Source organism: Pagrus pagrus, assembly GCF_965226575.1.
Source record: "Pagrus pagrus genome assembly, chromosome: 9".
NCBI lineage: Eukaryota > Metazoa > Chordata > Actinopteri > Spariformes > Sparidae > Pagrus > Pagrus pagrus.
The window spans coordinates 32,777,757-32,838,704 of record NC_140193.1 but is presented as its reverse complement, the minus strand read 5'-3'; the positions used below and the strand labels follow the sequence as shown (position 1 = coordinate 32,838,704).

General features: G+C 42.0%; 3 protein-coding genes and 1 long non-coding RNA gene across 5 annotated transcripts; all 4 read right to left on the bottom strand.

The window, feature by feature from the left end:
* Nucleotides 1-7,583: 7,583 nt before the first annotated feature.
* On the bottom strand, nucleotides 7,584-25,986 carry LOC311262086 (uncharacterized protein). The gene is made up of 9 exons (XM_084361240.1): nucleotides 25,852-25,986; nucleotides 24,286-24,394; nucleotides 24,047-24,147; nucleotides 23,685-23,957; nucleotides 23,440-23,533; nucleotides 23,204-23,271; nucleotides 22,889-23,107; nucleotides 22,721-22,780; nucleotides 7,584-7,655 (listed from the first exon to the last, which is right to left on the bottom strand). Exons 2-9 carry the CDS (start codon nucleotides 24,392-24,394, stop codon nucleotides 7,620-7,622), a joined length of 960 nt encoding a protein of 319 aa, XP_084217366.1. The 5' UTR covers nucleotides 25,852-25,986; the 3' UTR covers nucleotides 7,584-7,619.
* Nucleotides 25,987-27,190: 1,204 nt separating this feature from the next.
* Nucleotides 27,191-30,180, bottom strand: LOC311262463 (uncharacterized protein). 2 transcript variants are annotated; one of them, XM_084361847.1, is made up of 5 exons: nucleotides 29,986-30,177; nucleotides 29,349-29,438; nucleotides 27,569-27,794; nucleotides 27,447-27,485; nucleotides 27,191-27,337 (listed from the first exon to the last, which is right to left on the bottom strand). In XM_084361847.1, exons 2-5 carry the CDS (start codon nucleotides 29,433-29,435, stop codon nucleotides 27,309-27,311), a joined length of 381 nt encoding a protein of 126 aa, XP_084217973.1. In that variant the 5' UTR covers nucleotides 29,436-29,438; nucleotides 29,986-30,177; the 3' UTR covers nucleotides 27,191-27,308. The 2 variants fall into 2 exon arrangements, with proteins under 2 accessions (XP_084217973.1, XP_084217974.1); XM_084361848.1 differs by lacking the exon at nucleotides 27,447-27,485 and having other exon boundaries at nucleotides 29,986-30,180.
* A 21,301-nt stretch (nucleotides 30,181-51,481) lies between these two features.
* LOC311262709 lies at nucleotides 51,482-52,153 on the bottom strand. Its single transcript, XR_014623296.1, has 4 exons — nucleotides 52,092-52,153; nucleotides 51,858-51,992; nucleotides 51,650-51,694; nucleotides 51,482-51,541 (listed from the first exon to the last, which is right to left on the bottom strand). It is a non-coding gene; the product is annotated as an uncharacterized lncRNA (long non-coding RNA).
* Nucleotides 52,154-52,238: 85 nt separating this feature from the next.
* LOC311262167 (uncharacterized protein) lies at nucleotides 52,239-55,308 on the bottom strand (the record flags this gene model as incomplete). Its single annotated transcript, XM_084361399.1, has 7 exons — nucleotides 55,240-55,308; nucleotides 53,659-53,767; nucleotides 53,420-53,520; nucleotides 53,054-53,326; nucleotides 52,809-52,902; nucleotides 52,573-52,640; nucleotides 52,239-52,478 (listed from the first exon to the last, which is right to left on the bottom strand). The coding sequence occupies exons 2-7, from the start codon at nucleotides 53,765-53,767 to the stop codon at nucleotides 52,239-52,241; spliced, it is 885 nt and encodes a 294-aa protein (XP_084217525.1). The 5' UTR covers nucleotides 55,240-55,308.
* Between the last annotated feature and the right edge of the window lie 5,640 nt (nucleotides 55,309-60,948).

The window sequence follows — 60,948 nt, the reverse complement described above, 5'->3', positions numbered from 1 at the left end:
CGAGAAAAAACGGTAGGCGGATATGGGCGTGGCCTATACCCAGAGATTCAGGAGGATTCACTGAACGCGTGGATATAAGGATTTAGAATGTGCGACAAAGTATGTGGGAGTTATTAGCCAAAACGCACTTTCCTTGATAACAGCGCCACCTAGTGGTGAAAATTCACACCGACGACAGATTATAAAATTTTTCGCTAGGTGTGACGTATATTCCAAGTTTGGCGAGTTTTGGGGTATGTTCAGGCAGTGAAAAATGCGATCATTTGGGAAGAAAAAAAACTAAAATAAGAATAATAATTAAAACTGCGAGCAGTGATGTACGGGCCCTCGCAGTCCACGCGTGTCGGGGCATGCTGCCGTCGGGGCTTGTTCATGCAACAACTTCCGTTGAGTAATGAAAAGTGAAGGCAGTCAAGGGAAAAACGGTTTTGTCTTGATAACAGCGCCACCTAGTGGCAATTTTTGGTGTGTGAGTTACAGGGGCCAGTGTGTACCACCCCAATGAATTTCATATCCATAAGTATTATGGTGTGGGCACAGTGCCAAAAAGAAAATGAACCTGCCACCAGAGCGCCACCTAGTGTCGGATCGGTATGACCTTCATCAGCTATCCTCAGGAGGGCATTGGCAATGAGTGTAGCAAGTTTCATGTTAATCCGACAAACGGATGTGGAGATATAAATTACTTCAATTTAAAGAGCGCCACCTAGTGGTCATTGGCCAAAACTTTGCACAGAGCCTTAGGGGCTCATGTCGAAGTAGTATCCTGAGTTTCATGTCATTCGGACACAGCATTGTGGAGATATGCAACAGTTCATGTTTGGAGCGAAATGTGCAGGAAGTTGTCATTTAATAAGTTGAGCATTCTTTGGAATATCAAAATTCTTTTAATAACTTTTAGTCAGGAGGGTCCACAGATGCTGTGTGCAAAGTTTCGTGTAAATTGGTGAAATTCCCTGGGAGGAGTTCGAAAAAGTAGGTTTGCGACGTTTCGCGAGCTAGCGAAAAAAAACGGTAGGCGGATATGGGCGTGGCCTATACCCAGAGATTCAGGAGGATTCACTGAACGCGTGGATATAAGGTTTTTGAATGTGCGACAAAGTATGTGGGAGTTATTAGGCAAAACGCACTTTCCTTGATAATAGCGCCACCTAGTGGCGAAAATTCACAACGACAACAGATTATAAAATTTTTCGCCAGGTGTGACGTATATTCCAAGTTTGGTGAGTTTTGGGGTATGTTCAGGCAGTGAAAAATGCGATCATTTCGGAAGAAAAAAAACTAAAATAATAATAATCATTACAATTACAATAGGGACCTCGCAGGTTCCCTGCTCGGGCCCTAATTAAAACTGCGAGCAGTGATGTACGGGCCCTCGCAGTCCATGCGTGTCGGGGCATGCTGCCGTCGGGGCTTGTTCATGCAACAACTTCCGTTGAGTAATGAAAAGTGAAGGCAGTCAAGGGAAAAACGGTTTTGTCTTGATAACAGCGCCACCTAGTGGTAATTTTTGGTGTGTGAGTTACAGGGGACAGTGTGTACCACCCCAATGAATTTCATATCCATAAGTATTATGGTGTGGGCACAGTGCCAAAAACAAAATGAAACTGCCGCCAGAGCGCCACCTAGTGTCGGAGCGGTAAGACCTTCGTCAGCCATCCTCAGGAGGGCATTTGCAATAAGTGTACCAAGTTTCATGTCAATCAGACAAACGGATGTGGAGATATAAATTACTTCAATTTAAAGAGCGCCACCTAGTGGTGGTCGGCCAAAATTTGGCACAGAGCCTTAGGGGCTCATGGGGAAGTATTATCCTGAGTTTCATGTCATTCGGACACACCAATGTGGAGATATGCAAAACTTCCTGTGTTGAGCGAAATCTGCAGGAATTTGTAATTTAATAGCTTGAGTATTTTTTGGTATATCAAAATTCTTTTAATAACTTTTTGTCAGGAGGGTCCACAGATGCTGTGTGCAAAGTTTCGTGCAAATCGGTGAAATTACCTGGGAGGAGTTCGAAAAAGTAGGTTTGCGACATTTTGCGAGCTAGCGAAAAAAAACGGTAGGCGGATATGGGCGTGGCCTATACCCAGAGATTCAGGAGGATTCACTGAACGCGTGGATATAAGGTTTTTGAATGTGCGACAAAGTATGTGGGAGTTATAAGGCAAAACGCACTTTCCTTGATAACAGCGCCACCTAGTGGCGAAAATTCACAACGACGACAGATTATAAAATTTTTCGCCAGGTGTGACGTATATTCCAAGTTTGGCGAGTTTTGGGGTATGTTCAGGCAGTGAAAAATGCGATCATTTGGGGATAAGAAAAATAATAATAATAATAATAATAATAATCATTACAATTACAATAGGGACCTCGCAGGTTTCCTGCTCGGGCCCTAATTAAAACTGCGAGCAGTGATGTACGGGCCCTCGCAGTCCACGCGTGTCTGGGCATGCTGCCGTCGGGGCTTGTTCATGCAACAACTTCCGTTGAGTAATGAAAAGTGAAGGCAGTCAAGGGAAAAACGGTTTTGTCTTGATAACAGCGCCACCTAGTGGTAATTTTTGGTGTGTGAGTTACAGGGGCCAGTGTGTACCACCCCAATGAATTTCATATCCATAAGTATTATGGTGTGGGCACAGTGCCAAAAACAAAATGAAACTGCCGCCAGAGCGCCACCTAGTGTCGGAGCGGTAAGACCTTCGTCAGCCATCCTCAGGAGGGCATTTGCAATAAGTGTACCAAGTTTCATGTCAATCAGACAAACGGATGTGGAGATATAAATTACTTCAATTTAAAGAGCGCCACCTAGTGGTGGTCGTCCAAAATTTGGCACAGAGCCTTAGGGGCTCATGGGGAAGTATTATCCTGAGTTTCATGTCATTCGGACACACCAATGTGGAGATATGCAACACTTCCTGTTTTGAGGTAAATCTGCAGGAAGTTGTCATTTAATAACTTGGTTATTGTTTGGAGTATCAAAATTATTTTAATAACTTTTTGTCAGAAGGGTCCACAGATGCTGTGTGCAAAGTTTGGTGCAAATCGGTCAAACTGCCTGGGAGGAGTTCGAAAAAGTAGGTTTGCGACATTTTGCGAGCTACCGAAAAAAAACGGTAGGCGGATATGGGCGTGGCCTATACCCAGAGATTCAGGAGGATTCACTGAACGCGTGGATATAAGGTTTTTGATTGTGCGACAAAGTATGTGGGAGTTATTAGGCAAAACGCACTTTCCTTGATAATAGCGCCACCTAGTGGCGAAATTTGACAATGACAACAGATTCTAAAATTTTTCGCCAGGTGTGATCTATATTCCAAGTTTGGCGAGTTTTGGGGTATGTTCAGGCAGTGAAAAATGCGATCATTTGGGAAGAAAAAAAACTAAAATTAAAACTGCGAGCAGTGATGTACGGGCCCTCGCAGTCCACGCGTGTCGGGGCATGCTGCCGTCGGGGCTTGTGCATGCAACAACTTCCGTTGAGTAATGAAAAGTGAAGGCAGTCAAGGGAAAAACGGTTTTGTGTTGATAACAGCGCCACCTAGTGGTAATTTTTGGTGTGTGAGTTACAGGGGCCAGTGTGTACCACCCCAATGAATTTCATATCCATAAGTATTATGGTGTGGGCACAGTGCCAAAAACAAAATGAAACTGCCGCCAGAGCGCCACCTAGTGTCGGAGCGGTAAGACCTTCGTCAGCCATCCTCAGGAGGGCATTTGCAATAAGTGTACCAAGTTTCATGTCAATCAGACAAACGGATGTGGAGATATGAATTACTTCAATTTAAAGAGCGCCACCTAGTGGTCATGAGATAAAATTCAGTACAGAGCCTTAGGGGCTCATGGGGAAGTAGGATCCTGAGTTTGATGTCATTCGGACACAGCATCGTGGAGATATGCAAAACTTCCTGTTTTGAGGGAAATCTGCAGGAATTTGTAATTTAATAATTTGAGTATTTTTTGGTATATCAAAATTCTTTTAATAACTTTTTGTCAGGAGGGTCCACAGATGGTGTGTGCAAAGTTTTGTGCAAATTGGTGAAATTGCCTGGGAGGAGTTCGAAAAAGTAGGTTTGCGACATTTTGCGAGCTAGCGAAAAAAAACGGTAGGCGGATATGGGCTTGGCCTATATCAGGAGATTCAGCAGAATTCACTGAACGCGTGGATATAAGTTTTTTGAATATGCGACAAAGTACGTGGGAGTTATTAGCCAAAACGCACATTCCTTGATAATAGCGCCACCTAGTGGCGAAAATTCACAATGACAACAGATTATAAAATTTTTCGCGAGGCCTGATGTATTTACCAAATAAAATCGCGTTTTCGTCCATGTTCAGACAGTGAAAAATGCGATCATTTGGGAAAAAGAAAAATAATAATAATTAAAGCTGCAAGCAGCGATGAACGGGCCCTCGCAGTCCACGCATGTCGGGGCATGCTGATGTCGCGGCGTGCTGCTGTCGCTACATGCTGCTGTCGGGGCATGCTGCTGTCGCGGCTTGTTCATGCAACAACTTCCGCTGAGGAATCAAAAGTGAAGGCAGTCAAGCTGTTCTTTCATCATTTAGCAATAAAAGCGCCACCTATTGGGTGATTTGCGACGAATTTTGCACAAACCCTCATCAGGCCATCCAACACAATTACAAAAAGTTTAGTGTTAATTGGACTGTATTTCATCAAGATACGCAAGACTGTGTGTTTGACCACAATGTGCAGGAAATTGTTGTTTTATATTTTGGGCGTTCTTTGGACTATCACAATTCTTTTAATAAGTTTTTGTCAGGAGGGGCCACAGATGCTGTGTGCAAAGTTTGGTGGAAATGGGACAAATTGCCTAGGAGGAGTTAGAAAAAGTAGGTTTGTTACATTCCAGAATGTGCAAATGGAAATGTACCTCGAAAGTGGGCGTGGCCTACATCACACAATTCAGATGAATGCAGGGAACACATAGACATAAGGTTTAACAATGTGCACCATGCTATGTGGGAGTTATTAGCCAAAAACGGTTTTGTGTTGAAAATAGCGCCACCTGCCGGTCATTTTTGGTGTGTGAGTTACAGGCACCAGTCTATACCACCCCTATGAATTTCATATCCATAAGTATTATGGTGTGGGCACAGTGCCAAATAAAAAATGAAACTGCCACCAGAGCGCCACCTAGTGTCGGATCGGTATGACCTTCGTCAGATATCCTCAGGAGGGCATTGGCAATGAGCGTAGCAAGTTTCATGTTAATCCGACAAACGGATGTGGAGATATAAATTACTTAAATTTAAAGAGCGCCACCTAGTGGTCATGAGACAAAATTTAGTACAGAGCCGTAGGGGCTCATGGGGAAGTAGTATCTTGAGTTTCATGTCCTTCGGACAAACCAATGTGGAGATATGCAACACTTCCTGTTTGGAGCGAAACCTGCAGGAAGTTGTAATTTAATAACTTGAGTATTCTTTGGAATATCAAAATTCTTTTAATAACTTTTTGTCAGAAGGGTCCACAGATGCTGTGTGCAAAGTTTGGTGCAAATTGGTGAAATTGCCTGGGAGGAGTTCGAAAAAGTAGGTTTGCGACATTTTGCGAGCTAGCGAAAAAAAACGGTAGGCGGATATGGGCGTGGCCTATATCAGGAGATTCAGCACAATTCACTGAAGGTGTGGATATAAGGTTTTTGAATGTGCGACAAAGTATGTGGGAGTTATTAGCCAAAACGCACTTTCCTTGATAATAGCGCCACCTAGTGGTGAAATTTCACAACAACAATAGATTATAAAATTTTTCGCCAGGTCTGATCTATATTCCAAGTTTGGTGAGTTTTGGGGTATGTTCAGGCAGTGAAAAATGCGATCATTTTGGCCTAAAAATAATAAAAAAAAAAATAATAATAATCACTACAAAAACAATAGGGTCCTTGCAGGTTCCCTGCTCGGGCCCTAATAATAATAATTAAAACTGCGAGCAGTGATGTACGGGCCCTCGCAGTCCACGCGTGTCGGGGCATGCTGCCGTCGGGGCTTGTTCATGCAACAACTTCCGTTGAGTAATGAAAAGTGAAGGCAGTCAAGGGAAAAACGGTTTTGTCTTGATAACAGCGCCACCTAGTGGCAATTTTTGGTGTGTGAGTTACAGGGGCCAGTGTGTACCACCCCAATGAATTTCATATCCATAAGTATTATGGTGTGGGCACAGTGCCAAAAACAAAATGAAACTGCCGACAGAGCGCCACCTAGTGTCGGAGCGGTAAGACGTTCGTCAGCCATCCTCAGGAGGGCATTTGCAATAAGTGTACCAAGTTTCATGTCAATCAGACAAACGGATGTGGACATATAAATTACTTCAATTTAAAGAGCGCCACCTAGTGGTGGTCGGCCAAAATTTGGCACAGAGCCTTAGGGGCTCATGGGGAAGTATTATCCTGAGTTTCATGTCATTCGGACACACCAATGTGGAGATATGCAACACTTCCTGTTTTGACCGAAATCAGCAGGAAGTTGTTATTTAATAACTTGAGTATTCTTTGGAATATCAAAATTCTTTTAATAACTTTTTGTCAGGAGGGTCCACAGATGCTGTGTGCAAAGTTTCGTGCAAATCGGTCGAACTGCCTGGGAGGAGTTCGAAAAAGTAGGTTTGCGACATTTTGCGAGCTAGCGAAAAAAAACGGTAGGCGGATATGGGCGTGGCCTATACCCAGAGATTCAGGAGGATTCACTGAACGCGTGGATATAAGGATTTAGAATGTGCGACAAAGTATGTGGGAGTTATTAGGCAAAACGCACTTTCCTTGATAACAGCGCCACCTAGTGGTGAAAATTCACAACGACGACAGATTATAAAATTTTTCGCCAGGTGTGACGTATATTCCAAGTTTGGCGAGTTTTGGGGTATGTTAAGGCAGTGAAAAATGCGATCATTTGGGATAAATAAAAATAATAATAAACATTACAATTACAATAGGGACCTCGCAGGTTTCCTGCTCGGGCCCTAATAATTAAAACTGCAAGCAGTGATGAACGGGCCCTCGCACTCCCACGTAAATTGGGCTGTGGCGCTGTTGAAGGGCCCGCTCATACTTCCTTTTGACAATTAAAGACAAACATTATTTCATCTGTGAATAGCTGTTTGGCAAAATGTTTGAGCAAAGTTTAAATTTTGATAGTTGAACGGTTTCTCTAGCTGAACATGAAGCTGAATGTTTTGATAGTTGAATGGTTTCTATAGCTGAACATAAAGCAGAATTTTTGAAAAAGTTGAAAAGGTTGAAAAGCTGAAAGTAATAGGCTGAAAGAGCTTAAAAAGCTGAACAGTTTGGCAGCCAAACAGTTTCTGTAGCTGCACATATGCTGGAGCAGTAGCAGAACCAAAGTTGAAAATGTCCCCATAAGAATGAATGGGAAAACACCTCTCAAACACCTGCAGGTTTAGAAAAAAGTGTAAAATATGCATACAGTGAGTAACAGGAGACATTGCTGAACCATGTGATGTATTTTTTATTTCTGTAGAGTGAAAAATGAGGGCACAAGAGCGAGAGACAAAACCGGTACCGTCTGCTCCACTCCAGAGATTTAGGCTCAAAGTTAACACTGCGGCTTATGGCGGAGTTGCTGGAGTTCTTGTCACTCTAGGGCTTCCACAGCCAAAAGTTTAAGTCGCACATCTGAAATAAGACGATCATGTGAAAGCCAACAAGATTTCCTACATTTCTATGTATATATTGTCTATGTGAAGTAAAAGCTGTGGGACCCAAATCAAGCGGAAGAGAGTTTTTTCTAAAGTTTTTGCAGCTGCTCTGCACTCTAGCGATGATGTCACCCACTCTAGCTCACGCAATACACACCCATTATTAACCCAGAAGAGGAGCTAAAAATCCTTCAAACTAGCTGTTCTTTCATCATTTAGCAATAAAAGCGCCACCTATTGGTTGATTTGCACCAAATTTTGTACAAACCCTCATCAGGCCATCCAACACAATTACAAAAAGTTTAGTGTTAATTGGACTGTATTTCATCAAGATAGGCAAGACTGTGTGTTTGGCCATAATGTGCAGGAAATTGTTGTTTTATATTTTGGGCGTTCTTTGGACTATCACAATTCTTTTAATAACTTTTTGTCAGGAGGGTCCATAGATGCCGTGTGCAAAGTTTTGTGGAAATGGGATAAATTGCCTAGGAGGAGTTCGAAAAAATAGGTTTGCGGTATTTAGCGAATTTGCGAATGGAATTCTGGCGCGAAAGTGGGCGTGGCCTACATCACACAATTCAGCTGAATGCAGGGAACACATGGACATACGATTTAACAATATGCACCATGTTATGTGGGAGTTATTAGCCAAAAACGGTTTTGTCTTGATAACAGCGCCACCTGCTGGTCATTTTTGGTGTGTGAGTTACAGGGGCCAGTCTATACCACCCCAATGACTTTCATATCCATAAGTGTTATGGTGTTGGCACAGTGCCAAATCTAAGATGAAACTGCCACCAGAGCGCCACCTAGTGTCGGATCGGTAACACATTCGTCAGGTATCCTCTGAAGGGCACTGGCAATGAGTGTACCAAGTCTTGTGTTAATCCGACCAACCGGTGTTGAGATATAAAATAGTTGAATTTAAACAGCGCCACCTGGTGGTCATCATCCCAAATTTTGAACAGAGCCTTAGGGCCTCACGTGGAAGTAGGATCCTGAGTTTTAAGTCATTCGGACACACCGACGTGGAGATATGCAACACTTCCTGTCCGGAGCGAAATCTGCAGGAAGTTATAATTTAATAACTCGGGTTTCTTTGGCATATGAAAATTCTTTTAATAACTTTTAGTCAGGAGGGTCCACAGATGCTGCGTGCAAAATTTGGTGCACATCGGTGAAAATGCCTGGGAGAGGTTCGAAAAAGTAGGTTTGCGACATTTGGCGAGCTAGCGAAAAAAAACGTTAGGCGGAAGTGGGCGTGGCCTATATCAGGAGATTCAGCACAATTCACTGAAGGCGGGGATATAAGGTTTTTGAATGTGTGATAAATTATGCGGGAGTTATTAGCCAAAACGCACTTTCCTTGAGTATAGCGCCACCTAGTGGTGAAAATTCATAACAACAATAGATTATAAAATTTTTCGCCAGGTCTGATCTATATTCAAACTTTGGTGAGTTTTGGGGTATGTTCAGGCAGTGAAAAATGCGATTTTGGGGATGGAACAATAATAATAATAATAATAATAATAATAATCCGAGCGGATCCAATAGGGCCTCGCACGAGATTCGTGCTCGGGCCCTAATAAGAAACACTACAAAAACAATAGGGTCCTTGCAGGTTCCCTGCTCGGGCCCTAATAATCATTACAATTACAATAGGGTCCTCGCAGGTTCCCTGCTCGGGCCCTAATAATAATAATAATCATTACAATTACAATAGGGTCCTTGCAGGTTCCCTGCTCGGGCCCTAATAATAATAATAATAATAATAATAAACATTACAATTACAATAGGGTCCTCGCAGGTTCCCTGCTCGGGCCCTAATTAAAACTGCAAGCAGTGATGATCGGGCCCTCGCAGGGTATGCTACCGTCGGGGCATGCTGCTGTCGAGGCATGCAGCTGTCGGGGCTTCTTCATGCAACAACTTCCATTGAGGAATGAAAAGTGAAGGCAGTCAAGCTGTTCTTTCATCATTTAGCAATAAAAGCGCCATGTATTGGGCAATTTGCACCAAATTTTGCACAAACCATCAGTGGGCCATGGAACACAATAGGTTAAGGCCTTGTGTTAATGGGAGAGTATTTGGTCAAGATACGCAAGATTGTCTGTTTGACCACAAGGTGCAGGAAATTGTAATTCTATATTTTGGGTGTTTAGTGGACTATCAAAATTCTTTAAATAACTTTTGTGGTGAGCATCCACAGATGCTGTGTGCAAAGCGTGGTGCAAATCGGTGAAATTGCCTGGGAGGAGTATGAAAAAGTACGTTTATCAGTTTTCGCGATTTTGCGAATGGAAATTGTGGGCGAAAGCGGGCGTGGCCTACATCAATCAATTCATCTGGATTCAGGTAACACGTAGATATAAGGTTTTAAACTGTGCGACATATTATGTGGGAGTTATTAACCAAAAACGACTTTGGCTTGATAACAGTGCCACCTGCTGGTCATTTTTGGTGTGTGAGTTACAGGGGCCAGTCTATACCACCTCAATGAGTTTCATATCCATAAGTGTTATGGTGTGGGCACAGTGGCAAAAATAAAATGAAACTGCCACCACAGCGCCACCTTGTGTCGGATCTGGAACACATTTGTCAGCTATCCTCAGGAGGGCATTGGGAATGAGTGTACCAAGTTTTGTGTTAATCCGACCAACCAATGTTGAGATATAAAATAGTTCAATTTAAACAGCGCCACCTGGTGGTGATCATCCCAAATTTTGCACAGAGCCTTAGGGGCTCATGGGGAAGTATTATCCTGAGTTTCATGTCATTCGGACTCACCAATGTGGAGATATGCAACACTTCCTGTTTTGACCGAAATCTGCAGGAAATTGTTATTTAATAACTTGAGTATTGTTTGGAATATCAAAATTCTTTTAATAACTTTTTGTCAGGAGAGTCCACAGATACTGTGTGCAAAGTTTCGTGCAAATCAGTCGAACTGCCTGGGAGGAGTTCGAAAAAGTAGGTTTGCGACATTTCGCGAGCTAGCAAAAAAAAACGGTAGGCGGATATGGGCGTGGCCTATACCCAGAGATTCAGGAGGATTCACTGAACGCGTGGATATAAGGTTTTTGAATGTGCGACAAAGTATGTGGGAGTTATTAGGCAAAACGCACTTTCCTTGATAATAGCGCCACCTAGTGGTGAAAATTCACAACGACAACAGATTATAAAATTTTTCACCAGGTCTGATCTATATTCCAAGTTTGGTGAGTTTTGGGGTATGTTCAGGCAGTGAAAAATGCGATCATTTTGTCAGAAGGAAAATAAAAACAAAAAATAATCACTACAAAAACAATAGGGACCTCGCAGGTTCCCTGCTCGGGCCCTAATAATCCTAGCAAATACAATAGGTCCTCGCACGAGATTCGTGCTCGGGCCCTAATAATCCTAGCAAATACAATAGGTCCTCGCACGAGATTCGTGCTCGGGCCCTAATAATCCTTACAGATACAATAGGTCCTCGCACGAGATTCGTGCTCGGGCCCTAATAAATAATCCTTACAGATACAAGAGGTCCTCGCACGAGATTCGTGCTCGGGCCCTAATAATCCTTACAGATACAATAGGTCCTCGCACGAGATTCGTGCTCGGGCCCTAATAATAAATAATCCTAGCAGATACAATAGGTCCTCGCACGAGATTCGTGCTCGGGCCCTAATAATAATAAATAATCCTTACAGATACAATAGGTCCTCGCACGAGATTCGTGCTCGGGCCCTAATAATAAATAATCCTTACAGATACAATAGGTCCTCGCACGAGATTCGTGCTCGGGCCCTAATAATCCTTACAGATACAATAGGTCCTCGCACGAGATTCGTGCTCGGGCCCTAATAAATAATCCTTACAGATACAATAGGTCCTCGCACGAGATTCGTGCTCGGGCCCTAATTACAATTACAATAGGGTCCTTGCAGGTTCCCTGCTCGGGCCCTAATAATAAGAAACACTACAATTACAATAGGGTCCTCGCAGGTTACCTGCTCGGGCCCTAATAATAAATAATCCTTACAGATACAATAGGTCCTCGCACGAGATTCGTGCTCGGGCCCTAATAATAATAAATAATCCTTACAGATACAATAGGTCCTCGCACGAGATTCGTGCTCGGGCCCTAATAATAAATAATCCTTACAGATACAATAGGTCCTCGCACGAGATTCGTGCTCGGGCCCTAATAAATAATCCTTACAGATACAATAGGTCCTCGCACGAGATTCGTGCTCGGGCCCTAATAATAAATAATCCTTACAGATACAATAGGTCCTCGCACGAGATTCGTGCTCGGGCCCTAATAATCCTTACAGATACAATAGGTCCTCGCACGAGATTCGTGCTCGGGCCCTAATTAAAACTGCAAGCAGTGATGTACGGGCCCTCGCAGGGTATGCTCCCGTCGGGGCATGTGCATCCTTCCTTTTGAAAATGTAAGACAAATATCATTTGAGTTGTGAATAGATGTTTAGCAAAATGTTTGAGCAAAGCTTAAGCAGTCTTAAAACTAGAATTGTCTGAATCCTGTTGTGTCATTTCATCTTAACAAATCCACAACAACTTCCTTAATTTCCAACAGTTACTGAATTGCTTTTCTGCTTCGTTTCCACAGCATAACCAAAATCAGAGCGTTTGTGAAACACAAAGTTGCTTTGCCGTCCAGCAGAAAATAGAGGCATCGGGTACACTTCAAGTGTTTATTAATGTATCACAAATACATCCAATAACTGTAGCCCACTGGCTGACTATGTTACTATACTGTAACTACTCTACAGTGATGTACATGTAATGTTTTTTTTTTTGTTTTTTTTACTTATGCACGTCAATAAAGGTGGAAAAGATTTAGCAGAGGAGAGCGGTTTGTACTCTATGCACTTCTGCCTCATCTGTGTTACTGTTGCATTTAAATGTCCTCTGAAAAGACTTAGACATTTGTCACTCTGCTTGAACCAGGATATAATGGGTTTGGATTTAAAACTGGGAGGAATCCAGTTAAATCAGTGTTAATCTTGGCTGGCATTGTCTTTAGCTTTTTAATGATTGTGATTGTAAAATGTATCAGTCATGAAGAATACATTTATTGTGTCATGATAGAAATGTAAAGATTTTCACTGTTTTCTGTTTGATATAATGTCAGATTAAAGAATTCACATAATTTCCTTTTTAAAGAAAACTTGAAATAATTAGGGCCTGAGCAGGGAACCTGCGAGGACCCCATTGTAATTGTAATGATTATTAGGGCCCGAGCAGGGAACCTGCAAGGACCCTATTGTAATTGTAATGATTATTAGGGCCCGAGCAGGGAACCTGCAAGGACCCTATTGTAATTGTAATGATTATTAGGGCCCGAGCAGGGAACCTGCGAGGACCCTATTGTAATTGTAATGATTACCCTATTGTTTTTGTAGTGATTATTATTATTTTTTTTTAAATTATTTTTAGGCCAAAATGATCGCATTTTTCACTGCCTGAACATACCCCAAAACTCACCAAACTTGGAATATAGATCAGACCTGGCGAAAATTTTTATAATCTATTGTTGTTGTGAAATTTCACCACTAGGTGGCGCTATTATCAAGGAAAGTGCGTTTTGGCTAATAACTCCCACATACTTTGTCGCACATTCAAAAACCTTATATCCACGCCTTCAGTGAATTGTGCTGAATCTCCTGACATAGGCCACGCCCATATCCGCCTACCGTTTTTTTTCGCTAGCTCGCAAAATGTCGCAAACCTACTTTTTCGAACTCCTCCCAGGGAATTTCACCGATTTGCACGAAACTTTGCACACAGCATCTGTGGACCCTCCTGACAAAAACTTATTAAAAGAATTTTGATATTCCAAAGGATACTCAAGTTATTACATAACAACTTCCTGCAGATTTCGCTCCAAACAGGAAGTGTTGCATATCTCCACAATGCTGTGTCCGAATGACATCAAACTCAGGATACTACTTCCCCATGAGCCCCTAAGGCTCTGTACTAAATTTTGTCTCATGACCACTAGGTGGCGCTCTTTAAATTGAAGTCATTTATATCTCCACATCCGTTTGTCGGATTAACATGAAACTGGCTACACTCATTGCCAATGCCCTCCTGAGGATAGCTGACGAAGGTCATACCGATCCGACACTAGGTGGCGTTCTGGTGGCAATTTCATTTTTTATTTGCCACTGTGCCCACACCATAACACTTATGGATATGAAACTCATTGGGGTGTTACAGACTGGCCCCTGTAACTCACACACCAAAAATGACGAGCAGGTGGCGCTAAATGGCTCCATAGCGCCCCCTGGAATATTTCAAAATTGAAGCCCTGCCTCCTACATGCACGTACATGAACCAAATTCGGTAGGCTTATGTATCATCACCAGACGCACAAAAAACCCTCTTGGACACATACCCTCAGTCCAACAGGAAGTCCGCCATTTTCCTTCAAATTCAATCCTTTGCCATCAAGCAGGAAGTCCTGATAACTTCAACATACATTTTCCCATCGGCATCAAATTGCTCACACATGTAGAGGGGCTCGCCCTGAACACGTCTCTGCATCAATACTATGTCATATCTATAGCGCCACCCTCTGGACACAGCAAGTCACTGAAGATGTCACTGTTGTGTTTTGTGTGACACGGATTCCATTTACATTAGGTACCACATTTCCACAGCCAACGGGCAAGCACACAACTGGGCGCACAGGCCTCCGACGGCGCCACAGCCCAACGTACGTGGACTGCGAGGGCCCGTTCATCGCTGCTTGCAGCTTTAATTATTATTATTTTTATTTATCCCAAATGATCGCATTTTTCACTGCCTGAACATACCCCAAAACTCGCCAAACTTGGAATATACGTCACACCTGGCGAAAAATTTTATAATCTGTCATCGTTGTGAATTTTCGCCACTAGGTGGCGCTGTTATCAAGGAAAGTGCGTTTTGCCTTATAACTCCCACATACTTTGTCGCACATTCAAAAACCTTATATCCACGCGTTCAGTGAATCCTCCTGAATCTCTGGGTATAGGCCACGCCCATATCCGCCTACCGTTTTTTTTCGCTAGCTCGCAAAATGTCGCAAACCTACTTTTTCGAACTCCTCCCAGGCAGTTCGACCGATTTGCAAGAAACTTTGCACACAGCATCTGTGGACCCTCCTGACAAAAAGTTATTAAAAGAATTTTGATATTCCAAAGAATACTCAAGTTATTAAATAACAATTTCCTGCAGATTTCGGTCAAAACAGGAAGTGTTGCATATCTCCACATTGGTGTGTCCGAATGACATGAAACTCAGGATAATACTTCCCCATGAGCCCCTAAGGCTCTGTGCCAAATTTTGGACGACCACCACTAGGTGGCGCTCTTTAAATTGAAGTAATTTATATCTCCACATCCGTTTGTCTGATTGACATGAAACTTGGTAAACTTATTGCAAATGCCCTCCTGAGGATGGCTGACGAAGGTCTTACCGCTCCGACACTAGGTGGCGCTCTGGCGGCAGTTTCATTTTCTTTTTGGCACAGTGCCCACACCATAATACTTATCGATATGAAATTCATTGGGGTGGTACACACTGGCCCCTGTAACTCACACACCAAAAATTACCACTAGGTGGCGCTGTTATCAAGACAAAACCGTTTTTCCCTTGACTGCCTTCACTTTTCATTACTCAACGGAAGTTGATGCATGAACAAGCCCCGACGGCAGCATGCCCCGACACGCGTGGACTGGGAGGGCCCGTACATCACTGCTCGCAGTTTTAATTAGGGCCCGAGCAGGAAACCTGCGAGGTCCCTATTGTAATTGTAATGTTTATTATTATTATTATTTTTATTTATCCCAAATGATCGCATTTTTCACTGCCTGAACATACCCCAAAACTCGCCAAACTTGGAATATACGTCACATCTGGCGAAAAATTTTATAATCTGTCGTCGTTGTGAATTTTCACCACTAGGTGGCGCTGTTATCAAGGAAAGTGCGTTTTGCCTAATAACTCCCACATACTTTGTCGCACATTCTAAATCCTTATATCCACGCGTTCAGTGAATCCTCCTGAATCTCTGGGTATAGGCCACGCCCATATCCGCCTACCGTTTTTTTTCGCTAGCTCGCAAAATGTCGCAAACCTACTTTTTCGAACTCCTCCCAGGCAGTTCGACCGATTTGCACGAAACTTTGCACACAGCATCTGTGGACCCTCCTGACAAAAAGTTATTAAAAGAATTTTGATATTCCAAAGAATGCTCAAGTTATTAAATAACAATTTCCTGCAGATTTCGGTCAAAACAGGAAGTGTTGCATATCTCCACATTGGTGTGTCCGAATGACATGAAACTCACGATAATACTTCCCCATGAGCCCCTAAGGCTCTGTGCCAAATTTTGGACGACCACCACTAGGTGGCGCTCTTTAAATTGAAGTAATTTATATCTCCACATCCGTTTGTCTGATTGACATGAAACTTGGTACACTTATTGCAAATGCCCTCCTGAGGATGGCTGACGAAGGTCTTACCGCTCCGACACTAGGTGGCGCTCTGGCGGCAGTTTCATTTTGTTTCTGGCACTGTGCCCACACCATAATACTTATGGATATGAAATTCATTGGGGTGGTACACACTGGCCCCTGTAACTCACACACCAAAAATTACCACTAGGTGGCGCTGTTATCAAGACAAAACCGTTTTTCCCTTGACTGCCTTCACTTTTCATTACTCAACGGAAGTTGTTGCATGAACAAGCCCCGACGGCAGCATGCCCCAACACGTGTGGACTGCGAGGGCCCGTACATCACTGCTCGCAGTTTTAATTATTTTTTGTTATTTTTCTTCTGCCAAAATGATCGCATTTTTCACTGCCTGAACATACCCCAAAACTCGCCAAACTTGGAATATACGTCACACCTGGCGAAAAATTTTATAATCTGTCGTCGTTGTGAATTTTCACCACTAGGTGGCGCTGTTATCAAGGAAAGTGCGTTTTGCCTAATAACTCCCACATACTTTGTCGCACATTCTAAATCCTTACATCCACGCGTTCAGTGAATCCTCCTGAATCTCTGGGTATAGGCCACGCCCATATCCGCCTACCGTTTTTTTTCGCTAGCTCGCAAAATGTCGCAAACCCACTTTTTCGAACTCCTCCCACACAATTTCACCGATTTGCACCAAACTTTGCACACAGCATCTGTGGACCCTCCTGACAAAAAGTTATTAAAAGAAGTTTAATATTCCAAAGAATACTCAAGTTATTAAATGACAACTTCCTGCAGATTTCGTTCCAAACAGGAAGTGTTGCATATCTCCACATTGGTGTGTCCGAATGACATGCAACTCAGGATACTACTTCGACATGAGCCCCTAAGGCTCTGTGCAAAGTTTTGGCCAATGACCACTAGGTGGCGCTCTTGAAATTGAAGTAATTTATATCTCCACATCCGTTTGTCGGATTAACATGAAACTTGCTACACTCATTGCCAATGCCCTCCTGAGGATAGCTGACGAAGGTCATACCGATCCGACACTAGGTGGCGCTCTGGTGGCAGTTTCATTTTTTATTTGCCACTGTGCTTACACTATAACACTTATGGATATGAAACTCATAGGGGTGTTAGACACTGGCCCCTGTAACTCACACACCAAAAATGACGAGCAGGTGGCGCTAAATGGCTCCATAGCGCCCCCTGGAATGTTTCAAAATTGAAGCCCTGCCTCCTACATGCATGTACATGAACCAAATTCGGTAGGCTTATGTATCATCACCAGACGCACAAAAAACCCTCTTGGACACATACCCTCAGTCCAACAGGAAGTCCGCCATTTTCCTTCAAATTCAATCCTTTGCCATCAAGCAGGAAGTCCTGATAACTTCAACATACAATTTCTCATCGGCATCAAATTGCTCACACATGTAGAGGGGCTCGCCCTGAACACGTCTCTGCATCAATACTCTGTCATATCTATAGCGCCACCCTCTGGACACAGCAAGTCACTGAAGATGTCACTGTTGTGTTTTGTGTGACACGGATCCCATTTACATTAGCTACCACATTTCCACACCCAACGGGCAAGCACACAACTGGGCGCACAGGCCTCCGACGGCGCCACAGCCCAACGTACGTGGACTGCGAGGGCCCGTTCATCGCTGCTTGCAGCTTTAATTTTTATTTTTATTTTTCCCAAATGATCGCATTTTTCACTGCCTGAACATACCCCAAAACTCGCCAAACTTGGAATATAGATCACACCTGGCGAAAAATTTTATAATCTGTTGTCATTGTCAAATTTCGCCACTAGGTGGCGCTATTATGAAGGAAAGTGCGTTTTGGCTAATAACTCACACATACTTTGTCGCACATTCAAAAACCTTATATCCCCACCTTCAGTGAATTGTGCTGAATCTCCTGATATAGGCCACGCCCATATCCGCCTACCGTTTTTTTTCGCTAGCTCGCAAAATGTCGCAAACCTACTTTTTCGAACTCCTCCCAGGCAGTTCGACCGATTTGCACGAAACTTTGCACACAGCATCTGTGGACCCACCTGACAAAAAGTTATTAAAAGAATTTTGATATTCCAAAGAATACTCAAGTTATTAAATAACAATTTCCTGCAGATTTCGGTCAAAACAGGAAGTGTTGCATATCTCCACATTGGTGTGTCCGAATGACATGAAACTCAGGATAATACTTCCCCATGAGCCCCTAAGGCTCTGTGCCAAATTTTGGACGACCACCACTAGGTGGCGCTCTTTAAATTGAAGTAATTTATATCTCCACATCCGTTTGTCTGATTGACATGAAACTTGGTAAACTTATTGCAAATGCCCTCCTGAGGATGGCTGACGAAGGTCTTACCGCTCCGACACTAGGTGGCGCTCTGGCGGCAGTTTCATTTTCTTTTTGGCACAGTGCCCACACCATAATACTTATCGATATGAAATTCATTGGGGTGGTACACACTGGCCCCTGTAACTCACACACCAAAAATTACCACTAGGTGGCGCTGTTATCAAGACAAAACCGTTTTTCCCTTGACTGCCTTCACTTTTCATTACTCAACGGAAGTTGATGCATGAACAAGCCCCGACGGCAGCATGCCCCGACACGCGTGGACTGGGAGGGCCCGTACATCACTGCTCGCAGTTTTAATTAGGGCCCGAGCAGGGAACCTGCAAGGACCCTATTGTAATTGTAATGATTATTATTGTTATTAGGGCCCGAGCAGGGAACCTGCAAGGACCCTATTGTAATTGTAATGATTATTTTTTGTTATTTGTTATTTTTCTTCTGCCAAAATGATCGCATTTTTCACTGCCTGAACATACCCCAAAACTCACCAAACTTGGAATATAGATCAGACCTGGCGAAAAATTTTATAATCTGTTGTCGTTGTGAATTTTCACCACTAGGTGGCGCTATTATCAACGAAAGTGCGTTTTGCCTAATAACTCCCACATACTTTGTCGCACATTCAAAAACCTTATATCCACGCGTTCAGTGAATCCTCCTGAATCTCTGGGTATAGGCCACGCCCATATCCGCCTACCGTTTTTTTTCGCTAGCTCGCAAAATGTCGCAAACCTACTTTTTCCAACTATTCCCAGGCATTTTGACCAACGTGCACCAAATTTTGCACACAGCATCTGTGGACCCTCCTGACAAAAAGTTATTAAAAGAATTTTGATATTCCAAAGAATACTCAAGTTATTAAATAACAACTTCCTGCTGATTTCGGTCAAAACAGGAAGTGTTGCATATCTCCACATTGGTGTGTCCGAATGACATGAAACTCAGGATAATACTTCCCCATGAGCCCCTAAGGCTCTGTGCCAAATTTTGGCCGACCACCACTAGGTGGCGCTCTTTAAATTGAAGTAATTTATATGTCCACATCCGTTTGTCTGATTGACATGAAACTTGGTACACTTATTGCAAATGCCCTCCTGAGGATGGCTGACGAACGTCTTACCGCTCCGACACTAGGTGGCGCTCTGTCGGCAGTTTCATTTTGTTTTTGGCACTGTGCCCACACCATAATACTTATGGATATGAAATTCATTGGGGTGGTACACACTGGCCCCTGTAACTCACACACCAAAAATTGCCACTAGGTGGCGCTGTTATCAAGACAAAACCGTTTTTCCCTTGACTGCCTTCACTTTTCATTACTCAACGGAAGTTGTTGCATGAACAAGCCCCGACGGCAGCATGCCCCGACACGCGTGGACTGCGAGGGCCCGTACATCACTGCTCGCAGTTTTAATTAGGGCCCGAGCAGGGAACCTGCAAGGACCCTATTGTAATTGTAATGATTATTAGGGCCCGAGCACGAATCTCGTGCGAGGCCCTATTGGATCCGCTCGGATTATTATTATTATTATTATTATTATTATTGTTCCATCCCCAAAATCGCATTTTTCACTGCCTGAACATACCCCAAAACTCACCAAAGTTTGAATATAGATCAGACCTGGCGAAAAATTTTATAATCTATTGTTGTTATGAATTTTCACCACTAGGTGGCGCTATACTCAAGGAAAGTGTGTTTTGGCTAATAACTCCCGCATAATTTATCACACATTCAAAAACCTTATATCCCCGCCTTCAGTGAATTGTGCTGAATCTCCTGATATAGGCCACGCCCACTTCCGCCTAACGTTTTTTTTCGCTAGCTCGCCAAATGTCGCAAACCTACTTTTTCGAACTCCTCCCAGGCATTTTCACCGATGTGCACCAAATTTTGCACGCAGCATCTGTGGACCCTCCTGACTAAAAGTTATTAAAAGAATTTTCACATGCCAAAGAAACCCGAGTTATTAAATTATAACTTCCTGCAGATTTCGCTCCGGACAGGAAGTGTTGCATATCTCCACGTCGGTGTGTCCGAATGACTTAAAACTCAGGATCCTACTTCCACGTGAGGCCCTAAGGCTCTGTTCAAAATTTGGGATGATGACCACCAGGTGGCGCTGTTTAAATTCAACTATTTTATATCTCAACACCGGTTGGTCGGATTAACACAAGACTTGGTACACTCATTGCCAGTGCCCTTCAGAGGATACCTGACGAATGTGTTACCGATCCGACACTAGGTGGCGCTCTGGTGGCAGTTTCATCTTAGATTTGGCACTGTGCCAACACCATAACACTTATGGATATGAAAGTCATTGGGGTGGTATAGACTGGCCCCTGTAACTCACACACCAAAAATGACCAGCAGGTGGCGCTGTTATCAAGACAAAACCGTTTTTGGCTAATAACTCCCACATAACATGGTGCATATTGTTAAATCGTATGTCCATGTGTTCCCTGCATTCAGCTGAATTGTGTGATGTAGGCCACGCCCACTTTCGCGCCAGAATTCCATTCGCAAATTCGCTAAATACCGCTAACCCATTTTTTCGAACTCCTCCTAGGCAATTTATCCCATTTCCACAAAACTTTGCACACGGCATCTATGGACCCTCCTGACAAAAAGTTATTAAAAGAATTGTGATAGTCCAAAGAACGCCCAAAATATAAAACAACAATTTCCTGCACATTGAGGCCAAACACACAGTCTTGCCTATCTTGATGAAATACAGTCCAATTAACACTAAACTTTTTGTAATTGTGTTGGATGGCCTGATGAGGGTTTGTACAAAATTTGGTGCAAATCAACCAATAGGTGGCGCTTTTATTGCTAAATGATGAAAGAACAGCTAGTTTGAAGGATTTTTAGCTCGTCTTCTGGGTTTATAATGGGTGTGTATTGCGTGAGCTAGAGTGGGTGACATCATCGCTAGAGTGCAGAGCAGCTGCAAAAACTTTAGAAAAAACTCTCTTCCGCTTGATTTGGGTCCCACAGCTTTTACTTCACATAGACAATATATACATAGAAATGTAGGAAATCTTGTTGGCTTTCACATGATCGTCTTATTTCAGATGTGCGACTTAAACTTTTGGCTGTGGAAGCCCTAGAGTGACAAGAACTCCAGCAACTCCGCCATAAGCCGCAGTGTTAACTTTGAGCCTAAATCTCTGGAGTGGAGCAGACGGTACCGGTTTTGTCTCTCGCTCTTGTGCCCTCATTTTCCACTCTACAGAAATAAAAAATACATCACATGGTTCAGCAATGTCTCCTGTTACTCACTGTATGCATATTTTGGCCATAACCATTACACTTTTTTCTAAACCTGCAGGTGTTTGGGAGGTGTTTTCCCATTCATTCTTATGGGGACATTTTCACTTTTGGTTCTGCTACTGCTCCAGCATCTGTGCAGTTACAGAAACTGTTTGGCTGCCAAACTGTTCAGCTTTTTAAGCTCTTTCAGCCTATTACTTTCAGCTTTTCAACCTTTTCAACTTTTTCAAAAATTCTGCTTTATGTTCAGCTATAGAAACCATTCAACTATCAAAACATTCAGCTTCATGTTCAGCTAGAGAAACCGTTCAACTATCAAAATTTAAACTTTGCTCAAACATTTTGCCAAACAGCTATTCACAGCTGAAATGATGTTTGTCTTTAATTGTCAAAAGGAAGTATGAGCGCGCCCTTCAACAGCGCCACAGCCCAATTTACGTGGGAGTGCGAGGGCCCGTTCATCACTGCTTGCAGTTTTAATTATTATTATTAGGGCCCGAGCAGGAAACCTGCGAGGTCCCTATTGTAATTGTAATGATTATTATTGTTATTTTTATTTTATTTTTTCTTCTGCCAAAATGATCGCATTTTTCACTGTCTGGACATACCCCAAAACTCACCAAACTTGGAATATATGTCACACCTGGCGAAAATTTTTATAATCTGTTGTCATTGTGAATTTTCGCCACTAGGTGGCGCTATTACCAAGGAAAGTGCGTTTTGCCTAATAACTCCCACATACTTTGTCACACATTCAAAAACCTTACATCCACGCGTTCAGTGAATTGTGCTGAATCTCCTGATATAGGCCACGCCCATATCCGCCTACCGTTTTTTTTCGCTAGCTCGCGAAACGTCGCAAACCTACTTTTTCGAACTCGAACAGGCTAGGTTAAATCAAGTGCAACATACCTGCTGCTGAACCACCCTCTCTGCACCAGAGGACTGCTCACGTTCCTCAGGTGCTCTCCTCTGTAATGACAAAATAAGATACTTTGTATTAAACCACCAGTCGAACATTGCAGAGGTCAGCTGATAAAAAATACATCAACCGCACCATTACAATGCGTAAACAATTACCTTCCCGCCCTTGCCGACGACTGTCCACTCAAAGGGGTTTGAGGGACGAGGTACGGCGACCTGTCCCCTGACAACCACCTTTGGGACGACGTGCCTACGAGGCGGCGACGCTCTGGGAGCAGGCTGTACCTTTGGTGTCGGAGGCTGCAGTTGTTCAAATGCAGCGTTCCACAGCAGCCCGGCTAGAACGGGCATGCCGTCACTATCGCTGAGGTGAACCTGCGAAAATAACGAAAATGAAACAGATTACACGGTGCAATAAACTTGTCATTCGACTACAGACAAGGTGTAGATGACGCTATGTATTCTACTTACACCATCTCTGCACCACAGCTCACGGCGGTTCATCGGGAAATGCTCAGCTGTAGGGAAGTACCTGACACCTAAAAAAGAAAAATAACATACATTATTGTAACATCTCTATGGGTTATATTTAAAGTTTTAACGGAATGATTATGGAAATTGTAATATTCGTTCAAACGGTCTGCCAAACAACATATGATGCATTATACGTGGAAATGTACTTAAACTCTAGTCTTTTTAAAGCTTACCCATACGTGCTGCCACGCGACGGAACTCTTGACGCATGAAGTCTTGCTGAAGGACTTCAACGGTCAAACGAGGTACGAAGTCTGCGACACACACCTGGAGAGTAAAGTGGTTGTTAATGACATAATAATCTCTTTCTGAAAATGCAATAACTAATATCGTATAAATATACATTATTTTGCAACAGTTCATACAACTAAATTAACTGTGGTAATATATCAATGAATACAATAGAAAATAAACCTACGTTAGACCATCGACTGCAAGCGGCTTGCAGGAACTTAGCGAAGTCCGCCCCTGCCTCGTCGATGGTCTTGCTGGTTGTCAGGTTGTTGCTAGGTGCCATGACCAGGACTGCGTCAGGAGTCCGAGGAACAGCAGCATGCAGCAACTCGGTCCTCAGCTCCCTCGCGCAGGCCCCGGGCGTGGACATGATGCCAAAGGAGAGTGAGCCCTCTGGCATCGGAACAATGCCATCTGCGAAAGCGCGCAGATGGGAAGCGCCTATGAGAAGAACAAACTGGAAAAAAAGATTACATTGTTATAGAATGAAAATCACTAATTATTTAAGTCTTGTTATTAATATTATCATTATTGTTATTATTTTACCTTCTCGTCAGGGACTTCCGGCGGAATGACCAACTTGTGTTGTTTTCCCGTCAGCGACGAGATTGGCCATTGTCGCACAGCGTGGCGCTGACCGGTGCCAACTAATACACAGAAGAAAAAGACACCGAGATACACGTAGTTCATAAAATATTATAAATCATCATCACAAATCATGTAAACGCAACACACCTTGCCACTAGCAAAATATACATACACATACAAGGAAAAGATTTACATACGTGCGACAGAGACATTGGCGGGCCGCTGCGGTTCCACGTCAACCGTTCGCCGTTCTGCCATACGCCGTTTGGCTGCCTCCGAACGGCGATAAGACTTGCCCCGTGGCATCTAATGACAAGTAGACAATTGATTAATATTGACATAACAACTCATCTCTAGCCTGCAATAATTGGAAAAATACATCTTATACACACATTTAACAAGCAACCAGTGATGGAAGCAGAAGAATTAAAGTTGTTACTTAAATCAAAGTATTCATACAACACTGACAAATACTAGACTAAAATGCTGATAGTTTACTTTAACCCTTGTATTATGTTTGTTTGTCCCCCTTTACTTTGGTGTTCCCAGTCAAATTTGACCAGTCTGGTTTAACTGCTCTTACATTAACACAAAAAACATCATTTAAACATAATCGGCACCAAGTTCTATTTAAGACCTTTTAATACTGTACATAATGTATCCACCTACCAGTGAACATCAATAACTGCAGTGAATATCCAAACAATAGACAATGAAAATTATAATAATAATAATCAAAACACAGACCAAATTCACAGAACATCAGAAAATCTACATAAATAATCACAACAACCAGATTTTTATGATATTATGATGTTATAAATCAGTCAGATTTTATGTGAACACCACAGGAGGGTTAAAAACACATTTCATTTCCATGTAGCCATGTTACAATGACCTTCTCCCCAATACATAGCTATATTAATGAAAACAATAATTACTGAAAAGCTCTGTACAGCTAGTGGATTGCCGTTTTACAGTTTGATGATATTGCTAAATTAGGAGTATAGTAGAGGGTACAATCAGTAAGTTACATTTCTCTTTTACTCTGTCTGTCTGCAGTGAAGCGCTACAACGCCCGCGAAGTTCAAAAATGTACTCCAGCCAATCATGGCGCAAAACGCCTCGAAGTTGAAAATTTACTCCCGACACCCACCGCGCAACAACCCCAGCGACATTTCAAATATACTCGCGCCAATCGCAGCGCAAAAACGGAGTCGTTTACCAGTGAGCCGATGTGACAGTTGAAATCACTTGATATTAAATTAAATGAATATTGTCTAAAGACTGCCATTGCTAGTAGCTTGTAGCTGCTTTAGCAAACACACCAAAGGCACTCATATGCTACCAAACATGTGGTTATAACCTGTGCTAACAGCCAACCACCTCTCCTATGACTACAGGGAAGCTAGTTACAGTAGCTACTGCAGGAGAAGACTCGGTAACTTTTAGCTCGTTTAGAAAAAAACACCCAAAGGTTTCTGCTGCCGAGCGATGCTAATAATGCTTGCTAACTAGCTTTCTCGTCACAGCAGAGTAGCCAACAGTGTTAATAACAGCATTGATAATACTCATTTACAAACCATGCACACGCAATGTACCTTGCTGAAGTTAGCAGTATTTTACATAAATTCAGAATACATTCACAATTACGGTTCGATGAGGCAGCTAGCATGGATATTAGCTCGTTGTCCGCTGCACTGACAGAGCAGCCTTCTCTGTGCCGCGATGGGAAACAGCGGATTTAATCTAAATTTACTCACCGTGTTGAGCAAGCTGAAGGTCCTTGAAAAGAATGCTGCTGTCTTAATCCGAAAATGTTGGAAATGTCTGCGAGTATCTGTATATATTTGTGTGTATTCGTTGAAAAATCCGTAGAGCCAAGGTAAAGCAGTCTGTACAGGACGAGAGTCAGGTAACAGACAATCGTTCAAACGTTGCAGCGCTGACGTCAAGTTTTTTCTCACGACGTGATTGGTTGATGCGTTCAAATCCACTTAAAAAGCTAAGTGAAATGAAACTCTGCTACTTTTTCACAGCGTTTTCCATAATCAAAAGATATGATACATTGTTAGAAGACTATGTCTGCCAGATGATCATATTACCGCGAGAAAGACACAGATTACCATAAATGCCAGATAATTCTTCAGTCTGAAATATTAAACATTTCACACTGTGCCAATCCCAGAATACTTATGTCAACAAAATTCATCAGTCATATAAACTGGTGACTGCAACTCACACACCAAAAATGACGAGCAGTTGGCAGATGACAGATTTGACATGACATAGTATTGACACACAGCTCACTGCATGCAGTCAAGATAACATGCCAACCCCGTTTTGTTACTGGTAGAAAAACACAATGTGTTGACAGTAATAAATCACACTGTTTCCTACTGACATTGTATTATTTTGTATGATTTTAAGTTAGATACATTAATACAATGTCAAAATGAAATTATTGCTGGAAAAGTAATGTAACACCATAAGCACCTTTCTTATCTTGCACTACTTACCATTTCTACCTCTGCCATCCTGTGCAACTACCCAGTACAATAATACCATTTTCTTTTTCTACATTTATATTTTCTGTATCTTATTTAAATCTTTTTTCTGTTTTGTCAAGTCTACTTCTGTTATCACCTGTACATATTGGATGTCTGTTTACCTGCTCTTGTATTTATTGTATGTATGTCTACCTGCAAAGTAAATTTCCCCAATGTGGGATGAACAAGTCTCAAGTCTAAAATCAAAAGTGAAATTGTGCTTAAAACAATGACACCAAACAAGTCAACATAAACAGCTTTTAAGGAAAAATATAAACTTAACTTTATACTTCAAATAATGCTTACTTGCCTCCATCAATAATCTTAAGTTTTTGATTACAAAACAAACCGACTCTCACATGCTACAGTCAGACATCACAAAAATTGACTTCCATCTTTTACACACACAAAGATAACTAATAGCTAACAATAACACATCTGGAAGACTTCAAATACTGTGAAATTATGATTGTTTCCTGTGTCAAAACTTAAGACAATTTCAAAGACCCTCAACAGCATACAAAATGTGTACAAAAGAAAACAAACACACATCTAAATTCCGAACAATAACTTTATTAATAACTTCAAACAAAGACGACCATGAACAAACAACAACAAGAAGAATGTTGAAAGGTCGCCAGGAGGATTTGCAGGACTGCCACGTTCTGCTGCTAAACCTCTGCTCCTACACCTTCTGCTCCTACAACAAACAACATAAACAACACAGTTAAATAAGTTATTACACTTCAATTACACGCTGATATAAAGGCAGGGATCAAATGTAACTGACTAACACATTTCAAACTTACCATCCCTGCAGGCCTCCACAATATCAGCATCACTGATCTCTGCAGTGTAATAATAACCACAATCACCATCCTGTTACATTCCATATACATATACTGCTGGCTTACACAATGACTCTACTTACCAGTTGGAACAGGCTGTGCCGCTTTTTGAAGCTGCTCCAGGTCTGCCTGCAGCTGAAGCACCCTCTTGTCCCTCTTGGAAACCTCATTGCGCAGTGACGCAACCTGTTTGGACACAGCCTGGGCTTTCCTCTTATGCCGTAGGGCAAGCTGAATGCTGTCTTCAGCAAGAAGAATCGCCTCCCTATAGCGGTCATCAGGTGGGATAGCCACATCTCGACAACGATACTAAAACATACAGAAGATACACAAATGTATCTAACATTACTCACAAGTAAAACAACTTGCACACTAACACACATTACATGCAGTGTTGACCAAGTTACTTTACAAACATAATGCATTATTTATTTATTAGTTGTTACTGTCATTTCTAAGTAATTCATTACATTATAATATTACTGTCTTTGAATTGTAACACATTACACTACTATTGCATTACTTTTAAGTTACTTTCACCAAAATAACTGGAAATATGGATTTGGCGTTCTAAATATAATATATATAAAACGCCAAATCCATATTATCTTATTGCATTCAATACAGTAGCGTTCAAATACAGGTCTTTGCTCAATACCAAGTATTCATATCAATAAAAGTGTGTGTGTCATTAAAAACAAGTCCTGACACCATAATTTATGAAGACAATAGTCAAATGTCTTCATCATGTTTTCATTAGGACACTTTCCTAGTGTTTTCCAATGCAAAAAAGCCAGATCTTTGTGACCTGAAAATGCTCAAGACAACACTACACACAGCCATTTGAAAACTACAGTAAAAGTAACGCATTTAAAGACAAATTAAAGTTACACACAAATTATGCTTCTTAAATAGTTATCACTTCAGTAAGCAATAAATAAATTTAAAAATTACAATAAATTCAATGGTAAATATTGCTAATTAAACTTATTATTTCCTATAGGTTTACTTGTATTTTGTGCTAAAATGCAAAGTATCTCAGCTTGATTCTGCATCTCTATTTACAGCTCATCAGTCAACGTGAATGTTTACTGTTGCTGTGGCAACAAGAGACCGCTGACGTTAGCATCTGTTAGCCAGCTTAGCTAAATCATCTGAACAATAATAACCCATAATATCACAATTCGGGGTATTTGAAGAAAATCAACCGCAACTACCAACAGTCACAGCCCTCCAACTCTGAGCTAATATGTTGTCACATGTTAGATTGTCAAAGTTACTAAAATAACGGCTTCAATCCCTGAGGAGCTACGTTAGCATTAGCAGCAGCTGCATTCATCAGTAGGCCTATGCAGTTAGTTAGCTCACAACACATTCAGTGAGACGGTCCTGCAGTCGAGACGGTCCTGCAGGCTAGACCGTGCAATTTTACAACGGTTGACGCGACCGACGAAGGATTGTCCGAAGGACCCGGCCTTCGAAGTCCACAAAGGCTGTGCACTTTCAAGGGATGCAACCCCTGAATTTGGACACAGATATATTCTCAATCGGTAGTTCTCTAGCACTAACAGGAAGTAAACATTTACGAAGATTTTTTTCTCCTCTGCTAATCTCGCGGTGTTGGCGAATTTGTATATGACAACTCAGAACTTAATTTCGGGTTTAAAATGCATTGTAACGCGCGTTACTGAAATTTGTACCGAGTAAAATTTGTAACTTCGGTTTTTGTAATGCCTTACATTACCGCGTTACAGCGAAAAATAATGCATTACAGTAATTGCATCACTTTTGTAACGCGTTACTCCCAACACTGATTACATGACACCACTCTCACCAAATGCAACATTAAATACGTCTACTTACACAAAACAGAGTAAACCTCGCTCTCAGTGCGTCGACCTCTGGGTCCTGACTCTCAGGGAATTTGGTGGGCGACGGTAGACCAGCCATTTTCTGTAGAAACATACAACCCATCCACAATTATTACATATCACTTAATCACAGCACTAACGACAACAATATTAATATTACTTGTAAAATGCACGTTTTCATTTGTGTGTTCAACCAACGCTAACGTTGCCACTTTGTAGCTGACGTTAGTCAGATAGCTAGCTAACCCGCCAAAATAATAATAAGGGGTCCGCCTGCTATTCCGACATCAAGCTATTCCGACATGTCTCTATTTAGACATGCCGCTATTCCGACATGTCTCCGACAATGGCAAAGAACAATGTCGAAATAGTGGGACGCTTGAAAAATAACTTAATGCCGCTATTCCGACAATTAGAGGTCACTGTCTAAATAGCAGCATGTCGGAATAGCAGCACGTAACCCCGCAATAACTTGCAACATCAGTACACACTTCCAACACAATGTCTGAATGGTAAAACAACCTAGCTTGACTATTATCAGTGTTGCTAATAGCTATGTTCCATTATTGACGTTTAATATCGTCATATTAGCTGTCGTCTTACAGGTGAATGAGACGTGAGGTAGTTACCTTTCATTCCGCGGAGAAAAAGACCGGCAAAGCACAAGTACCGCTGACTTTATAGCCTGCTGATTTATGGGAGGAGAAGTGTTTGAAACAACCTATGAGAAAACTCTGGAAACCATGGAGACAACGTTGACTGACAATCACGTCACACTTGACGTAACAGCAACATGCAGCCTCACGCAGCCGAATTGTTTTCTTTCAAAACTTGTGTCGAAACTGACAACTTCTGACTATGTAGGCTAGCACTTTTCCGATTTGCTGATAGGCAAACTAAAACCACACTTATGAAAAACACACACGTCATCGTCATGACGTGTACCGTGACGCATCTTTTGGAGGAGAAGCGCCAGCTTGGTTGCTTGGTTATGCCGGAGATGCTTGAGTATTTGTGTACAAAACAATGGTGGAGAATCGCCTAACACGCAACTGCGGCGAAAATGCACAGTCTCTAAAGGGGCGACTGTGTGTCTAGTGTAGTGTCTTTAGTGTATTGTGTAGTGTAGTGATTTTTTTGTTTGCAGTGTCATAACAATGTGACAAAAGCCACAGACACGCACACACAAGCACACAAACACACGCGCGCGCACACACACACACACTCATAGACTTTCTGTCACACATAACACAGAAATGAATTTGAGTAGCCTAACTCCTCTTACAGATTTCACATGAAAACTACCACTGTTGTGTTTTGGGTGACATGCCACCACCCACTCAAAATAAAAACTCGGCCTCACATCCATCAATCAGACTTTATTTAGATAGCACATTTTATACAAACAACATGTAGACTTAGCTACAAAACTATATGTTCACATTCAAACAGAAGCATCACCATTAAAGAGGAGGCAACACAGATGACAACCTACTGATAAACATGGCCACAGCTTTTTCTGATAACAAAAATAATCATTTGGACTTTTTAAAACAAAGACAAATTATGTGTATTCTTTAATCTGCCATTATATAAAAATTAAAATGTTTATATTTTCTATGATGTCACAATAAATGTACTCTTAATAACGACTACATTTTACAATTACAATCACTAAATAAAAAACTGATGACAATCCCAGCCAAGATTAACACTTAGTAAACTGGATTGCTGCCAGTTTTACATCCAAACCCATTATATCCTGTTTCAAGCAGAGAGACAAATGTCAAAGCCTTTTCAGAGGAGATTTAAATGCAACAGTAATGCAGAGGAAGCAGAAGTGTTTCCAATACAAACTGCTGTCCTCTGCTAAATCTTTTCCACCTTTATTGACATACATAAGTAAAAAAAAACAGCATTACATCACATTAAATCGCTGTAGAGTAGTTACAGTACAGTAACATAATCAGCCAGTAGACTACAGTTATTGGATGTATTTGTGATACATTAATAAAAGCTTGAAGTGTATCCGATGGCTGTCTTTTCTGTTGGATGACAGAGCGAGTTTGTGTTTCACAAACGCTCTGATCTTGGTTATACTGTGAAAATAAAGCAGAAAAAAAATTCAGTAACTGTTGGAAATTAGAAAAGTTGTTGTGGATTACAGGATTCTGACAATACTACTTTTAAGACTCTTTAAGCTTTGCTCAAACATTTTGCCGAACATCTATTCACAGCTCAAATGATATTTGTCTTAAATTTTCTAAAAGAAGGATGTGTCCGCCCAACAGCAGCAGGCTGCAACACCGGCATGTCCTGACAGTAGCATGCCCCGACAGCAGCACGCCCCAACGCGCGTGGACTGCGAGGGCCCGTTCATCGCTGCTCGCAGCTTTAATTATTAGGGCCCGAGCAGGGAACCTGCAAGGTCCCTATTGTAATTGTAATGATTATTAGGGCCCGAGCAGGGAACCTGCAAGGACCCTATTGTAATTGTATTGATTATTAGGGCCCGAGCAGGGAACCTGCCAGGACCCTCTTGTAATTGTAATGATTATTTTTTGTTATTTATTATTTTTCTTCTGCCAAAATGATCGCATTTTTCACTGCCTGAACATACCCCAAAACTCACCAAACTTGGAATATAGATCAGACCTGGCGAAAAATTTTATAATCTGTTGTCGTTGTGCATTTTCACCACTAGGTGGCGCTATTATCAACGAAAGTGCGTTTTGCCTAATAACTCCCACATACTTTGTCGCACATTCAAAAACCTTATATCCACGCGTTCAGTGAATCCTCCTGAATCTCTGTGTATAGGCCCCGCCCATATCCGCCTACCGTTTTTTTCACTAGCTCGCAAAATGTCGCAAACCTACTTTTTCGAACTCCTCCCAGGCAATTTCACCAATTTGCACAAAACTTTGCACACAGCATCTGTGGACCCTCCTGACAAAAAGTTATTAAAAGAATTTTGATATTCCAAAAAATACTCAACTTATTAAATTACAAATTCCTGCAGATTTCGCTCAAAACAGGAAGTTTTGCATATCTCCACATTGGTCTGCCCGAATGACATGAAACTCAGGATACTACTTCCACATGAGCCCCTAAGGGTCTGTGCAAAATTTTGGCTGATGACCACTAGGTGGCGCTCTTTCAATTAAAGTAATTTATATCTCAACATCCGTTGGTCGGATTATCATAAAATTTGGTACACTCATTGCCACTGCCCTCCTGACGATAGCTGAAAAAGGGGTTACCGATCTGCCACTAGGTGGCGCTCTGGTGGCAGTTTAATTTTATATTTGGTACTGTGCCCACACCATAACACTTATGGATATGAAATTAATAGGGGTGGTATAGACTGGCCCCTGTAACTCACACACCAAAAATGACCAGCAAGGGGCGCTAAATGGCTCCATAACGCCCCCTGGAATATTTCAAACTTTAAGCCCTGCCTCCTACATGCACGTACATAAACAGAATTCGGTACGCTTATGTATCATGACCAGACGCACAAAAAACCCTCTTGGACCCATAACCTCAGTCCAACGGGAAGTCTGCCATATTGGTTCAGAGTTGAGATTTCGCCGCCATTGTCACCCATTTCTATGCCTCGTACATTATTTAACTTGGCCTACAGATTTAACTCTACAGGCTTCACATTCACTATATATCATCTTCAGACCTTGATAATGAAAAGTTGTAAAAAGCTTTTGCCTACGTTATTCCTGGTGGGTGTGGCAGTGCGGTCAATTTCGATGACCCCCTTATGGCTTTTCCCATTCTGTACTGACCCAATATGTCTATGCCTTGTATTTTAACTAACTCATCCTACAGATTTAACACCACAGACTTCACATTCACTCAGTAGCATCCTTATACCTTCAACAGCCTTAGTTGTGCTTGGTGGGCATGGCGGTGCGGTCAATTTCGATCCTTAGCCATCACGCAGGGAGTCCTTGTGACTTCAACATACAATTTCCCATCTGCATCAAATTGGTCACACATGAAGAGGAGCTCATCCAAAATACGTCTCTGCATCAATACTGTGTCATATCTATAGCGCCACCCACTGGACACAGGAAGTCACTGAAGATGTCACTGTTGTGTTTTGTGTGACACGTATCCCATTTAGGTAGGAACTTTCGACAGGCAACAGGCAAGCACACATCCGGGTGCGCGGAATCCAACGGCGCCACAGCCCGACGTACGTGGGGCTGCGAGGGCCCGTTCATCACTGCTTGCAGTTTTAATTATTATTATTTTAGTTTTTTTTCTTCCCAAATGATCGCATTTTTCACTGCCTGAACATACCCCAAAACTCGCCAAACTTGGAATATAGATCACACCTGGCGAAAAATTTTATAATCTGTTGTCATTGTCAAATTTCGCCACTAGGTGGCGCTATTATCAAGGAAAGTGCGTTTTGCCTAATAACTCCCACATACTTTGTCGCACAATCAAAAACCTTATATCAACGCGTTCAGTGAATTCTGCTGAATCTCCTGATATAGGCCACGCCCATATCCGCCTACCGTTTTTTTTCGCTAGCTCGCAAAATGTCGCAAACCTACTTTTTCGAACTCCTCCCAGGTAATTTCATCGATTTGCACCAAACTTTGCACACAGCATCTGTGGACCCTCCTGACAAAAAGTTATTAAAAGAATTTTGATATACCAAAAAATACTCAAGTTATTAAATTACAAATTCCTGCAGATTTCGCTCAAAACAGGAAGTTTTGCATATCTCCACATTGGTGTGTCCGAATGACTTCAAACTCAGGATCCTACTTCCCTATGAGGCCCTAAGGCTCTGTGCAAAATTTGGGATGATGACCACCAGGTGGCGCTGTTTAAATTGAACTATTTTATATCTCAACATCGGTTGGTCGGATTATCATGAAACTTGGTACACTTATTCCCAATGCCCTCCTGAGGATAGCTGACAAATGTGTTCCAGATCCCACACTAGGTGGCGCTCTGGTGGCCGTCTCATTTTATATTTCGCACTGTGCCCACACCATAACACTTATGGATATGAAATTCATAGGAGTGCTATAGACTGGCCCCTGTAACTCACACACCAAAAATGACCAGCAGGTGGCGCTATTTTCAACACAAAACCGTTTTTGCCTAATAACTCCCACATAATATGGAGCACATTGTTAAACCTTATATCTATGTGTTCCCTGCATTCAGCTGAATTGTGTGATGTAGGCCACGCCCACTTTCGACGTACATTTCCATTCGCAAAATCGCGAAAACTGATAAACGTACTTTTTCGAACTCCTCCCAGGCAATTTCACCAATTTGCACCAAACTTTGCACACAGCATCTGTGGATGCTCACGACAAAAAGTTATTAAAACAATTGTGATAGTCCAAACAATGGCCAAAATATGAAACAAAAATTTCCTGCATATCGTGGTCAGGCAGACAATCTTCCATATCTTGATGAAATACACTCCTATTAACACTAAAGTTTCTTTAATTGTGTTCCATGGCACGATGACGGTGTGTGAAAAATTTGGTACAAATCGCCCAATAGGGGTCGCTTTTATTGCTAAATGACCAAAGAACAGCTTGCCTGCCTTCACTTTTGATTCCTCAGCGGAAGTTCTTGCATGAACAAGCCGCGACAGCAGCATGCCCCAACAGCAGCATGTAGCGACAGCAGCACGCCGCGACATCAGCATGCCCCGACACGCGTGGACTGCGAGGGCCCGTTCATCGCTGCTTGCAGCTTTAATTATTATTATTATTTTCCTTTGTCCCAAATGATCGCATTTTTCACTGCCTGAACATGGATGAAATCGCGATTTTATTTGGTAAATACATCAGGCCTCGCGAAAAATTTTATAATCTGTTGTCATTGTAAATTTTCACCACTAGGTGGCGCTATTATCAAGGAAAGTGCGTTTTGCCTAATAACTCCCACATACTTTGTCGCACATTCAAAAACCTTATATCCACGCGTTCAGTGAATCCTCCTGAATCTCTGGGTATAGGCCACGCCCATATCCGCCTACCGTTTTTTTTCGCTAGCTCGCAAAATGTCGCAAACCTACTTTTTCAAACTCCTCCCAGGCAATTTCACCAATTTGCACCAAACTTTGCACACAGCATCTGTGGACCCTCCTGACAAAAACTTATTAAAATAATTTTGATATTCCAAATAATACTCAAGTTATTAAATTACAACTTCCTGCAGATTTCGCTCAAAACAGGAAGTGTTGCATTTCTCCACATTGGTGTGTCCGAATGACTTCAAACTCAGGATAGTACTTCCCCATGAGCCCCTAAGGCTCTGTGCAAAATTTGGGACGATGACCACCAGGTGGCGCTGTTTAAATTGAACTATTTTATATCTCAACATCGGTTGGTCGGATTATCACAAAACTTGGTACAGTTATTCCCAATGCCCTCCTGAGGATAGCTGACAAATGTGTTCCAGATCCGACACTAGGTGGCGCTCTGGTGGCCGTCTCATTTTATATTTCGCACTGTGCCCACACCATAACACTTATGGATATGAAATTCATAGGGGTGCTATAGACTGGCCCCTGTAACTCACACACCAAAAATGACCAGCAGGTGGCGCTATTTTCAACACAAAACCGTTTTTGGCTAATAACTCCCACATAATATGGAGCACATTGTTAAACCTTATATCTATGTGTTCCCTGCATTCAGCTGAATTGTGTGATGTCGGCCACGCCCACTTTCGACGTACATTTCCATTTGCACATTCCGGAATGTCTCAAACCTACTTTTTCGAACTCCTCCCAGGCAATTTCACCGATGTGCACCAAATTTTGCACACACCATCTGTGGATGCTGACCACAAAAAGTTATTAAAACAATTTTGATAGTCCAATAAACACCCAAAATATAGAATTACAATTTCCTGCACATTGTGGTCAAACAGTCAATCTTGCGTATATTGACGAAATACAGTCCGATTAACACAAGACTTTAACTTATTGTGTTCCATGGCCAACTGACGGCTTGTGCTAAATTTGGTGCAAATCGGCCAATAGATGGCGCTTTTATTGCTAAATGATGAAAGAACAGCTTGACTGCCTTCACTTTTCATTCCTCAACGGAAGTTGTTGCATGAAGAAGCCCCGACAGCTGCATGCCCCGACAGCAGCATGCCTCGACAGCAGCATGCCCCGACGGGAGCATACCCTGCGAGGGCCCGATCATCACTGCTTGCAGTTTTAATTATTTTAGTTTTTTTTCTTCCGAAATGATCGCATTTTTCACTGCCTGAACATACCCCAAAACTCACCAAACTTGGAATATACGTCACACCTGGCGAAAAATTTTATAATCTGTTGTCGTTGTGAATTTTCGCCACTAGGTGGCGCTATTATCAAGGAAAGTGCGTTTTGCCTAATAACTCCCACATACTTTGTCGCACATTCAAAAACCTTATATCCACGCGTTCAGTGAATCCTCCTGAATCTCTGGGTATAGGCCACGCCCATATCCGCCTACCGTTTTTTTTCGCTAGCTCGCGAAACGTCGCAAACCTACTTTTTCGAACTCCTCCCAGGGAATTTCACCAATTTACACGAAACTTTGCACACAGCATCTGTGGACCCTCCTGACTAAAAGTTATTAAAAGAATTTTGATATTCCAAAGAATGCTCAACTTATTAAATGACAACTTCCTGCACATTTCGCTCCAAACATGAACTGTTGCATATCTCCACAATGCTGTGTCCGAATGACATGAAACTCAGGATACTACTTCGACATGAGCCCCTAAGGCTCTGTGCAAAGTTTTGGCCAATGACCACTAGGTGGCGCTCTTTAAATTGAAGTAATTTATATCTCCACATCCGTTTGTCGGATTAACATGAAACTTGCTACACTCATTGCCAATGCCCTCCTGAGGATAGCTGATGAAGGTCATACCGATCCGACACTAGGTGGCGCTCTGGTGGCAGGTTCATTTTGTTTTTGGCACTGTGCCCACACCATAATACTTATGGATATGAAATTCATTGGGGTGGTACACACTGGCCCCTGTAACTCACACACCAAAAATTGCCACTAGGTGGCGCTGTTATCAAGACAAAACCGTTTTTCCCTTGACTGCCTTCACTTTTCATTACTCAACGGAAGTTGTTGCATGAACAAGCCCCGACGGCAGCATGCCCCGACACGCGTGGACTGCGAGGGCCCGTACATCACTGCTCGCAGTTTTAATTAGGGCCCGAGCAGGGAACCTGCAAGGACCCTATTGTAATTGTAATGATTATTATTATTAGGGCCCGAGCAGGGAACCTGCGAGGTCCCTATTGTTTTTGTAATGATTATTATTGTTATTTTTTTTTTTAGGCCAAAATGATCGCATTTTTCACTGCCTGAACATACCCCAAAACTCGCCAAACTTGGAATATATGTCACACCTGGCGAAAAATTTTATAGTCTGTTGTCATTGTGAATTTTCGTCACTAGGTGGCGCTATTATCAAGGAAAGTGCGTTTTGCCTAATAACTCCCATATACTTTGTCGCACATCCAAAAACCTTATATCCACGCGTTCAGTGAATTGTGCTGAATCTGCTGATATAGGCCACGCCCATATCCGCCTACCGTTTTTTTTCGCTAGCTCGCGAAACGTCCCAAACCTACTTTTTCGAACTCCTCCCAGGCAATTTCACCAATTTGCACAAAACTTTGCACACAGCATCTGTGGACCCTCCTGACTAAAAGTTATTAAAAGAATTTTGATATACCAAAAAATACTCAAGTTATTAAATTACAAATTCCTGCACATTTCGCTCCAAACAGGAAGTTTTGCATATCTGCACATTGGTGTGTCCGAATGACTTCAAACTCAGGATCCTACTTCCCTATGAGGCCCTAAGGCTCTGTTCAAAATTTTGGCCTATGACCACTAGGTGGCGCTCTTAAAATTGAAGTAATTTATATCTCCACATTGGTTTGTCGGATTAACATGAAACTTGGTACACTCATTGCCAATGCCCTCCTGAGGATAGCTGAAAAAGGGGTAACAGATCTGCCACTAGGTGGTGCTCTGATGGCAGTTTCATCTTAGATTTGGCACTGTGCCCACACCATAACACTTATGGATATGAAATTCATTGGGGTGTTAGAGACTGGCCCCTGTAACTCACACACCAAAAATGACGAGCAGGTGGCGCTAAATGGCTCCATAGCGCCCCCCGGAATATTTCAAAATTGAAGCCCTGCCCCCTACATGCACGTACATGAACAAAATTCGGTAGGCTTATGTATCATCACCAGCCGCACAAAAAACCCTCTTGGACACATACCCTCAGTCCAACAGGAAGTCCGCCATTTTCCTTCAAATTCAATCCTTCGCCATCAAGCAGGAAGTCCTGATAACTTCAACATACAATTTCCCATCGGCATCAAATTCCTCACACATGTAGAGGGGCTCGCCCTGAACACGTCTCTGCATCAATGCTGTGTCATATCTATAGCGCCACCCTCTGGACACAGGAAGTCACTGAAGATGTCACTGTTGTGTTTTCTGTGCCACGAATCCCATTTACATTAGGTAGGACATTTCCACAGCCAACAGGCAAGCACACAACTGGGCGCACAGGCCTCCGACGGCGCCACAGCCCAACGTACGTGGACTGCGAGGGCCCGTTCATCACTGCTTGCAGTTTTAATTTTTATTTTTATTTTTCCCAAATGATCGCATTTTTCACTGCCTGAACATACCCCAAAACTCACCAAACTTGGAATATATGTCACACCTGGCGAAAAATTTTATAATCTGTTGTCATTGTGAATTTTCGCCACTAGGTGGCGCTGTTATCAAGGAAAGTGCGTTTTGCCTAATAACTCCCACATACTTTGTCGCACATTCTAAATCCTTATATCCACGCCTTCAGTGAATCCTCCTGAATCTCTGGGTATAGGCCACGCCCATATCCGCCTACCGTTTTTTTTCGCTAGCTCGCAAAATGTCGCAAACCTACTTTTTCGAACTCCTCCCAGGCAGTTCGACCGATTTGCACGAAACTTTGCACACAGCATCTGTGGACCCTCCTGACAAAAAGTTATTAAAAGAATTTTGATATTCCAAAGAATACTCAAGTTATTAAATAACAATTTCCTGCAGATTTCGGTCAAAACAGGAAGTGTTGCATATCTCCACATTGGTGTGTCCGAATGACATGAAACTCAGGATAATACTTCCCCATGAGCCCCTAAGGCTCTGTGCCAAATTTTGGCCGACCACCACTAGGTGGCGCTCTTTAAATTGAAGTAATTTATATCTCCACATCCGTTTGTCTGATTGACATGAAACTTGGTACACTTATTGCAAATGCCCTCCTGAGGATGGCTGACGAAGGTCTTACCGCTCCGACACTAGGTGGCGCTCTGGCAGCAGTTTCATTTTGTTTTTGGCACTGTGCCCACACCATAATACTTATGGATATGAAATTCATTGGGGTGGTACACACTGGCCCCTGTAACTCACACACCAAAAATTACCACTAGGAAGCGCTGTTATCAAGACAAAACCGTTTTTCCCTTGACTGCCTTCACTTTTCATTACTCAACGGAAGTTGTTGCATGAACAAGCCCCGACGGCAGCATGCCCCGACACGCGTGGACTGCGAGGGCCCGTACATCACTGCTCGCAGTTTTAATTATTATTATTATTATTATTATTTTTCTTATCCCCAAATGATCGCATTTTTCACTGCCTGAACATGGATGAAAACGCGATTTTATTTGGTAAATACATTAGGCCTGGCGACAAATTTTATAATCTGTTGTCATTGTGAATTTTCACCACTAGGTGGCGCTATTATCAAAGAAAAGTGCGTTTTGGCTAATAACTCCCACATACTTTGTCGCACATTCAAAAACCTTATATCCACGCGTTCAGTGAATTCTGCTGAATCTCCTGATATAGGCCACGCCCACTTCCGCCTACCGTTTTTTTTCGCTAGCTCGCCAAATGTCGCAAACCTACTTTTTCGAGCTTCTCCCAGGGAATTTAACCGATTTGCACCAAACTTTGCACACAGCATCTGTGGACCCTCCTGACAAGAAGTTATTAAAAGAATTTTGATATACCAAAGAATACTCGAGTTATTAAAAAAGAACTTCCTGCAGTATTCGCTCCAAACAGGCAGTGCTGCATATCTCCACACTGGTTTGTCCGAATGACATGAAACTCAGGATACTACTTTCCCATGAGCCCCTAAGGCTCTGTACTAAATTCTATCTCATGACCACTAGGTGGCGCTCTTTAAATTGAAATAATTTATATCTCCACATCCGTTTGTCGGATTAACATGAAACTTGGTACACTCATTGCCAATGTCGTCCTGAGGACAGCTGCCTAAGGTCTTACCGATCTGACACTAGGTGGCGCTCTGGTGGCAGTTTCATTTTAGATTTGGCACTGTGCCCACACCATAACACTTATGGATATGAAACTCATTGGGGTGGTATAGACTGGCCCCTGTAACTCACACACCAAAAATTACCAGCAGGTGGCGCTGTTATCAAGAGAAAAGCATTTTCGGTGAATAACTCCCACATAATATGTCGCACAGTTCAAAGCCTTATATCTTCGTGTTCCCTCAATCCAGCTGAATTGTGTGATATAGGCCAGGCCCACTTTCGCGCTACATTTCCATTCACAAATTCGCCTAATGTCGCAAACCTACGTTTTCAAACTCCTCCCAGGTAATTTCACCGATTTGCACCAAACTTTTCTCCACATTGTTTTCTCTCAATAACATAAAACTCTGGTTAGTACTTCCACATGAGCCCCTAAGACTCTGTGCAAAATTTCCCATAATGACCACTAGGTGGCGCTGTTTAAATTCAACTATTTTATATCTCCACATCGGTTGATGGGATTAACACGAAAGTTGGTACAATTATTGTCAATGCCCTCCTGACGATAGTTGACGAAGGTGTTACCGATCCGACAGTAGGTGGTGCTCTGGTGAACGCTTTATTTTCTTATGTTTGGAACTCTCACGCATCATTTGTTGCACACTTTTCAACCTTATATGTACGTGTTCCCTGAATTCAGTTCAATTATGTGATCTAGGCCATGCCCACTTTCACAACAAATTCACAAACTCCTCCCAGGCAATTTCACCAATTTGCACAAAACTTTGCACACAGCATCTGTGGACCCTCCTGGCATAGTTATCAAAACAATTGTGATAGTCCAAAATATAATACAACAGTTTCAACAACATTGTCATCAAAACACACAGTGTTGCATTACCAAGGATACAAGGACACGGCTGGAGCAGGATGAAAAGGTTCTTTATTTCAACACAAATTAATTCATAGCTGATAATGGTTTGAGGTTCAGGCTGCTGGAGAGGTGCGTGGTGTCTGGCTGCTTGGAGGAGCGCAGATCAGGTTGTCTGTTGCAGTGGGGCTTAAGAGCTGTGTGGTGTTTGCCCTCTCGGAGGAGCGCAGGGCAGGTTGAGTGCTGCAGAGTTGCTGAGGAATCAACAAGCTGGAGCAGAGTCACATGTTTGTCGGCGCTCAGGACGACACTACACAAAGGCAAAGTTAGTCATTGTACTGCAAAATACTGGTGCACTACAGTAAGACTACAAAAGAATGTTGTTCACATAATCATCCGGCAGCAGCTACAGTCAGGATAAAGGCTTTTAAGTGGGCGGTGATTGTCAACCTGCTGCAGGTGCGTTTCAGTCTCATCCTTCACGAGCCCGCAAACTTTGCCAAGCCTCCCAGTGCACCTCTACACGCAAACATAAAACATAAGCACAAAAAAATCTACACAGACACTGCAGCCACAGATCGTGACAAGATAATTATCATCATTTTCAGTGTATTTTCACTACTTTTTTGTGGAAATGTAATTTGGTGTTGATTTTCTCTTATGGAGTCTAGTCACACTTGTTATACATGTAATTGAGTAAAATATGGCCTTTCATGTAAATGCCAACACAATCAGCAAGACACCGCAGGGAATCGAACCCCATCCCAGTAAACCAGGAGTACCATTACCAGTGCCTTTTGCTTTTTGTGGCTACATGAAAGGTAAAGCAAAACCTGCATTAGCAACAGCATAAGACTGGCAGCAATTCATATTATGCGATTACTGCAGTATAGTAAGTGCTATATATGAGCTTAATCGTTTTCAATAAAATGTCTGAGTTATAAAACTCCAAATGTGTGTTATTGGCCTTAGTGATTACAGTTATTACTTTTTGTCATTACATGTTTTAGTTTAAAATGCTGTTGTAATGCAGGAAACGAAACCCTTTTTATATCCAAGTTTTTTTTTTTGTTTTTTTTTTAAACTTTGAACACAAAATATAGAATTACAACATACTCATACGAAAACATGCAAATAACTAAACGTTATGAAAAACTTTTTTTTTTAAATAAATTAAAAACACACAACATAGCACACAAAACTCCTAAAAGGCAACATGCATATATAAATACTACAATATAAACACTATCAACAATTATTTTTTGGTCTTTTTTTTTTTTTTTTTTTTTTTTTTGAACACACAAAACATACATATATAAACAACTCCACAGCAAAAGAAGGTTAATTACAAAACTGCTACTACAATTACTACTGCTATTTGTGCTCTTGTCCCTAACGATTCTTCTATGTCCTAGATGTAAAAGAACACATGATCCCCTCATGGTCACTGAAATAAGTTGGCACCACTAATGATTCAACAATATAATGTGTTGTTTTCACATACACATGATCAATTAGTGTGCCGTTTTCTGTTGTTGGTTGTTTCACTAATTGAACAAACCCTTTGTTTGTCATGAATTTGGCAATTGACGATGATTTCAAAATGTCGTCATTGAAATCTCCCATGACAGCAATTGTGTCACTTTGTGGATTCAGCCAATCAAGTAATTTGCTTAAATTTTGTTTAAACAAAGTCATGGGATAAGATGGTGGTCTGTAAATTACTGCTATCAATATGCTGTATGTAGTGCAGTGGTAAACCAAACATTCTAAATTTACATTTGGTACCTGGAGAACATTACATGCCAAATTGTCTGCACTATAAAGGCCAACTCCACCATGTTGTTGGCCTTGAATTTCTGTCAATATTGGGTCGCTGCTATTGTAGGATAAATTCCTTGGCTGATTATGAAAACCATAACCTTCCATCTTTACAGTTTCAAATGAGGAAACTGCAGGCAGCCATGTTTCTGTAACAGCAATGCAGTTAAGCTGCAAATGCTGTGTACACAATGCCAAATCGGATACATGTTGGGTCAAATTCTGCACATTCATCAAAAACACAGTAAAGGTCTGCGTATTGAATTTGTGCCTTGTAATATTCTCGACCATGAAGGGAGGCATGTTTTCAATTGCATCTTTAATCGCATCCTTACAATAGATGACTTTCTCCTTAAAATCCCTGATCACCAACCCTGACAAATTTCTAACCCGACTCAGAGCTACATACGCCTGTCCAGCTGCAAAAATTCTTTCAAGCGACACTACCGCTTCATCTACTGTAATGCCTTGTACTTTATGTACTGTACAAGCCCAGGCAAGCTTCAGTGGAAATTGCCTACGCATTCCACCCTTTTTAGTTACCCTATCCTCTTCAGGTTCAATGCCCGTGGAACCCATTTCTACCGCAGAGGCAAATGCACAGCGTTTCCTCTTCTGTACGCCTACCCTATCGTCATCAAATTTAACATATACCGTCTGAGGAAACCTCGTTTCGTCATTCTCTGGATAAACTATGTGTGTGACAGTGCCACACGCCCCATTAACTAGACCATCCGCTACATCCAAGTTTTTAAACAGCATTACACGAGCATCTTTCCCTAAAAGCAGCGTCTCATCCAGACATGTGTCGTATGCTCTGGAATGATGTCCGCTTATCAACTCCAGCTTGCCTGTTTTCTTACTGTTCACATAATCCTGAGCCTCTATCTCGACATAATCTGGACAACTTTCAAACAACTGCTTTACATTATGCTCATTTACTTGACGATTTGTGGGAAATATGTGCAAAGCTGAGCTGACTTCGCCGGTTTCACAACGTTGTAATATTTCTATGTCGCTATCCAACATCGGGGTACCTTTTGAACGAGTTCTAACTCTGTTCAACAACTCTGCAAATACCTGATCTTTCTGACGAACGATTATTTTCAATTCTGCAATCTTAAACAACCGAGACCACAAATCAACACCTACGTCATCTAAATACAGAGCTTTCCCTTTCACTGGAGGCAATTGATAAAAATCTCCAACTGCAATTACACTAACATTTCCAAAAGGGGAATAGTCACCAGATTGCTTAATTTGTCTTAATCTTCCATGGATATAAGCCAATAGTTTGTGATCAACCATGGAGATTTCATCTATTATCAAAAGCTGCAAGCTACTATATTTAGCACGTAAAGAATTCAGCTTCTCCTCACCCAGTGGCGTGTAAGGTAAGCGTACATCTTTACCAATGCTAAATGCATTGTGAATAGTAGTCGCATTTAAATTGTGTGCCGCTATCCCCGTAGGAGCTGTTAGTAGAACGCAAATGTTGTCCGGATCGCGACACACTCTCGACAACAACCTCATTGCCTCGTACTGTAAAGCCTTGATCAAATGGCTCTTACCTGTCCCTGCACCGCCTGTAATAAATACATGTATCGGATCTGGCTTTGCTCCATTTACCCTATCTAAGCACCATTGCCTAATCTGATAAAAAATACACATCTGTGTCTCATTCAGAGACCTAACTAAAGCCAAACCGTCACGCCTGCAGAGGACATTGTTCCTCTTTTGTAAATGTGCAACGTCTTTGCCGTTTACCGCTAAATCTGGAATACTATCTACAGGTTCGTCCACTATCTGCTCTGTCTCTCTACGTTCCTCTATACACTCTAAACGCTCCAACTCCTGCTCTGGGCACAGCTCGCACCAGGCATCTTCTACAACACCGTCACTACTGATTGAATTTTGGATATCATCCAACTCGTCTGCGTCTCTTTCAAATTTGCATCTATTCTGATCGACAACCGCTTTAACCGAATGTAGCGATTTATCACATAATCTCACACGACCGTGACTATAAAACTGCTCAAACGTCTCAAACCCTGCCGGTTTCAGCTGCCCGTCTTTACGATACGGCAGGAACAACTGCAAAATGCTCTGATGGAACAATTCCGGATTCTTTGTCTCCGAAAAGCGCACGTAACGAACAACGGCGGGTTGCGTACGTGTTCTTTTCACAACAAAACCACAATCATTGCTTAATTTAACCCTATTGACGCACTTTTCATTTTTACTCAAAACACGATACTCTGACGCAAATGTTGCCATACACATGTCATTAAATGTAATATCTTTCGGCCTATTCTTGTACCTGTCGACAGTATTCTTCATCCACATATCTTCATTGGTAAGATCATGTGATGATGCCTTTTGTTTTAACACACTTAAAGGCAAACTCATTCTAATTGTATTCTCCCCTACCGGCACAAACACAACTTTCCTAGAGCACTCCTTAAGATGCATGTTTGTCAATCGATACACTGCCTCTTGAGCACAAACATCCCTATTGTGTAAATACACACTTCCTAAATTTTTCAATGCATCTTTAGCACTACTATTACCCTCTTTAGCTGCTTCCCTCTGAGCATTTCCTAACAACAACCCCATCTCCTTTTCTGCCTTGGAGATGTAAGAAATAATGTACACTACACAAGCATAGGCATCAACGACATATTGGATGTCAATATTAGCATTCCAGCATTTCAAAAGTGGTTTGCTATACTGATTGATCCAAACCTCGTTCGCCTGCCTCTTCAAAACGACATGTGTCTTCCTGCCAACACGATTGTATGCAGCTTCAAAAACGGTTTGATTTAAACCTAAATGTCTAAACAACTGTTCCACACTATCAAAACTGGCATTCTCATCTGAAAGAGCCGTTTTAATTTTTGTCATAATAGCGACTGCGATCTCTTTTTTCATGATTTCTGTTTTTTTCTGACCCTCATTTTTGCATGCACAGCTGTCCAATTTCTGTGCTTCATCTACCTTACATTTACAAGATTCTTTGCCATCCTCTTCACTGACTGGACGTGAAATAAAAGTTTTGGCGGACGGCGGCTTAGGGAAATTGAAACGACAAACAGTTTTATTCTTTTTACAAGATTTTGAATGTCGTTTTGAATGTTGCTGCACAGTTGTTACAATTTCCAATAATGTTTCATCCTGTGCTGGTAATTCACATGTCACATACTGATCAATAAATTGAACTACCTCTTCATCTGTGTTTTTATCAATTATTGGGGCATTCTCTATCCAAAAGAGGCAGTGAACATGTGGTGATCCACGCTGCTGGAATTCCACCCTATAAAAATAATCCTTTATTTTGCCAATAGGATTAGATGGAGACATGAGCACCTCTCTCAAAAAACAATGCCAGCGAAAATCAAACATTGTGGCTGCAGTGACCGGATTGCCACGCAAAAGTTGACACCTATCTGCCCATTCCAACTGTTCAGCTGTCTCTGTTCTACCTGCCTGCTTCAAAATACTATTGAGGAGATTTTTCCACCGCATGTCAGCCGAAGAAAACGAACAAAACCACGTTGGGACACCCAGCTGACGAACACAAGCCAACAAATCACGCTGGGCTCCCTGCCAAAAACATGGGGTACCTCTAATAGGTTTAAGAAAACGAAACCCATCATCAACATGCAACAACTTTTTTAAGGATTCTTCATCATTCAATGCATTTCTGGTAACTTTTTGAGAAGAAGCACATCCTTTGCCCTTCCGCAATGCTATTGATACATTTGACACAACCTGTTCTACCTCAGATAAGTACTGAGCAAAAAAGATGTATTCAACATTTTGTGCAAATCTACCATCAGCATGTAAAATCCTGTTATTAAAATAACGCGACAAAGTCAAACGATGCTGTCTACTATCGCGATATGTACCAAGTCCGCTAGGAAACAACACTGGGAAGCATTTTGCTTCATTTGTATGATCAGACAACAACCTGACAGGAGAGTTCCCTTCTGCTGGAGCCAAATTCAAGATATCATCAAAATATTGATCAAGTGTTTCCTGACCAATATCTACAGGCATAAGACAAGTGTCCTGGAACATGCAATGTTGTTGTCTATCATGCAGAAGCTCATCTTCCCCAACATCTGCAGATGCTTCAACGCCACCATTACAATCAGTGTCCGGTTGCCTACAAAACTGGTTTATCCACGCTTCATTAAACTCTACATCTTTATAATGGACATTTGTCCCTTTCAAATATTGCAAAGCTTGCCTTATGCGCGTACTATCAACAAACTGATACTCATAATGTCCTTTATAAGTTAGCTTCCGCTTCAACTTTACTGGCAACAAAGATCCTTCCATGTCTGTACGTGGCAGCAAATTGCTCGTCTGCACAATATTTGCAGGAACACACGTAACAGGTCCATGTACTCCATTTTGCCCACCTTTAGGCAACGCCAACATTTTCATAAACGGAATATGCAACGCGATCAAATGTTGCTCTAAACTATTCAAACACGCCAATTCTGGTGGAATGGGACAAACCGCCAAATTGTTCAATGCACATTCAGGTGGCACTACACCTTTACTAATCTTAGAATGACACGTGCTACAAATCCACAGCTCTCCTCTAGCTGTATCCAACCACTTACACGGCAATATGCAGTCTTGATTACATTTATGTAAATACTCTTCACTAATACATTTATCTGCAATTAAACCTATTTCTTTCCTTTTACTATAGTCATCTCTTTTACACTTCAAAACCTGATTCTTAAACAACCCTCTGTGGCATACACAGCACACAAAATCTGGCCCATCTTTAACTTTTTCACAAAACTGTTCTCTAACATAATCAAACTGCTCTGCCTTTTCTTTATTTTGTTCCCTCTTCAATTTGTTTCCTTCTATAACACGCTTCTTATGCTCAACACTTCCATGATACTTCCTTAAACTCATGTCTTTTACATGCTGCCTGTGCACTTCACTTTCCCTATATTTCATTTTACTCATCTCCTTAACTTTATGCTGATGTACTACATTTCCCCTATATTTCATTTTACTCATCTCCTTAACTTTATGCTGATGTACTACATTTCCCCTATATTTCATTTTACTCATCTCCTTAACTTTATGCTGATGTACTGCATTTCTCCTATATTTCATTTTAGTCATCTCCTTAACTTTATGCTGATGTACTGCATTTCTCCTATATTTCATTTTACTCATCTCCTTAACTTTATGCTGATGTACTGCATTTCTCCTATATTTCATTTTACTCATCTCCTTAACTTTATGCTTATGTACTACATTTTCCATATATTTCATTTTACTCATCTCCTTCACGTTATGCTTATATACTACATTTTCCCTGTATTTCTTTTTAATCATTTCAATGACTTTAATCCTATGCAACACATTTGACTTATATTTCACTTTACCAATCTCCTTGACTTTCTCCCTATGCAAATCATTTTCCTGGTATTTTTTAATTTTTTTTAACTTGTTTTTATTTTTCAAATACTTAGAAGGACTAACATAAGTTGGGTTAAATGTAAATGTGGTTGCCTCTTGTGTAGACACTGCACTATACTGCTGTTGTCTAACATTGTCAACATCTATGACTTCTTCAGCTACACAACCTGAAGCTACAAATGGACTGGAAGTGTCAGCACAAACACTACTCTCTCTACTTTGCCGTCTCAAATTGTATCCTCTGGAAAAAGACCCGCAGTAACAATAACAAGTCTGCCTCTGAGGCTGCTTTACACAAACAACAGTCTCATAATGGTTGCCGTTGCAATTTTCTAAATACACTGCCTGATTACACAACTGCTTATTCTTGCAACTGTATTCAAGCCAGCGATCACCACAAAACGTGAAAATATTTACTCCTAAACAATCTGCTGCTGCTTGAATCTCGACTTCAGTGGCCCAACTACCAACATAGCGCATTCTTGATCTACTCAGATAATCTGCCATTGAGGAATACTCAGGACGCAACATATATGCTAGAGGATTGGCCTGTAATTGCTTAAACACAGCAAATCTAATTTTTCTATGATTCTTCTGTGTGCCACACACAGCTTGACTAACCGCTCTAAAGAAACAATTACCATCACCTACTATTTGCACGTTCTTACAAGGAGCCCCTAATGCACCGACCTCTGTCGATACCAGATCGAGTTTCTCCGACTCTACGTTCAACTGTTTGCACAAAGCTTGAGCAACTTCACTACGCAGCGGATTAAACTCAAATCTTTTACTTGTCACATCGCTGACAAATACAACATCTGAATTAACCAGATTAACATCACTGCTTTTCAACTTTTTGGATCCACGATTACCCACTGAAATCTTGCGTTTCACACCTGTCTGACTGCTGCCACTGCTGCCAAGGCTTACCTGTTCAGCCGACACTTTAAGCGGTGGCTGAAGAGGTAAGCTACGACCAAAGTCGACCTCTCTGCTTTCCACAGTTGCGCTTTGACTTTTGTGAGTGACACAAACACCTGCAATCTCAAACAGCTTTGGAGCGTTCATTGCGGTGGCAAATTTGCGTATGTGATCAAACACACGGTCAAGGCAACTAAGATACACAACAACACTAAACCCGTTCACATCTACCATGCCATCTGCACCGCGTGCGTGGGAGTCAACAACTGCATACTGCCCATCTTGAGCAATGATAGCACTCGTGCTGCCACTCACAGTCAGAAAGCATGTGTCATATTTGCTACACATCTTTCCCAAACCATTCCTGAGAGTGGTGTACACACCTGCATCAACAAGCTGTCCCTGAACCACATCAACGTCACCAGAAACGTAGTCACCATACTCAAACTGAAATTTCTCTCCATCAATAATGGACTTTTTAGGCAAATCTGGAACGCACAGCAGTTCAGACCTCCCACTGATGGACTTACTTTCCCGCAACGACGTGTAGAGCTCGTCCCCTAACTCTACAACCTTATCCAGATCGCCAGACTGCCACGAAAACACAGTATCAATGCTGTGTTTGGCTATAGCTACCAAACTAACAGCCACACACTGAAGCCCTCCGTGTTGGAACCGAGCGTCCCCTTGGTGAAAAGTTCCCCTGATGGAACTTACATCGGTCTCTGGCCTGACTGAACTACCATCCTCGAGCTTTGCTGCAACACCGACATCAACAGTCTCGCCTGCAAACAATGTAGCACTCTCCTTGTCATTGTCTACTGGACACGCCATGACAGAAATGCCATGCACGGCATACCACTTCGCACCTAAAGACTCCTGCAAATGACCGATGTGAAGCATCAAGTCATTAAGGCATGTGTTGAACACAGCCACAGATGTGCCAATACCAGATGCCATCCCAGATGCGTCACGCGTGCCACAATCAACAACAACAAAGTACCCGTTATGGAGAATAACGGCACTGACCGCACCACCGAGGTTCAACAGACACGCGCCGTGGATAAACAACTGCTCTTGCAGCTTCTCGTACATCGCGGTGTCTCCCTCCAGCCAATTAAAATCGCTACGTGCTGGAGGAGGAATAGCTACCTGCCACTGCCTGCCAAACACATTGTGCTGTTCGAGCAACTTGCACAAGTCCTGTCTATCCTCGCTCTTCTGACTAGCTTCGATGTAACTGGCCAGTTTGCCACCTTCTACGCCTATGCTATCGACATCTGTCCCTTTCCACGTACACACTGGAGAAATGACATGTTTCATGACTGCTGCAACGCCACATGCCATGGGTGTATTTATGTCGTAAGTGACTGGTGCACTTTTGACACGAATACCAGGAACAACAGACTGCAAGACCTCTTCACACCTGCAGGGAACGGGGTTAGCGTCACACTTACCTTTGTTGGATCTCGGTGTCGGCGAGACACCGAGATCGACGACAGGCCGAAGGCAGCCACCCGGCGCAGCGACGACAGGAGTGTCACCGGCGGAGGTGGCGACGGCGACCTAGAAGACAAGAAAAACATTAAATGATCTATAAATAAACTAGACTACTATTTTTATAAAAGGTACTAGACGCAAAAACTGTACTAACCTCCTCCCTGGCGTCTGCTTTCAGATGAGCAGTTGCAGGCGGTGGCACGGGTTTCACCACGGGCAAAGCTCTCGCCGGGACCTAGAGAACATTTTTTCCCAATGATTATCCAATTATTGCCGTAATACTGCAGACGTGCACACAAAAAAAAGCCCAATAAGTCAAATATCGAATAAAATCGAGACAAACCTTCTGGCTTGCAGAAGTCCGACGACGATGTTCCACTTTTGGACGCTAAAGGAAGAAAAAAAAAAAAACACTTTCTGAAGCCATATTTGGGCAAATGCCCTTGTGGACAATATTGTGCAGTTTTGCATATTGTTGTGAGTGTATCAGGAAAAAGGAGATGCTAAACAGGCTTCAACAAACCAAGAGATACAACTTGCACGCAGTTTACCTTTGAGCTTCGTGGAACAGCGGCAGAATCAGGGGTAGGAAGATGGGATGGCACAGCAGCATCCATCGCAGCCAACACCGAACTGCTGAACCAAACAGGGTTTGGCTGGATGAGTTGGAGTGCGCTTGCGTCAACCTGTGAAATGCATATAGAGAACGACTCCTCTGTCAAAACGCCATCATCAAATCAACAATCGTATCCAAAACAGGCTAGGTTAAATCAAGTGTAACATACCTGCTGCTGAACCACCCTCTCTGCACCAGAGGACTGCTCACGTTCCTCAGGTGCTCTCCTCTGTAATGACAAAATAAGATACTTTGTATTAAACCACCAGTCGAACATTGCAGAGGTCAGCTGATCAAAAATACATCAACCGCAGCATTACAATGCGTAAACAATTACCTTCCTGCCCTTGCCGACGACTGTCCACTCAAAGGGGTTTGAGGGACGAGGTACGGCGACCTGTCCCCTGACAACCACCTTTGGGACGACGTGCCTACGAGGCAACGACGCTCTGGGAGCAGGCTGTACCGTTGGTGTCGGAGGCTGCAGTTGTTCAAATGCAGCGTTCCACAGCAGCCCGGCTAGAACGGGCATGCCGTCACTATCGCTGAGGTGAACCTGCAAAAATAACAAAAATGAAACGGATTACGCGGTGCAATAAACTTGCCATTCGACTACAGACAGTGTCGATGACGCTATGTATTCTACTTACACCATCTCTGCACCACAGCTCACGGCGGTTCATGGGGAAATGCTCAGCTGTAGGGAAGTACCTGACACCTAAAAAAGAAAAATAACATACATTATTTTAACATCTCTATGGGCTATATTTAAAGTTTTACCTGAATGATTATGGAAATTGTAATATTCGTTCAAACGGTCTGCCAAACAACATATGATGCATTATACGTGGAAATGTACTTAAACTATAGTCTTTTTAAAACTTACCCATACGTGCTGCCACGCGGCGGAACTCTTGACGCATGAAGTCTTGCTGAAGGACTTCAACGGTCAAACGAGGTACGAAGTCTGCGACACACACCTGGAGAGCAAAGTGGTTGTTAATGACAAAGTAATTTCTTTCTGAAAATGCAATAACTAATATCATATAAATATACATTATTTTGCAACAGTTCATACAAGTAAATTAACTGTGGTAATATATCAATGAAAACAATAGAAAATAAACCTACGTTAGACCATCGACTGCAAGCGGCTTGCAGGAACTTAGCGAAGTCTGCCCCTGCCTCGTCGATGGTCTTGCTGGTTGTCAGGTTGTTACTGGGTGCCATGACCAGGACTGCGTCAGGAGTCCGAGGAACAGCAGCGTGCAGCAACTCGGTCCTCAGCTCCCTCGCACAGGCCCCGGGCGTGGACATGATGCCAAAGGAGAGCGAGCCCTCTGGCATCGGAACAATGCCATCTGCGAAAGCGCGCAGATGGGAAGCGCCTATGAGAAGAACAAACTGGAAAAAAAGATTACAATGTTGTAGAATGAAAATCACTAATTATTATAAGTCTTATTATTAATATCATTATTATTACTATTATTATTTTACCTTCTCATCAGGCACTTGCGACGGAATGACCAACTTGTGTTGTTTTCCCGTCAGCGACGAGATTGGCCATTGTCGCACAGCGTGGCGCTGACCGGTGCCAACTAATACACAGAAGAAAAAGACACCGAGATACACATAGTTCATAAAACATTACAAATCATCATCACAAATCATGTAAACGCAACACACCTTGCCACTAGCAAAATATACATACACATACAAGGAAAAGATTTACATACGTGCGACAGAGACATTGGCGGGCCGCTGCGGTTCCACGTCAACCGTTCGCCGTTCTGCCATACGCCGTTTGGCTGCCTCCGAACGGCGATAAGACTTGCCCCGTGGCATCTAATAACAAGTAGACAATTGATTAATATCGACATTACAACTCATATTTAGCCTGCAATAATTGGAAAAATACATCTTATACACATGTTTAACAAGCAACTAGTGATGGAAGCAGAAAAATTAAAGTTGTTACTTAAATCAAAGTATTCATACAACACTGACAAATACTAGACTAAAATGCTGATAGTTTACTTTAACCCTTGTATTATGTTTGTTTGTCCCCCTTTACTTTGGTGTTCCCAGTCAAATTTGACCAGTGTGGTTTAACTGCTCTCACATTAACACAAAAAACATCATTTCAACATAATCGGCACCAAATTCTATTTAAGACCTTTTAATACTGTACATAGTGTATCCAACTACCAGTGAACATCAATAACTGCAGTAAATATCCAAACAATAGACACTGAAAATTATAATAATAATAATAATCAAAACACAGACCAAATTCACAGAACATCATAAAATCAACATGAATAGTCATCTCTGTGTGTGTGTGTGTGTGTGTGTGTGTGTGTGTGTGTGACAGAGTGCAGTGAAGCGCTACAACGCCCGCGACATTTCAAATATACTCGCGCCAATCGCAGCGCAATAACGGAGTCGTTTACCAGTGAGCCGATGTGACAGTTGAAATGACTTTTGATATTAAATTAAATGACTATTGTCTAAAGACTGGCGTTGCTAGTAGCTTGTCGCTGATTTAGCAAACAAACCAAAGGCATATGCTGCCAAACATGTCGTTATAACCTGTGCTAACAGCCAACCGCCTCTCCTACGACTACCGCGAAGTTCAAAAATGTACTCCAGCCAATCATGACGCTAAACGCCCCGAAGTTGGAAATGTGCTCCCGACAACCACAGCGCGAACACCCCGGCGAAATTTCAAATATACTCGCGCCAATCGCAGCGCAATAACGGAGTCGTTTACCAGTGCGGCGATGTGACAGTTGAAATGACTTGATATTAAATTAAATGAATATTGTCTAAAGACTGGCGTTGCTAGTAGCTTGTAGCTGCTTTAGCAAACACACCAAAGGCACTCATATGCTACCAAACATGTGGTAATAACCTGTGCTAACAGCCAACCACCTCTCCTATGACTACAGGGAAGCTAGTTACAGTAGCTACTGCAGGAGAAGGCTCGGTAACTTTTAGCCCGTTTAGAAAAAAACACCCAAAGGTTTCTGCTGCCGAGCGATGCTAATAATGCTTGCTAACTAGCTGTCTCGTGACAGCAGAGTAGCCAACAGTGTTAATAACAGCATTTATAATACTCATTTACAAACCATACACACGCAATGTACCTTACTGAAGTTAGCAGTATTTTAGATACATTCAGAATTATACATTCAAAATTACGGTTCGATGAGGCAGCTAGCATGGATGTTAGCTCGTTGTCCGCTAGCTCGTTGTCCGAGCAGCCTTCTCTGTGCCGCGATGGGAAACAGCGGATTTAATCAAAATTAACTCACCGTGTTGAGCAAGTTGAAAGTCCTTGAAGAGAATGCTGCTGTCTTAATCCGAAAGTTTTGGAAATGTCTGCGAATATCTGTATATATTTGTGTGTATTTGTTGAAAAATCAGTAGAGCCAAGGTGAAGCAGTCTGCACAGGACGAGAGTCAAGTAACAGACAACCGTTCAAACGTTGCAGCTCTGACGTCAAGTTTTTTCTCACGACGTGATTGGTTGATGCGTTCAAATCCATTACAAAAGCTAAGTTAAATCAATCTCCGCTGCTTTTTCGCAGCATTTTCCATAATCAACAGATAAGATATATTGTTGGCTACCAGGTGGGCATATTACCGCGAGAAATACATACATTACCATAAATGCCACCTAATTCTTCAGTCTGAATTATAAAAACATTTGTCACTTTCCAGTAGGCATGGTGGGTGAGGATATCAGTCACACCACATTATAACAGCATCCATGTCATGACAAACACTCAACCAGTACGTGTTTAAATTAACAGGAGGACACCGGGGAAACACCTTGAAAAAAACACACACGTCATCATCATGACGTGTACCGTCACGCCTCTTTTGTCACACACACTTTCTCTCAAACATAACACAGGTATAAATTTAAGTAACTCCTACAGATTGCAGGTGAAAACTGTCACTATTGTGTTTGGGGTAACATGTATCATATTTAGGTAGGCACCTTTCCAAGGCACCACCAACTAAAAATAGGAAGTTAGCCTCATATCCATCAATCAGACTTTATTGATATAGCACATTTTATACAAATAACATATAGCTGAAAAACTATTATGTTCACATTCAAGCAGAAACATCACCGTTAATGAGGAGGCAACACAATTGACAACTTACTGATAAACATGGCTAAAACTTATTTACAGGTTTTTGTGATAACAAAAATAATCGTTTGGAATTTTTTTTAATTATGTGTATTCTTTAATCTGCCATTATATACAACAGAAAACACTGGAAATATTTACATTTCTATGATGACACAATAAATGTATTCTCTTATAACTGATACATTTTACAATCACAATCATTAAAAAACTAAAGACAATCCCAGCCAAGATTAACACTGACTAAAATGGATTCCTCCCAGTTTTAAATCCAAACCCATTATATCCCGTTTCAAGCGGAGAGACAAATGTCAAAGCCTTTTCAGAGGAGATTTAAATGCAACAGTAATGCAGAGGAGGCAGAAGTGTTTCCAATACAAACTGCTCTCCTCTGCTAAATCTTTTCCACCTTTATTGACATGCATAAGTAAAATAACAGCATTACATCACATTAAATTGCTGTAGAGTAGTTACAGTATAGTAACATAATCAGCCAGTAGGCTACAGTTATTGGATGTATTTGTGGTACATTAATAAAAGCTTGAAGTGTATCCGATGGCTGTCTTTTCTGTTGGATGACAGAGCGAGTTTGTGTTTCACAAACGCTCTGATTTTGGTTATACTGTGGAAATAAAGCAGAAAAAAAACTTCAATAACTGTTGGAAATTAGACAAGTTGTTGTGGATTAGAGGATTCTGACAATACTACTTTTAAGACTCTTTAAGCTTTGTTCAAACATTTTGCCAAACATCTATTCACAGCTCAAATGATATTTGTCTTAAATTTTCTAAAGGAAGGATGTGCGTGCCCGACAGCAGCATGCTGCAACACCAGCATGTCCTGACAGCAGCATGCCCTGACAGCAGCATGCCCTGACTGCAGCGCGCCCCAACGCACGTGGACTGCGAGGGCCCGTACATCACTGCTCGCAGTTTTAATTAGGGCCCGAGCAGGAAACCTGCGAGGTCCCTATTGTAATTGTAATGTTTCTTATTATTATTATTTTTATTTATCCCAAATGATCGCATTTTTCACTGCCTGAACATACCCCAAAACTCACCAAACTTGGAATATACGTCACACCTGGCGAAAAATTTTATAATCTGTCGTAGTTGTGAATTTTCACCACTAGGTGGCGCTGTTATCAAGGAAAGTGCGTTTTGCCTAATAACTCCCACATACTTTGTCGCACATTCTAAATCCTTATATCCACGCGTTCAGTGAATCCTCCTGAATCTCTCGGTATAGGCCACGCCCATATCCGCCTACCGTTTTTTTCCGCTAGCTCGCAAAATGTCGCAAACCTACTTTTTCGAACTCCTCCCAGGCAATTTCACCAATTTGCACAAAACTTTGCACACAGCATCTGTGGACCCTCCTGACAAAAAGTTATTAAAAGAATTTTGATACACCAAAAAATTCTCAAGTTATTAAATTACAAATTCCTGCAGATTTCGCTCAAAACAGGAAGTTTTGCATATCTCCACATTGGTGTGTCCGAATGACATCAAACTCAGGATACTACTTCCCCATGAGCCTCTAAGGCTCTGTGCAAAATTTGGGATGATGACCACCAGGTGGCGCTGTTTAATTTCAACTATTTTATATCTCAACATCAGTTTGTCGGATTAACACAAAACTTGGTACACTCATTCCCAATGCCCTCCTGAGGATAGCTGACAAATGTGTTCCAAATCCGACACTAGGTGGCGTTCTGGTGGCCGTCTCATTTTATATTTGGCACTGTGCCCACACCATAACACTTATGGATATGAAATTCATTGGGGTGCTATAGACTGGCCCCTGTAACTCACACACCAAAAATGACCAGCAGGTGGCGCTGTTATCAAGCCAAAGACGTTTTTGGTTAAAAACTCCCACATTATATGTCGCACAGTTTAAAACCTTATATCTACGTGTTACCTGAATCCAGATGAATTGATTGATGTAGGCCACGCCCACTTTTGCCCCAAATTTCCATTCGCAAAATCACGAAAACTGATAAACGTACTTTTTCGAACTCCTCCCAGGCAATTTCACCAATTTGCACCAAACTTTGCACACAGCATCTGTGGATGCTCACGACAAAAACTTATTAAAAGAATTTTGATAGTCCAATAAACACCCAAAATATAGAATTACTATTTCCTGCACATTGTGGTCAAACAGACAATCTTGCGTATCTTGACGAAATACAGTCCGATTAACACAAGACTTTAACTTATTGTGTTCCATGGCCCACTGACGGTTTTTGCAAAATTTGGTGAAAATCGGCTAATAGATGGCGCTTTTATTGCTAAATGATGAAAGAACTGCTTGACTGCCTTCACTTTTGATTACTCAATGGAAGTTGTTGCATGAACAAGCCTGAACAGCAGCATGCACCGACAGCAACATGCCCCAACAGCAGCATGCCTCGACAGCAGCATGCCCCGACGGGAGCATACCCTGCGAGGGCCCGTTCATCACTGCTTGCAGTTTTAATTAGGGCCCGAGCAGGAAACCTGCGAGGTCCCTATTGTTTTTGTAATGATTATTATTTTTTGTTATTTTTCTTCTGCCAAAATGATCGCATTTTTCACTGCCTGAACATACCCCAAAACTCGCCAAACTTGGAATATAGATCACACCTGGCGAAAAATTTTATAATCTGTTGTCATTGTCAAATTTCGCCACTAGGTGGCGCTATTATGAAGGAAAGTGCGTTTTGGCTAATAACTCACACATACTTTGTCACACATTCTAAATCCTTATATGCACGCGTTCAGTGAATCCTCCTGAATCTCTGGGTATAGGCCACGCCCATATCCGCCTACCGTTTTTTTTCGCTAGCTCGCAAAATGTCGCAAACCTACTTTTTCGAACTCCTCCCAGGCAATTTCACCAATTTGCACCAAACTTTGCACACAGCATCTGTGGACCCTCCTGACAAAAAGTTATTAAAAGAATTTTAATATTCCAAAGAATACTCAAGTTATTAAATTACAACTTCCTGCAGATTTCGTTCCAAACAGGAAGTGTTGCATATCTCCACATTGGTGTGTCCGAATGACATCAAACTCAGGATATTACTTCCCCATGAGCCCCTAAGGCTCTGTGCAAAATTTCGGGACATCACCACTAGGTGGCGCTCTTTAAATTTAAGTAATTTATATCTCCACATCCGTTTGTTGGATTAACATGAAACTTGGTACACTCATTGCCAGTGCCCTCCAGAGGATACCTGACGAATGTGTTACCGATCCGACACTAGGTGGCGCTCTGGTGGCAGTTTCATCTTCGATTTGGCACTGTGCCAACACCATAACACTTATGGATATGAAACTCATTGGGGTGGTATAGACTGGCCCCTGTAACTCACACACCAAAAATGACAAGCAGGTGGCGCTGTTATCAAGAGAAAAGCGTTTTCCGTGAATAACTCCCACATAATATGTCGCACAGTTTAAAACCTTATATCTACGTGTTACCTGAATCCAGATGAATTGATTGATGTAGGCCACGCCCGCTTTCGCCCACAATTTCCATTCGCAAAATCGCGAAAACTGATAAACGTACTTTTTCATACTCCTCCCAGGCAATTTCACCGATTTGCACCACGCTTTGCACACAGCATCTGTGGATGCTCACCACAAAAGTTATTTAAAGAATTTTGATAGTCCACTAAACACCCAAAATATAGAATTACAATTTCCTGCACCTTGTGGTCAAACAGACAATCTTGCGTATCTTGACCAAATACTCTCCCATTAACACAAGGCCTTAACCTATTGTGTTCCATGGCCCACTGATGGTTTGTGCAAAATTTGGTGCAAATTGCCCAATACATGGCGCTTTTATTGCTAAATGATGAAAGAACAGCTTGACTGCCTTCACTTTTCATTCCTCAATGGAAGTTGTTGCATGAAGAAGCCCCGACAGCTGCATGCCTCGACAGCAGCATGCCCCGACGGTAGCATACCCTGCGAGGGCCCGATCATCACTGCTTGCAGTTTTAATTAGGGCCCGAGCAGGGAACCTGCGAGGACCCTATTGTAATTGTAATGTTTATTATTATTATTATTATTATTATTAGGGCCCGAGCAGGGAACCTGCAAGGACCCTATTGTAATTGTAATGATTATTATTATTATTAGGGCCCGAGCAGGGAACCTGCGAGGACCCTATTGTAATTGTAATGATTATTAGGGCCCGAGCAGGGAACCTGCAAGGACCCTATTGTTTTTGTAGTGTTTCTTATTATTATTATTTTTATTTATCCCAAATGATCGCATTTTTCACTGCCTGAACATACCCCAAAACTCGCCAAACTTGGAATATACGTCACACCTGGCGAAAAATTTTATAATCTGTCGTCGTTGTGAATTTTCACCACTAGGTGGCGCTGTTATCAAGGAAAGTGCGTTTTGCCTAATAACTCCCACATACTTTGTCGCACATTCTAAATCCTTATATCCACGCGTTCAGTGAATCCTCCTGAATCTCTGGGTATAGGCCACGCCCATATCCGCCTACCGTTTTTTTTCGCTAGCTCGCAAAATGTCGCAAACCTACTTTTTCGAACTCCTCCCAGGCAGTTCGACCGATTTGCACGAAACTTTGCACACAGCATCTGTGGACCCTCCTGACAAAAAGTTATTAAAAGAATTTTGATATTCCAAAGAATACTCAAGTTATTAAATAACAATTTCCTGCAGATTTCGGTCAAAACAGGAAGTGTTGCATATCTCCACATTGGTGTGTCCGAATGACATGAAACTCAGGATAATACTTCCCCATGAGCCCCTAAGGCTCTGTGCCAAATTTTGGACGACCACCACTAGGTGGCGCTCTTTAAATTGAAGTAATTTATATCTCCAC

What these genes read in the sequence shown, in the direction of transcription:
- LOC311262463 (XM_084361847.1), bottom strand. Translation starts at nt 29,435, where the DNA reads ATGGCTGGTCTACCGTCGCCCACCAAATTCCCTGAGAGTCAGGACCCA. An exon ending in CGAGGTTTACTCTGTTTTGT is followed by an intron (nt 27,795 to 29,348) that starts GTAAGTAGACGT and finishes TGTATGTTTTAG; the next exon opens with TATCGTTGTCGAGATGTGGC. An exon ending in TGTGGAGGCCTGCAGGGATG is followed by an intron (nt 27,338 to 27,446) that starts GTAAGTTTGAAA and finishes TGTTTGTTGTAG; the next exon opens with GAGCAGAAGGTGTAGGAGCA.
- LOC311262086 (XM_084361240.1), bottom strand. Translation starts at nt 24,394, where the DNA reads ATGCCACGGGGCAAGTCTTATCGCCGTTCGGAGGCAGCCAAACGGCGT. An exon ending in TCGTCGGCAAGGGCGGGAAG is followed by an intron (nt 22,781 to 22,888) that starts GTAATTGTTTAC and finishes TTGTCATTACAG; the next exon opens with AGGAGAGCACCTGAGGAACG. An exon ending in AGAGGGTGGTTCAGCAGCAG is followed by an intron (nt 7,656 to 22,720) that starts GTATGTTGCACT and finishes GTCTTATTTCAG; the next exon opens with ATGTGCGACTTAAACTTTTG.